The sequence below is a fragment of the Gymnoscopelus braueri genome, assembly GCF_963280865.1.
Source record: "Gymnoscopelus braueri genome assembly, chromosome: 16".
NCBI classification, from domain to species: domain Eukaryota; kingdom Metazoa; phylum Chordata; class Actinopteri; order Myctophiformes; family Myctophidae; genus Gymnoscopelus; species Gymnoscopelus braueri.
In genome coordinates this window covers 51080233-51152321 of record NC_137616.1, presented here as the reverse complement: position 1 = coordinate 51152321, position 72089 = coordinate 51080233, and the positions used below count along the sequence as shown (strand labels likewise).

The 72089-nt window shown below is 41.5% G+C and overlaps 2 protein-coding genes across 6 annotated transcripts in view; both read left to right on the top strand.

Moving 5' to 3' along the window:
• Window positions 1–2231, top strand: part of LOC308103534 (uncharacterized protein) — a 73471-nt gene extending 71240 nt beyond the window's left edge. For all 5 annotated transcript variants that reach the window (XM_080453547.1, XM_080453546.1, XM_080453543.1 and 2 more), the window contains 3 exons: window positions 165–227; window positions 597–686; window positions 1093–2231. In XM_080453547.1, the coding sequence (XP_080309673.1) occupies window positions 165–227; window positions 597–686; window positions 1093–1749 (810 nt within the window). In that variant the 3' untranslated portion in view covers window positions 1750–2231. The remainder of the gene's footprint in view (window positions 1–164; window positions 228–596; window positions 687–1092) is intronic.
• A 14690-nt stretch (window positions 2232–16921) lies between these two features.
• Window positions 16922–63595, top strand: LOC308103537 (uncharacterized protein). Its single transcript, XM_080453552.1, has 15 exons — window positions 16922–16971; window positions 29171–29198; window positions 30117–30536; window positions 31798–31860; window positions 32415–32561; window positions 33440–33502; window positions 34057–34203; window positions 47060–47122; window positions 47507–47581; window positions 48244–48306; window positions 57412–57780; window positions 60928–60977; window positions 61309–61523; window positions 63261–63371; window positions 63508–63595. Exons 3-14 carry the CDS (start codon window positions 30123–30125, stop codon window positions 63281–63283), a joined length of 1692 nt encoding a protein of 563 aa, XP_080309678.1. The 5' UTR covers window positions 16922–16971; window positions 29171–29198; window positions 30117–30122; the 3' UTR covers window positions 63284–63371; window positions 63508–63595.
• The last annotated feature ends 8494 nt before the right edge of the window (window positions 63596–72089 follow it).

Sequence of the window (72089 nt, the reverse complement as noted above, 5' to 3'; positions counted from 1 at the left end):
ACACACACACACACACACACACACACACACACACACACAATAAACACCACTCTGGATGAGTGTCTGATAAATGCTTACATTTTCATTTTAAATATGAAGTGAATGATGTTTTGAACTCTCATGTTTACTGAATAATGATAAGAATGCATTATTGTCGATCCCAGGAATCCATCATGGATCTGAAGAATAACAAGCAGCAGTCTGACCAGAAGATCAAAGAGCAGCAGGTATTTATATGTACCATAAAGTCATTAATAAAAAGTAAGAGTAATTATGATTTTAATGTGTATCTACTTCACTGGTTCCTAACGTTGGGTCTGGGGACCACCAGGGTTACAAATTAACCCTTAAAGCTCTAACTCTGAGAGTGTACAAATGGAACAAAATGGTTCCATTTGTACATTCTCAGAGTTAAATGAACACTGAGAATGTTACAGTGTAGATTGGGGTCATCCTATCAAATGGGGGTCCATGGTCTAATTTATATCCAACTGGGGGTCGTTGAAATACACAACATTGAGAATCACTGAGTAAGAGTGATAAGTAAGAGTAATGATGATTATCACACATTAACCTATAATATCATTGATGTAAAGGCTCGTATTAAAGAACTGGAGGAAGACGAGATGAAGATGAAGGCCAAGGTTGAGAAGCAGAGATATGACCAGACGATCAAAGAGCAGCAGGTATTTGTATTTTCCATAAAGTCATTAATAAAAAGTAATAATAAATTATGATTTTAATGTTTATCTACTTCACTGGTTCCCAACGTTGGGTCTGGGGACCACCAGAGTTACAAATTAACCATTGCAGCTCTGTAACTCTGAGAGTGTACAAATGGAACCAAATGGACCCATAAGGGTCCATTTGGTTCAATTTGTACGCTCTGAGAGTTACATAAACACTGAGCATTTTACAGTGTAGATTGGGAGAGAGGTTTAAATAAATCACATCAAATGGGGGTCCATGGTCTAATGTATATCCAACTGGGGGTCCTTGATATACACAACGTTGAGAATCACTGAGTAAGAGTAATAAGTAAGAGTAAATGATGATTATCACACGTTAACCTATAATATCATTGATTTAAAGGCTCGTATTAAAGAACTGGAAGAACCTGCTTTGGCTCAGCTGCTGACGACACTCGGTCAAGAGATGAAGAAGCTGAGTGATGTTGAGATGAAGATGATCCAGAAATATGCAGAGGATGTGACTCTGGACCCTGTTACAGCACATCCTGAACTCATCCTGTCTGAGGATAGAAAACAAGTGAGTCATGGAAACAGAAGGAAGAATCTCCGAGACAACAAAGAGAGATTCTCTACATGTCCCTGTGTCTTAGGAAAACAAAGCTTCTCCTCAGGAAGGTTTTACTATGAGGTTCAGGTTAAAGGGAAGACTGACTGGGATCTAGGAGTGGCCAGAGAGTCCATCAACAGGAAGGGACACATCACACTGAGCCCCAACAATGGTTACTGGACTATATGGTTGAGGATTAGAAATGAGTACATGGCTAATGCTGGCCCTCCTGTCCTCCTCCCTGTAAGAGAGGAGGTCCAGAAAGTGGGAGTGTTTGTGGATTATGAGGAGGGTCTGGTCTCCTTTTATGATGTGGAGGTCAGAGTTCATCTCTACTCTTTCACTGGCTGCACCTTCACTGAGAAACTATATCCATACTTCGGTCCTTATCTTAATGATGGTGGTACAAACTCTGCTCCTCTGATCATCTCTCCTGTCAGTAAGGCCTAAATTTGATATCACAATCATTTGTATTTTATTTCCTTTTTGTCTAATGTTGATATTGTATAATTACCACTCATCACAGATCATATCATGAACATCATACACATATTGTATATTCATACACTGTAAGCATGAAGTAAGTCGTTGTTGTCAGGTAGAAACCTTGTATGTACAAAACTGTTCCATTTTTACTATTATTTAAAAAAAAACGTTTTTTTTTTTCTCTCACACACACACACACACACACACACACACACACCCCGCCCCCACCCCTCCTTTCTCTGTAAATAGACCTTATGATTCTACTGAGCTTTATTACAATATGTTTAGTATTGTGTTGTATGTATTATATGTACTGATGAATTGAGTACAATGGGCCACAATGGAAACAAGGCCCTTGTGGGCTTTTTGTATTATCCTTTTATCCTAATGAACCTTTGACTGTACTACCTTAATCTAATAATGTTGTTAATAAAGGATTCATTCAATCAATGTTATGTGTTTTTATTGTATTTACTATAGACTATATTCAACATTAATATAAAGCTGCTATAAAATGATCAAAGCTCAGGTTATGTTTTTATTGTATTTACTATAGACTATATTCAACATTAATATAAAGCTACTATAAAATGATCAAAGCTCAGGTTGTCTGTCCTTCTGAATGTGTTTCATTCAGTGGTTTAATCATCCATTTTGTCCATATGAACTAAAACTATTCTCTCTTTTTTATTGTTAAAGGGATAGTTCACCCCCAAAATGACTTTGATTTGATGACCAGCAGCGGTTCCGGTAGGAGACACAAAGAGTCTCCTTTGTGTCTCCTACCGGAACCGCTGCTTACCGGTCCGCTGGTCATTAAATTATTGTCTTAGGAATGAGACAAGAACAAAAAATATATCCATGAATTCAAGTCTCCATGGGGTGACTAATACATAGAAAAAAATATTATTTTGGGGTGAACTATCCCTTTAAGAGAGACAAACCATAGACATAGAGTGTTGACTTGGTCCATGAGGCCAGTGCTCAGAGCCTTTGATTACCAGGAGACACATTTTATCCTCAATGTACATATACATGAATATATAAAAATGTATTTTCATGTAAATATGTAATATCTATTCCCCTTCTATAGCCATCTGACCAACAGTATGTTTACATTCAAATGTATGTATATGTAAAGCCCTGCTCATTATCCACTCCAGGCCAAGGACCCCCTAGTGTAGAGAATCAGAATCAGAATCAGAATCAAACTTTATTGTCACATCACATTACAAGTAAGTATAAAACTACAAATACTAAAGCTTACACAGAGAGAGATGAAGTAGGGACCCCCCCCCTCCTCCACACACTACATATTGTATAACATTGTGTTGCAGATTAAACACTTGTTCATAGATTCCATAGACAGCTTTATAGACTTGTTTGACAGCACTGTCATAGTGTATTTTAACACATTTAAAACTCTCAGTAAACTTGACCTTACGCTCTGTACTTGGTCTGCTCTTTTCACCTCTACACCAAACCTGCCGAACATAGCCGATCTACAAGCTTGTGAGCTTGTAGATCGGCTATGTTCGGCTAATCTTCCACTCAGAATATAGATGCGTGGTTAATGTAAATAAAAGGAAAAGTTCCCATATCACACAGATATTTGGTGCCCCCCCCCCCCCCCCCAAAGTAACTCTGACCCCTTGAAGACCCATGGAATAAGTCACTAATAAAACCTAGCACAGAAAGAAAGAATAATTCCATATGAATATTAAAGGTAAGATTTATTCTGACTATTTGGGGAGAAAGGTGTTATTCATGTCAAAAAATAATGAAACAATAATTGATGTTAATGTTAAAACAGTGATGATAGCACATGATTTCATATTTACATATATTGGTTACTTGATATTAAAATTCAAGATGATGAAAGACAGAAGGCAATTTCTCAGTTATATCAAGAGGTTTTTGAAACAGACAGTCTACAAAATGTGTCACATTTGCAACTATTGTTGAAGAATTGTGAGAATAAATGGTGGTGATGTTTAGTTGATGTTTGAACATGTTGAAGTACAAAGTGGTTAAAATGCTAAAACTAAGCAAAGAAAACAACCTGGATCACTTGGTTTTGTGTAATACTCCCATATCACCTGTAGATGTCAGTAAAGTCAAACACATGTAATGACTGGTAACCTGGGTCCTGTTCCTCGAAAGGTGAATTAAATAAGCCTGGCCTTAAGTCAAATCCAGGCTTGACAAAGTCGGGTCCGTATAGCCTGGTTTATTCGGTTCCATGAACGCCAAGCCAGACTGAAAAGGAGCGACTTTGTCGAGCTAGACCTTGTCAAGCCAGGCTATGTCGAGCCAGGATAATGAAGCCAGGCTTCACGTATTTCTATAAAAGACCATGAAAGCTGATAGCAGAATCCTTGAACTTGACCAATCATGGAGTCCAAAACCAGAGCGGCGTTCTTCTCTGTGGCTGAACAGCAGCACTGAAGCAGCTCATGAAATCATACAAGGAAGTAAAATGTATAAAGCAAGAAAGGAAACGCGACCGCAATAAATAGATCCAGGAGCCGGGAGGACCGGGACAATTCCCGGTGGCCTGCCGTCTGATTGGCCTGCCTGTCCTGCCTGTCCTGCCTGTCCTCAGACATAGGATAGGTGCCTGTTAGTTGGATTGGTCCAAATGTCAGTAATTCCAATTTCTGGAAGGATCAAGACGTGATTGGCTTGTTTGGCTTTCCGCAGTGGTGGAAAAAGTACTCAAATTCTTTACTTAAGTAAAAGTACCAATACTGTACAATATAGAAATACTCTGTTACAAGTAAAAGTCCAGAATTCCAAATTTACTTGAGTAAAAGTACAAAAGTATTGGCATCAAAATGTACTTAAAGCACCAAAAGTAAAAGTACAAAAATATTTGAAAATAGCTGATCTACAAGCTCACAACGCGTCGCATCGCTTGTAGATCTGCTATTTTCAAATAGCCTTGGTATAAAATAGGGCTGAAGTGGTTAATGTATGTTTTATAATATAATGATTCATATCTGAAAAGTAACTAGTAACTAAAGTTTTCAAATAATTGTAGTAGAGTAAAAGTACAATATTTGCCTCTGAGATGTAGTGGAGTAGAAGTAAAAGTATTGGAAGTTGGAAACACTCAAGTAAAGTACAAATACCTCAAAATTGTACTTAAGTACAGTACTTAAGTAAATGTACTTAGTTACTTTCCACCACTGGCTTTCCGCCCCGCCCCCATCACAAGTGCAGTTGTAAACAGAGCAGCAACGTGAGAGAGAGAGAGAGCTGTGAGATCTGTCTGAGAAGGAGATTAAATGACGTTTGCCTCATATTATCTTGATCAAATATGGACCCCAAGCCCCTTCCCAGTAAGAAAAAGGGTGGAGGAGCTGCAAGGTGTCTGTCCTGTGGAGGAGACTGTTTCTAAATGACTGATATATTCAAAGCCTCCAGACAGTCAAAGTAAGTTACACAACACTGATTCTTCTCAACACAAGGGCTTCTCTTTAGACCAGCTATATGATTAACAATTCATCATTTAGCAGCTCTTTAGCAGTAGCTACTGTCCAGCTGGTTGCAGATTATTATTTTTTGGCTCTTCCTGAACACACCTGTGGATTATACCAGGGACAAATGACTTGGATTTATAGCTCCTCCTTGGACATACCTGTGGACTACACCAGGTACAAGTGACTTTCTTTTTGCTCTCCCTCATGGAGCTACTTGTGGATTATACCAGGGTCAGTCCACTTTAGGTGGATTATGTGGTCGACACGCACTGACTTTTTGCACCTTAATCCCATGTATCACGCACTGACTTTTTTTGTCTTTTTATTGTGCTCTTTTTTTTCTCTAAGCACCTAAAAGCAACGTCCATAAGTATATCATGCACAGTATACATACTTTGCTGCTATGCTCAGGCACCTTAGTTTTTCTTTTATCTCAGGTACTATTGTAAATATGTAGATAACTTGTTTGGCCTTTTGTTGTTCTCTTGTTTGATCTCCTTCCCACTTGCCCCACCTCCACCCCTCGTCTTCCTCCCCCTCTTCTTTCTATGGAAACAACGTTGCGATGGGAACGATGTACAAAAACGGATTTCACCCACTTTTTTACCTTGTAAACCTGTGATGAGACAATAAACCTGATTCTGAGCTCTCAGGTCTGTGGTCTAATCAATACATTATGCACTGCAGCTGGGTCCTTAAAATTAAGGTTGAGAATCACTGACCTAGATGCCACAACAAACAGTCCACAGCTGGACATATAACTGATACAATGTTGAGTTATTTGTATGTTCCTAAGGATTATGTTACTAAGCATTGTGTTCTCATCAGCCTGTAAACATTTAGCTCATAACATGACACAATTGGTAGGCTATTCTATATGGCTGAATGCAGTGGTGTAAAGTAACTAAGTACATTTACTCAAGTACTATACTTAAGTAGACTTCTGAGGAACTTTTACTTCACGGAGTACTTCCAATTTTCAGTACTTTTACTTCTACTCATGCAACTACATCTCAGAGGAAAATATTGTACTTTTACAATTATTTGAAAACTTTATTTACTATAGTTACCTTGTAGATTTTGATTATTATTACAAAACATACATACCCACTTCAGCCCTATATATATTTAAGTGATTTGAAAATAGCAGATCTACAAGCTCACAATGCGACACATTGTGAGCTTGTAGATCTGCTATTTTCAAATCACTTAAACTTGAAATGGGACTTAATACATAATGAGTACCTTTGCTTTTGATACTTTAAGTACATTTTGATGTGAATACTTTTGTACTTTTACTGAAGTACTTTTCCACCACTGGCTGAATGTTTAGCTGTAAAAAATAACCTTATAGCATTAGGCTACTAATGTACAGGTTACTGTCAAAGCTTATTCCATTTAGTGCTGTAGATGTGGTTTGTTGTATTATGTCTCTCATCACAAACATAAAACCTACTAGTCTCTTATAGTTGAGTGAGTCGACTTTGGCAACTTTTAATGTTACTGAAATAAGACTCATATTGAACGTTGCTTTTGACATACAGTAGATCTACTACTGTACACGTTTACTATTCTTATTGTTATTCTACTCTTGTTGAATATTGGTATTGGCATATTGACTATTGGTAAGCTACTTTGATGACAAAATAAGACAATCATGTTTTCACAGCATTATTTTAGGAGTCCTGTTGTGACTGTTGTATTGAGGGAAACATGTTGTTGATAAGATGTGATGGTATGTTGTATTTAGGGAATAGAAAAGCACTGGATATAGAACTTTTGTGTGACTGTTGGTGATAATGATTTCCGGTGATTACTTAGCCAATGTGTAAAGGAATAACGCTGTAACTGTTGAATTCATATGGATTGCTCCTGTGACATACTGTACAGTAGAAGTGAGTGTTGTAGTGACTACTACTGTAGGCCTACAGTGTGTGGTATATGTTTGTATTTTTAGTTTTTTTTAACAATAAACATATCAGACAAAATGGACTATTGTTATGGTCTGACACACTGTCAGTGCCACAAGGCATGTGTGTGAGTGCGGGCGGCAGACGCATTCGTGTTCATGTAGCCTAGTGTTTGGGTAGGGTGGCCTGGAAGGGTGTCTGACTCCCAGCCTGAATTACAGGCCCACTCCGGGCCTGATACCTCGTGCTGTTTACATTTCTGTCTCATAAAGTATTCAACCAATCACAAACAGAGTGGCTTTGACCTGGTTTTACAGGACCTTCACTTGCTGTTGAACTTCCTCAGGGGAACCACTAGGTGTCAGTGAAGACACATGAGAACACTGTATTTCACTGTGTCTCCATGACCTAGTTTTATTTATGTCAGACCATGTGACCTGTTCTGTACAACGTTACTATGAAACAATGATATTATATGATATTATATTACTATAGTATTACTGTATAATATCTTATATTGATGTACCGTATAATATAATATTCCTGGCATAGTAAGACTGTGTAGAACATATTGCTGTACTATGATGTGAACATAATACAGAAACATATAAATGACTTTAATATGTATATTAATATATGAATAATATAAGCCATTAATTCATTGTGTACATGTTAAACTATAGGATACCAGGTAAACAATGAACCAGCATCTGTCTAAACAACATTATGTTCAACATATGGCACGAGGGCCAGACTTTGAGCCACCCTTGAACCAATCCGGTCCACATTTTCCTCAAAGGAAAAACAAAACGAGGCCCATATTTGGAGCTGAATTAATTTAACTCCATTCCAAATAGAGCACCGAAGTCTGACGTAATTTACACATCCTACCTGGTTCGCGGTTTTCCACCCCCGTTCTGAATTCCCATAGACGTGTTTAATATCGCGTCAAATAAGAACTGTGTTGCAAAAATAAACAAATGACCCCGGCGGTTTGACTCTTATGGATATGAAGCATCAACTGACGGTGAGAAAACGTTAATGTTACTTCCACCGAGTTAGTTAAATTTTCGCCAGAAACAGACTGTATCAAATATAAGTGACTGACTATCATAAACGATACAGAGCCTCCCTGACAATATCGTCAAGACAGTTTGTTTATTTTTGGAACACAATTCTTATATGAGACGATTCTAAGATGACCCAATGTTATTCTCCATAGAGAAATTACTTTACGAACCTGGGGATGAACGAGTGACGTCAGGACTTCTGTACTCTATATAAAGGAAAGTAATATTTACAATGTGAGTTCATTCCTGCATTCCACTGCATGTAACTGTATGTACTCACATGGTAAATATCATGTAACTGTATGTACTCACATGGTAAATATCATGTAACTGTATGTACTCACATGGTAAATATCATGTAACTGTATGTACTCACATGGTAAATATCATGTAACTGTATGTACTCACATGGTAAATATCATGTAACTGTATGTACTCACATGGTAAATATTTGTATCATTGTGAAACAGTCTCATGAAGTGGTGATTAATAAGACAGTGGCAACAAGATATACATTAGTGGGCTAATCTAAAAGTAGAAAATGCATTGAGGTGGATTGTTTTATGTATGACATCTTTTCATAGTGACCTAGCAAAATTCATGCCATTTTAATATAATTCAGCACCATTTGTTTCAAGTCTCGGCCCTTCACTCACTTTATCAAAGTCAGTAGCCTACAGGCCCTCTGGGGGAAAGACATGTTGCTTACCCCAGGAACAACATGCTATCTAAGTAGCATTATGTACATTTGAAACTAGAGGATAGCAGGCCGTGTTGTAGTGGTGAATTTTTTAACTGATGGGACTTTTATTTTAAAGACGTCACGAGCACGTTGCACGTCTACACCTACTGTACAGCCAGGGCCGCAGGAAGGGTGGTGCGAGCGGTGCGGCCGCACCGGGCCCCGCACTTGGGGGGGGCCCCGCAAAAAAACAGAATCACGTTTAGTAAGAGTTATAAAAAGAAATAACCGCAAATAACCACCAAAAACTCGGAAATATCCGCCCAAAACCGCAAATAAATCGTGCGCGCGAGGATGGGGGCGCGCACACGACTTCACACAGGGCCCCGCATTTCTCCCAGACGGCTCTGTGTACAGCAGGTCACACAATGGACCTTTGATATGCATCCAGACAGGGTAATTCCTATGTTGATTCATTCCTTTTTGTTGTTTGTCTATCCTATCTTATAATTGTGAATCGTGTGCATGTGCCTCGCCTGTGCCTCGGTCGGCCAGCCGGCCGTGCCTCGGCCGAAGGCGCGCCTCCGCGCAAGTGGAGCTTACTATGAAACCGTGCTCGGCTTGTGTGTGTGCGTCTCTGTGCGTGCACTGCCTCAGCCCTGTGTGCAGCCAAGTAAATGTCCAATATAGACGTACCATACATCAAATGAAAGGCCTTTGAAAACTGAACACACCTGTCAAGGTTGCGTTTAAGCCCGGAAGCCACGCCCCGGAGAAGGTTCCTAAAAACTCCCCATTGAAACCCCATGTTAAATGAAAAGTGCCCGAATCGCTCCGAAACTTTTTCTACACCCCCTAAGTGGGGGTCTACGAACAAATACTTCGGGCTCGGATTTTGGCTCCGCCCCCCGGCAGTGGGTGAAACAGCCACTTCAAACACTTTGTTGAATTGTTCAAAAACATTCAAAGTTTTTTTTTTGGGAATTTGTATTTTTCTAAGATGCTCCTTTTAACGCAGATTTTTTTTGTATTTTTTATATATTTTTTTATTGGTTACTTTTTTTTAGATGATTTATTTTCATTATCATTTAATTTTGTTGGCGTTCGCTTCCCGCGTTCGCGCGTCTTACTTGTGCAAGTAAATTCACTCCTTTAGAGCCTCCATCTAAGTCTGGGGAAAAGCATTTCAGCCTTACTGTGGGTGTCCTACGGGGAGCTAACGCTAACAGCCTTGCGCTACACACAAACACACACACACACACACACACACACACACACACACACTACTGAACGCTTTTGTGGGTCTTTGCGAAATCCCGAAGTGGAGTTTTGGTCATTGGAACCCCCCCCCCCCCTGGGTTTTTTTTTTCTTTTTTTTTTAATCCCATGAATTTGTAACCCCAAAATAAGCGAGCCCTCACTAGAGCCCCGTGCACGCCTAGGGGGTGGGCGCTCTGCCCTCTAGTGTCTTACAAACAGAAACATACAATGTGTATTGGTCTTGTTTCTCACATTGATTCTTCTGCACAGAAAACATGGACCACCACTTCTATTCAGCACCTTGCACAGCAGACCACACGCATGCACGCATGTGCGCACACGCATGCACACACACACGCACACACACACAAAACACACAGAGTCAGTTCCCAGGACAACAGTATCAGACTGTGGTTGTACTGGTCAGCTCCCAGCCAGGTGTGTGTGTGTGTGTGTGTGTATGTGTGTGTGTGTGTGTGTGTGTGTGTGTGTGTGTGTGTGTGTGCGTGTGCGTGTGTGTGTGCGTGCGTGCAGGGAGAGGCATCCTAGCTTAGCTACTTAAACTATCGGATTTAGATTGTAACGTTTGAAATACTGCTGAGGCACACTCGAACGCTAGCAGCAGGAAGAGGCTTTTTGTGGTTTTACATCCTGTGAACTGCACACGCTATCTGACATACAGTCTATATTTATGACTGATTAGTGAGATAACTTGTTCAGAAAGTATCCATATTTTGAGAGGTTAGAGGTTACATGCAGACATGTAAGCGTGAATCAATATATTTTCTCATTTATTTAACATGATGTTATTAGTCATTTAATTTACTCAAATATGTATAATTGCTGATAATATACAGTTTAATAGCTTTTACTTGAATTATTATGCCCACTTATAGGACACACAGAGTCATGGGGGGGGGGGGGGGGCTCTTCCCCTCTGGCAAACCACAAATCATGTGTTGTCTAGACGTTTCTAGCAGACAGAGAACTGAGAAAGATAAATAAGGAACTGAAATCTCAGCCTGTTGTACTGGGAGCTGACCAGTACAACCCTGACTGGGAGTGGTTTGATCCCCAGACACATACTGTTGCCACATACATAGACAGACACTGTCACTTCTCCAACATTCGCCTTCTTGAACAGTCACCTCCGCACGCACACGTCTGGGGAAGTTCCATAAGACCGTATTCTCAAGAGAGCATCGGCGGCCTTTTTCTCCTGCACCTCGATCACATGTCAAGCATGGAAGGTAACAAAATGACTTTGTAAATTTCTCCACGTTGAGATGAAACATACTTGGTGTCAGATCTACTCTGTGGGTGACAGTTGGCTGCGCCGGTTGCTTGAAACTCCCTTCAACAGCCGATCTTCACCCTGGGTAGGTTTATTATCTAAAACATTTTGGACCTACCAAATTTAGACTGGCCTTTATTTAAGGCTCAATGAGATCTAAATGGAACATTCTCTTCAACAAATAAAAAGCTAAATAATACATTATTTTTTACAACAAGCCCAAATTATGGCATTTGTAAATCTGATCAGAACGACATGAAACCTTCCTAGATTTTAATTCTATTAATTTTTAAGTACACATTTGTAATCCCACCATAAACTGAGCAAATAAAGGGATACTTTTAAACTTCCAAAAAGCCACATTTCTGAGTTAGTACTACAATGGTAAATAGACTAGGTTTCTTTGGAAGGACATCTGAATTCCACACGACGGCTGCAACACAACTGATAAAAACTTCACATACTGTAGGTAGAGAATGTAGCTGAATAGTGAATGTAGCTGAATAGTGAATGTAGCTGAATTGTGAATGTAGCTGAATTGTGTAACTAAACTATTAGGACAAACCCAGAGTTGCTCAAAGCAGTAGGTATATAAAAAGAAAAACGTGAATAAAATAAGGTACAATATGCAACTATTATCAATAAATGGTTTTCATTATAAAGATCATCACAACAGGTAGGCCTGGCTATTGCAGATCCAAATTCTAAAAAAAGAACAGTAATTTAGACAGCATTACAGGCAGATCGATTCCAACATGACGCCCTGCACATGAATGAGTCATTTAAAAACAGCAAACAAAGGTAACCGCTCAAATAATGTCATAACATAACATGTGCAAAAGCCCACGTCCTCCTCCGTTGATTATAGCCTACTACTACAGCATGAGACAATGGGGCTTGCACTTGAAAATGTCTATAATTGAATAGTTGAATCTCTCTCAAATGCTAGGAGGCATAGCACATTGTTGGTGACTCATTTTGTTTGTGTTTCCTACTGAGGTGTTGTTGAGGGCGTGAATTGTCCACTTGCCCACCCCAGTCATCTTTTACTAAGCATTGAGCCATTAATCACTGGGCGGCTCTAAACAGAACTTTGCAGTCTGTCCAGTGCCATGTATGGTATACAAAATACATATGGCTGAGGTTTCAGTTCCCTATACATTTTTTCTCAGTTCTCTGTCTGCTAGAAAGGTCTAGACAACACATGATTTGTGGTTTGTCAGAAAGTGTCACTGTCACGGCATAGTTGTTGCAATTCATTTTCCCATCAAAACATATGTGTTGTATGCTATGTATTGTGTCTCATGAGGTCTGTTCCCAAACTCATTCTATTGATTGTCTTGTCTCATTAGTTGTGGTTTAAAAGATAGTAGTAGCTTAATAAGCAGGTAACACACCTGTTCAATAAAATTAATTAATTAATAAAAATAAAGTTTAGTTACTAGTTACTTTGTAGATTTGGTTCATTATTACAAAACATACATTAACCACTTTAGCCCTATTTAAATAGCCAAAGCTTATCTACAAGCTCTACAAACTCGTCACGATGCGACGCGTTATGAGCTGCTATTTTCAAAAGATTTGTATACATTTGAAACCTGTGAAATGGGACATTCTGCATAAATTATATTTATTCTGCAGAAAGAGTACTTTTGGTACTTAAAGTATGTTTTGATGTCAATAATTTTGCACTTTTAAGTGCATTTTGAATACTTGACTTTGACCTGTAACAGAGTATTTCTGCATTGCAGTATTGATACTTTTACTTGAGTAAAACATTTGAGTACTTTTTCCAACGCTGCTGTTAATAAAGTATTCAATCAATCAATCAATCAATCAATCAATCAATCCACACATTTACCACACCCCACACATGTGCCACAGCAAGTCTTTGTTTTGTTTTGAGATTTCGGAAAAGGGAAAAAAAAGGGTTGAAATGTCGGGAGCCATTTCTTATTCTATCAGGGAGCGTGTGACATGCACAACTAGTCATATAACCTCCCCCAGCCCCCAGTAGTTACTTTGTGAAATGGTACATTCTGCATAATGAGTACTTTCTACTTTTGGCACTTTAAGTACATTTTGATACCAATACTTTTTGTTGACCAAAGTCAATTTTGAACACCGGACCTTTACCTGTAAAAGAGTATTTCTCCATTGCAGTGTTGATATTTTTACTTAAGTAAAATGATGTAGTACTTTTTCCACAAATGAGATGTAGCCTGCGAGTTAGTTCAGGCAGCATATACTCAAGAGGTTACATACTGCGGCTATGCGGGTGCATACAGAGTTATTACAATACTATTACGCAGTCTTACGTCAGAGCTGACGTGACAATCAGCTGACCAATCAGCGGGTTATTTAAGGTCACCTCAGTCTTCGTTCATTCTCTGCTGTCATTTGTCCCCCTGGTTGTTGGAATGCAACTGTTACTCCCACCACCACCACAGCACCACCAGTGGGCTCTGCTATTGGTTCTGTTCCCCATGGGGGGTTGTTATATATATCTATGTCCCTGCTCTTAATGGTTAATGATGTCTGTATGATTGTGCTGAGCAGGGAGAAAATATTTTGCAGAGCCGAACGCCAAGCTAAATTATTATACACACTTGTATTCACATTATTATTATTATTATTATTATTATTATTTTGTTATTGTATTTTTTCTTTGAGTATGTTGTCTCATGTGTTGTGCACTTAAGTGTTAAAAATCAATAAAAACATTGAAAGAGAGTATTCACATTCATAATAAAATATTGGTTCAAACTATTCGTGAGTTATCTGACTGAACTGGTTAATTCTCTCCAGTAGTGCCTTGTAATGTGTCTTTGTAGTGGGTCTGCTAATCCAGTATTAACCTGATACATTTGAATAATGTTGATTTCATGATGATGCAATTCATGGTAACCTGACATTTAAAAATAATCCATTTTAAAACAATATTACTAAACATTACTGGCTAAAGCCAAAGAGTTTGTTCCAGTTCATGGAAGCTGTGAAAAGTAAAAGTACTTTTACCAAAGTAAACATATGGGAATATGAACATGGAAAAGATGTGTATTGTTGTGATTTTGATGAACATGTGATCATATGGTTTTGATACAGTATCTACATACTGTATATACAGTATAACTCTTTAAAACAAAGAAAGAAAAGTAAATGTTGAATAAACAGCGTTCCTCCAGGGGGTCTCCAGACAAATGATTGACAGTCAGGAACCATCATTTTCCAAGTAATATCAACATGAAATATTTCCCTCATCGATTATTTTATTAAATGATCGATTGTCAATTATTCATTTTATCATCGATTAACTGTTGCTCCCACAATTCATCAATAAATGATCGTCTGTATTCACTTACAGTGACTGTCGCTGGGGACCCCCTGGAACCCCCTCAGGGACCCCACTTTGCGGAACCACTGCCCTAAATCATTAAATCATGTAATGAATGAATCCCACTAATTGTGTGTGTGTGTGTGTGTGTGTGTGTGTGTGTGTGTGTGTGTGTGTGTGTGTGTGTGTGTGTGTGTGTGTGTGTGTGTGTGTGTGTGTGTGTGTGTGTGTGTGTGTGTGTGTGTGTGTGTGTGTGTGTGTGTGTGTGTGTGAGGTCTCTGCTCTATGAGTGAGCCTGAGGAGAACGAGGAGGGGGGCGTGGCCTCTGAAAGCAGCCTGTCTGAACAAAATGAGAGGTAAGATAATATCTATAATGGACAGTAATTAAGTACTTTTACTTGAGTACACTTCAAAGACAAACATTGTAGGCCTACAGTATTTTTGACTCAAACATAAATAATACATTATGAATTAACCACTTAAATTGATATTTAAAAAATGTAATTTTACCCAGACAGTTTTTAAATTGCTTGATTCAGTATTTAGATATTTGATATTAATTTTATCAGACACGCCCCCTTCCTATACAAACCCATTGTAACTTCAAACTCCATTTTAACCATAATAGATTCATCAGAAACACCCGTCCTTGGTTCTGGTGACTGATATTGTCCTTCTAATACGCTAGGAGACCATGTTTTTTCAATTACTTTTTTCATTTATTTAAAAAAAAAAAATTAAAGAAAGAAATTAAATAAAATAAATGAAAAAAATAATGGAAAAAACACGGCCCCCTCACGAATTAGGAGGGCAGGATGAGTCACCAGAACCAAGGACGGGTGTTTTTGATGAGAGAAAGAGAGAGAGAGAATGAGAGATGCTTGACAAGTTGACAACAGGGATTTAACATTAAAGCTTTAGCCTCTGTTGTGCAGAACTTACTAACTTAGCATGTTTTATGAACAATTGAACATGTGAAGTTGCTGTTTCGCAACTCTCGGGTGGCGCAGTGGTAAAGTCCCTGGCCACCACCACAGAGGTTGTGGGTTCAAATCCACCGTGGTGCATCCGGCTTTGTCGGGCGTCTACTTGAACACAATTGGCCCGTGTTTGGGGGAGGGAAGCCGGGCGGGGAGGAAGAGGAGGAGGAGGAGGAGGGTGATGATGGTCATTGCATGTACTCCTACGGAGTACATACTCCCCACCTGTCAGCGGGGAGTGTTGGGCGGGAGGAGTAGGACGAAGGCTCTACGTCCTCCTGGTGGGGGCTCCTCACTGTCAGAAGGATATGACAGCAGTGACAACACAGAAATGTGTGTGGGGAGGAATCAATTGGCATAACGACTAAATTGGGGGGAAAAATACAAGATTATTGGCTACTCTAAATTTAGAAAAAGTTGCCATTTCGCCAACTAATTTATGTCCGCTCTCTCACTCTGCTATAATTTCAGCCACTGGCACTGCCGACTGCCTACTGGCGATCTTTCTTTTTTGTTGGGGGGGGGGTTCGGGCCTAACATTATGGTAATTATTCGTGCCGGGCCCTGTTCGTGCCGGCCCAGTCAGGGCCCAGTTAGCGCTGGGCCTTCATTTTCAGGCCCGTTGAGAACTCTAGTGGTGGTACGCTGTTATATCGGATGTTCAATGGGCGGTGGGTACACTGTCACGTCGGGTCAAAAGTTGTAGTGAACCGTCAAAAACCGCTTTCAACCGTCTTGATAGCAGCAGCTTGTTGTAGAAAAAGACATCAAGCCATGGACTATTTTTAGCATCATAGTAGCCGTCTGTCGCCGTCGGCTCTAATGGTGCATTCAGCAACTCACAATAGCCGACCTACAAGATCAAAATGCATCCCAATACAATGCGTTGTGAGCTTGTAGATCTGCTATTTTCAAAATCATTCTTGAGAAAATGTGAAGCATTTGGGATACTACCCCCCACATCCCCCCGTCACAACAAACATTGTGTGTAAAACCAGTTAGTATTATAGCTATAGAAGCAGAACAACATTTAGTTTTTTGACTGAAGATATTTGGACTATTTTTAGTCCAATTGTGGAGAAAATGATTGTTGATCTTTTTTCTTGACCTTTGACAGGTCCATAAATCATCCTGATAACTTCAACGCTGGACAACACTCTACTGATCAGAGGTCAGAATGAAAACAACACATTATTTAGTCGTTAAACTCTACTGGTCAGAGTAGGACTGGGCAAGAAGACTTCACATTAACATCATGATTATTTATAACTGTGTCTCCATTACCATCAATGACCATTATTAAAAAGGAAGAAACAAGAAGAACAAGAAGAAACTGTTGTGAGCTTATAGATCAGCTATTTTCACTATTTGTACACGCCACCACTGTAGAACAAAGTATAATGCAGGGCTTAAAGGTATAGTGATATGTTTTGGTTAAAACACAAATTGTTTTGTTAAAACGTTAAAGCTCTATATTGTGATAGTAAACACTGATACAGAGTGTTCAGTAACAGGAGTCCCCCCGTCTCTTTAATAAACAGAGAATACATTTTCAGGTGGGTTGGACATTTCAGCCAATCAAGAGAGAGTACCCATCTATCAGCTTAATGATACTTAATGATACTTGATGTACTGGGGGCTTCTCTGGCAGACAGTAAAGGCAACACAGAGTAGGAGTGATAGCACAGAGAGGAGACCACTTGACCCGAGGCTGCAGGTGTTTAAGGCAGCAATAGCGGTTGCAGCAGTGGTATCAGACCAGTAGTATTAGTGGCATAATTTACAGGGATAAATGGAAAGAGGGATGGAATATATCAAGACACTTAAAAGTTCCTCATCCAACTAAAATGTTCAATGGAAGCTACATATTTTAAGTGTCATGTTATATCATTGTTTTTCAGTCTTGTAATAAAAAATAATAATAATAAAAAAAAAACATCAGAACCATCACACAGCAATGACACCACCATGGCTGCCCTAAGAGTGCCTGCCCCATAGAGACACACGGGACTACAAATTTCACGCCCACTTTTGAGACAGCGCCGCTACTCGAGGTCCATTACAACGATGAACTGCAGCTGCCAATGCATTCCCTATGAGAGGATATGAAAGTTAGCCTACTTTTAAAATTATCCTGCATTAACTGAAGACGATATTGATTTAAATAAAAATATGTTTCCAAATGTATGGAGTGTCTTTGTCAACATATCTTCTTGTTTTCTTAATAGTTGATGTGTTTCACATTTAATTTGCCACTTTAACGAGTTACCCATAATGTTAACACAGCAGAGGGTAGACAGCAGACGGGCATTTCAGTGACATCACTGTCTTTACGAGCGCCGAGCGCCGACCAGTGGCGTACCCACTGTAGAGGCAGGAGAGGCGGTCGCCTGCCCAACTAAGACCTCGCCCCTCCTAAAAAAAATAAATAACCCGAAAATGTCACGCATCCAACAAGCTTTGAACTGAGCAGATTGGACCTTCTGTTCCAGAGATAATGACCAAAACATCTTGAAAACGGCCACTTTCACCAGTTTTCTGGGTATTGAAAACCTCAAGGGATGCGTCCGTGACGTATATCCCATACGGCCACTTAAACTCTGGATCTACGATGCTAGCGGTTTTGACATACTGATGGAGTATATTATAGTATATTGTGGGTAGTATATCGAGATGAAATATATGGGACATTAAAAAGGACAAATTAAACAAATGGGACAGATAATTAGAACACAAAAAAAATCGCTACAGCCTCAGTAGTTAACCAGTGAAATGACGGTATTTTAGAATGCCTCTCATAGAGATTGCATTGAGAGCTGCAGTTCATCCTTCTAACGGACCCCGAGTGTCAAAAGTGGGCGTGGATTTGTAGGCCTTCCGCTTCCGGCCGTGTGTCTCTATTCCTCCACTGGTGTGGATTGCATTAGGCAGGTCTGGTCTGTTACCACTGCTGGAACTGCTATTGCTGCCTGAAACACATCAGCCTCAGACCAAGTGGTCTCCTCTCTGTGCTATCACTCCTACTCTCTATTGCCTTTACGTCTGTCTTAACATCGTAGTTTGCAGGTTTCACTTTGGTTCCTGCTGCATCATTACTCTGGCTTATAGATGTATAAATGATAACAATAACCCAGATAAACACAATATATTTATAAAAGGTAACAATAAACCTGATACACTAAATAGATATATAAATGGTAACACTAAACCTGATAAAAATAAATCTATAAATGGTAACTCTAACCCTAATAAACTACATAAAATGTACCCAGCTGTAACTCCACAAAGAGTGACCAGTCCAAGGAAGCACCTATTGTCTTCAAAGCTGGACAACACTCTACTGACCAGAGGTCAGAATGAAGAACAACACATTATTTAGTTGTTATCCATCTCTATTGAGCAGAGATCATGATGTACAATATAAACGATAAATGGTAACTGTAATCCTTGTGAACTAAACATCCTTCATAAGCGGAGCGGCTAAATGCTTTTTTCTGGCAGAATCTTTCAATTTATGATACAAGCGTGAAAATTGGCATGAGCAGTCTCCATGGGTCACTTGACAAGAAAATTGTCCGAGGCAGTTGTAATTTCAAGATGGTGGCCATTTTTCAAGATGGCCGACATCTTAGTGGGCAGTTAAGTGATATGATGGTTTATTTGGTGATACAAGCATGAAAATTGGCATGAATAGTCTCTGTGGGTCACTTGACAATAGGCCACCCACAGCTACTTGACATTTCAACATGGCGGCCATTTTTCAAGATGGCCAACACTTTAGTGGAGCAATTAAGTTATATAATGGTTTATTTGGTGATACAAGCATGAAAATTGATATGAGCAGTCTCTGTGGGTCACTTGACAATATGCCACCCACAGCTACTTGAAATTTCAAGATGGCGGCCATTTTTCAAGATGGCCGACACTTTAGTGGAGCATTAAAGTTATATAATGGTTCATTTGGTGATACAAGCATGACAATTGGCATGAGCAGTCTCTGTAGGTCACTTGACAATAAGCCACCCACAGCTACTTTAAATTTCAAGATGGCGGACATTTTTTAAGATGAAAAACCACCACAGTTAAGCTTAAGAAATCATTTCGTTGGTGATACAAGCATGAAAATTGCCATGAGCCGTCTCAAAAGGTCATTTGACAAGAAACCCCACAACCACCACTTGAAATTTCAAGATGACTTTCGTCCGCCATGTGGATCTTTAAATGATACCTTTTCTCATAGAAATGTATTGGGTTCCTCAAAAAGCTCTGTCAAGAGAGGTTGTTTGACTGTGTTTTGTCTGACTCCTCGCCCACGACCTGTCCAGTTTGGTAAAACCTGTCAGGAGTTGCCTCCCACTGGCATAGCTCTCAGGGTTCACTGAGGTACTCAAGCTCCCTTACCACGACACGGTAACAGTCACAAGGGAGGATTTTTTTTTTTTTTTTTTTAAACTAACAGCCATTACATGTGTCAAATAAATACTAAGAGATGGGGGAACAAAAATATGACTAATAAATTAGCACAGTTGAGGTGCTGATTAGCACAGTTGTGGTGCTGAACGGACAGTGCTCCAAAATTATAATTGAGCAATGGCTAATACTGAATGGCAGTAGCCACGGAACCATGACAAACTATAGTAAGGAACTAAACTGAAAATGTGCTTCACTGTTACGTATGGCAGTGGAAGGCAGTGGAAGCAATGTTACAAAGTAACAACTGAAAATTACACACTAATAGACTGGTGACAAAGTAAAACATGATGCACCGATGTGGCGAGGGGAAGCCGAGCCATAGGCCTACACTTGAAAACAAAGAGGACAACGGGGAAAAACTCTGGCAAAATAAACATGCAAATAGGTTCTAGCAGGGGCAACTACATAGGCATGTGCAACTGAGTCCAAATTTGAAGCACTTACACCTTCCAGTACATGCCTTGGTGCACCCACATTTGGTCAACTCCCAACAACTCTCCGCAATAGGTGGAAGTGGAGTCCAGAAGACTTTCCACTTCTCGTCCTGTTCCACCCATCCTCAGTCAGATGGGCTCGGCATTTGTGGATGTCGCTTCAATGCCTGTCCCCACACGTATCCAGCCTCATAAGAAGCACGTTTGGCATGCTCTTTGAGTGCTGCTTGAGTTGGTGGGATCAAGTCATAATGTCTTTGCTTTCTGGCAAAGAGATCATTGCCATTGCGTCACGTAAGGAGGACGTTGCACTCTCATCTTCACAGATAAAGCACAAAGCTTTTGAGGGCTGGGATCTTCTTGGCCTCTTGACATGGATATCTTTGGTACCTTCGGTGTCTTCAGCAGATGTAGATGCTCTCTTTTGGGCCCTTTCCAGCTCTGTGTTGTTGAACCTAAGTTTACAGCTTAAATGATATTTTGCTCTGTTTCTTGTCAATGTGCTTTCTATGCCATCACCTTCATCTAGTCGGGTTAGACTAAGTAAGATAGGCAGAGCATTGATCTTATGAAATAATGGAACATTTCTTGCAATGGTATCATAACCAGTACGATCGTGCTCTCTGTTGAATAAACTCGGCTGAATGAGTTTTTCCTTGGTGACCTGCTGACAAATGAAACATCTGTCCCAGTTAGTTTTCTCAAATGTTATGATGGCTTCTGCCATGTCTGCAGCATAGGCAGAGGCCGAGGGTTTATCCTTTTACCATCTTTTACCAAGCACTTTGATGTATGGGATACAACTAAGTTCGTGCCTTAACCCTACACTTAGTCCGATCGTTCATCCAATGCCATTTAAATCCCGTGCGATCTGTACACCATCCGGTTAACTAAAACCCCATTAACCTTGGCTCGGCTCTCCCGCGCTGGCACAACCTGTCAATTCAGGTGCGGCTATCTAATTGTTTTGGGGTAAATTAGACAGCATTTGGGATACTAACTTTCAATTAGCTGACATTGAACCCCACTCTGAGTTTAACAGCAGTGATATCACCAGTGTGCCCTGGTAGTGCAGATATTCACTCTTATCTAATCTATCTATGATCAACAAATCAACACAACTGTATTGTGATGTGTTAAAAGTTGTTCTTTAGCATAATAACAATAATCGTATAATTGTCCTTAATTAAAAAAAATACATACATTTCTATGAGAAAATGTATCTTTTGAGGATCCAGGGGGTGGCCATCTTGAAAATAGAAATTCAAGTGGCTGGGAGTGTTTTCTTGTCAAGCAACCCTTAGAGACTGCTCATGCCAATTGTAATGCTTGTATCACCAAATAAACCATTATATAACTTAATTGCTCCACTAAAGTGTTGGGCATCTTTAAAAATGGCCGCCATCTTGAAATTTCAAGTAGCTGTGGGTGGCCTATTGTCAAGTGACCCACAGAGACTGCTCATGCCAATTTTCATGCTTGTATCACCAAATAAACCATTATATAACTTAATTGCTCCACTAAAGTGTTGGCCATCTTGAAAAATGGCCGCCATCTTGAAATTTCAAATAGCTGTGGGTGGCCTATTGTCAAGTGACCCACAGAGACTGCTCATATCAATTTTCATGCTTGTATCACCAAATAAACCATCATATCACTTAACTGCACACTAAGGTGTCGGCCATCTTGAAAAATGGCCGCCATCTTGAAATTACAACTGCCTCGGACAATTTTCTTGTCAAGTGACCCATGGAGACTGCTCATGCCAATTTTCACGCTTGTATCATAAATTGAAAGATCGTAGCACTTATCTGCTCCGCTATCATCATCTCTTTCAGGGTTCATGGGCAGAGACCAGAGTCTTGCTATAACACCATGAAGACTGACCCGCCCGAGAATGAAACTATTGATGGACACCAGTCTACTGACCAGAGGTCAGAGTTTAAAACATTTAAAAGAAGAATCAATAAGGTTTTATTTGTCACTAAAGCCACGTTTTCACTCCAGTGCCAGACCTTTTCCAGCAAAATGTTTAGTATAACTTACTGGAATGGCAATCGGAGAGGCCGTTTTCACATGCCCTCCTTGGCAACAAAATTTCTGGCATTACCTGATAAGCCACCGTTTTCATTTGTTTATTTTCTAACGGTATAGTACTTCAAACTTGTGCGAGAGATGACTGTAAGCATGCAGGATTGTAACTTTAATCCATCGAAAAAGCTGACGATAAGCGAGCAGATTTCTCATTCTTTTTTCTTCCTCTCTCTCAATCATTATCACAGGTACACGGGGTTAACAGGTGGAGGTGCCAGTTAGTTCTGTTTCTAGCCTAAATTCTCATGTCCAAGAAAACACATCTTGAAATGTCACATTTTTTTTTTAAATGGCTACATTAATTCATCAAACAAGACGTGCAGGCGTGACCAATGCCATTTTGCTATGGGTGCGGGTATCTGTTTGCACAGCATAAGTGGAATTAAAACAGTAATGCTGTGCTTGGGGAGAGGGGAAGAGACTCACTCCATTTGTTTCACTTATAAGCTACCGGGAAAACAGCTGTAAAAAAAAAACATTATTTTATTGTATTTCATTGATTTATGAAGGAATAAGCCTTTCAAATGCCACCTAAATTGTGAGTGGAACATGAGTGTTTCAGATCGGATGGATTGATACAGGGTGAGTAACGTCGCGTCACCATGCTTTCCACCACAGAGGAAAGCCTGGCTGACTCGCTGGCCGACATTTGCTTTTCGCGTCGTTTGATATAGGGATATTAAAATCATGATTGATACCATCTTCAACCGCTTATCCGGAGTCGGGTCGCGGGGGCAACAGTTCCAGCAGAGAGCTCCAGACTTTCCTCTCCTGAGCAACATTACGGTCATGACCCACGCTTCATGACCATAGATGAGAGTTGGAACATTACATTACATTACATTACAGTCATTTAGCAGACGCTTTTATCCAAAGCGACTTACAATAAGTGCATTCAACATAGGTAGGGAACGAAACTACTAATCACCAGAAGTCTTAAGTGCATTTCCTGCATAAACAAGCAACCAAGAGTATACCTAGCGCTAAGGTAAAAGTGCAATATATCAGCTACCTACTTTCTTAAACAGATGAGACAGAATAGCAAAATCAAAAGAGCACAAGCTAAAACAAATAAGTGTATTGACTAAACAAGATCCAATAAAACAATACAAAAATAAAACAAGAGTTCGTACAACTAGTTAACAACAAGTAGGCCAGGCAAAGAGGAAGGGGTAGTGTTTCCTGAAGAGGTGGGTTTTCAGCCTGCGGTGAAAGATGGGCAGTGACTCTGTTGTCCTGACATCAGTGGGAAGTTCATTCCACCACTGTGGGGCCAGAACAGAAAAAAGTCGTGACCGTGTCGATCGACCAGAAGGACCCTTGAGTGACGAGGCAATCAGTCGCCCCGAGGTGGCAGACCGAAGTGGTCGGGCAGGGGTGTAGGCATCGACCATAGCCCGGAGGTAAGAAGGAGCTGTTCCTTTCACGAACGAAGACTGCTCGGTAGACCAAGAGCTTTGCCTTCTAGCTCAGCTCTCTTTTCGTCACCACAGTGCGGTACAGCGACTGCAGTACCGCTCCTGCTGCTCCGATTCTCCGGCTGATTTCCTGCTCCGTCCTACCCTCACTCGTGAACAAGACCCCGAGATACTTAAACTCCTTCACCTGGGGCAAAGCCTCATTCCCTACCCGAACTGCATAATCCATTGGTTTCCTGCTGAGAACCATGGCCTCAGATTTGGAAATGCTGAACCTCATCCCAGCCGCCATACACTTAACTGCGAACCGATCCAGTGAAGGTCTCGGACCGATGGTGCCATCAAGACCACATCATCCGCAAAAAGCAGTGACGCAACCTGTAGCTCACCGAACCGTATAGCCTCTCCACCACGACCCCCACCGGAAAATAATCCGACTTACTACTGAGCACATGGACACAGCTCTCGCTTTGGGCGTACAGAGATTGGAAGGCCCTCAACAAGGTCCCCCTCACCCCATATTCCCACAGCTCTTCCCATAGAACCTCCCAGGGGACCCGGTCATATGCCTTCTCCAAATCCTCAAAACACATGTAGACCGGATAAGCATACTCTCAGGTCCTCTCCAGGATCCCTGCCAGAGTAAAGAGTTGGTCAGTTGTTCCATAGCCTCGGAAACCCATGGCTTTTTTTTTGTTTCAAAAGAAAAAAAGCCTGGGCGAACCATGCGGAAACGATGGTCTTAGGACCTTGTTATCTCCTAACCAATCAGAGTGCAGAGGGGCGTCGCTCTAAATTTGGTGACGTCAGCGTGCTCCGTGCACAGGCCGGGGGGGGGGGGGGAGGGTAGGCGGGGACATAGATTGGTGAAGCAATAGGAAGCGCCGCAGGAATCCGTGCGGCTGGGTTTGGATCCGCCCTTCAAGACTATCGATTGGGCTCGTTCTTTCAGTCTAGTTGTTCCACGACCAGGACGGAATCCACATTGCTCCTCCAGAATCTGAGGTTTGACTATCGGCCGGACCCTCGTTTCCAGTACCTTGGTGTAAACTTTCCCAGGGAGGCTGAGTAATGTGACACCTCTGTAATTGGCACACACCCTCTGGTCCCCCTTTTTGAAAAGTGGGACCACCACCCCAGTCTGCCACTCCCTCGGCACTGTCCCAGACTTCCACGCGATGTTGAAAAGACGTATCAACCAAGATAGCCCCTCAACACCCAGAGCCTTCAGCATTTCTGGACGAATCTCATCAACCCCCAGCTTTGCCACTGTTGAGTTGTTTAACCAACTCAGTGACTTCCTTCCGGGAGATTGACCCGTCCTTGCCATACACAGCTTGGATGGTTCCCCGCTTTCCTCTCCTTAGGTGCCGTATGGTCTTCCAGAACAAATTTGGTGCCGCCCGAAAGTCCTTCTCCATGGATTCCCCGAGCTCCTCCCACACCCGCTGCTCAGACACAACCGAGCGGAGGCGAGCCCCACCAGGTCTAACCGAAAGCGCTCTGCCTCCCGCACCAGCTCAGGCTCCTTCCCCACCAGCGTAGTTACGTCCCCAAAGTCAGCCTCTGCTGCCCCGGATTGGTCCGTCTGGAACCTCCGCTGTCACTGCCACGCATCTGACAGTGTGTTCGGGCTGTGCCTGGCCGGGCTCCGTGGTTAGCCGAAGGAATTAGGACGACGTTTGCTTTTCGCTTGATATTGTTTGATAGAGGAATAATAAAATCATGATTGATTTAACAAATGGAAATAGACACAATTATAGAAAACTTTGAATAATAACCATCACTTGAGAATTCACTGAGTATGGCCGATTTAAACTGGCGGTGTCCAAAACAATCTTTTTGCACTTAACACCGATCCTGACCACGTCTTAGCGGTATGCGTTGAGTCTTTTGTGACGGTGCAAAATAGCAGATACTGCATAGCGCCCTTAATTAACATATGAACACTCCCCCATGAGTTAAATATGCTGGCGAGTCTTAAGCCTTAAGTGTTAGCGTTCAGAGTGACTTGCAAAATAAGGTTTGCACATAAGATGGTGGCTTTTACCGCATAAGACGTGGAAATAAGACACGCATATAGGGCCCTATAACTTGTGCAAGAAGGGTTTTATTTCTCACTAACTTATACAAGTACCAGACAGGTTTTATTTGTCACTAACTTATTCAAGTACAAGAAGGGTTTTATGTCTCACTAACTTATTCAAGTACAGCAACTTATACAAGTGCAATGGCTATTTACAGCAAGTGTCAAAAATGTGCAGTTAGAATGCAGATATGGCCCTCATTTATCAATTGAACGTAGAAACCAGATTAAATTCGAGCCCATAAATCAGCTTATGATAGGGCTCACGTGTGATTTATCAAGCAGGTGTACCCTGTCGATCACAACGTAAGAATGGGGGCGTGATTGTCATTTAAATAACACGCCCTTAAATATTCTCTAAACGCCCAGATTTTACGACATGAAGAACCGGACCAAATAAAGTATGGAAAGCCAATAAGAAAGAGCAACTTCTTTCCTCCGCCTTACCGCCCGTCATCTCCGCGTCCTCATTTGAAATATTTATTTACGTACACATAAACAGAAGTACAATAATGCCTTGTACAAAGGACATAAACACTGCCAGTGCAGTCAAATAATGGGAAAACAGCCAGTTACAAAGAGCATGTAAGGCAGAACATTGTTACATACAATAATGTTGGCATACTTGTCAAACACAGCAGACAACAATCATGGGTAAAGGAAACAACTTCTCCTCCAAATTGAGCGGCTTCCTATAATAGCTGATATTGAGCAGTAGCCTACCTTGCTAACTGTTTAACTTCTGGCATACGAGCCCATAGGTGTGTGCATTTTGGCTTGTTGCAGTCCTACAATGTTTGCCAGTGGGATTATGTATTCTGTGATGGTATAATCTTTGTCAAATAGTTCATGAATGACACCAATCACATCGCCCATGAATGGAATACCTTTTGTATATTAATGTAACCCATTACCAAGCAGTGCGCAGTGCACGCTCTAGTGGAGACACATTCACACACTGCTGTTTTGCTAAATAAAGCAGTCATGTATCCCTCGTGACATCACATTTATGAGAGATGATCTGCGGCTGTCATCATAATTTGAACGTTTATGGAGTGATTGATGAATGCTTAAACATTAATGGATAAAGTCTGGTGTGTGGTGTGATGGTTACCTATCTCCCACTGCGGTCCCGTGGCCAAAACCCACAATAAAGATCACTTGTACTGGCTACATCTACGGCATTTGAGCGTAGGGTTTATATCCTTAACGGAGGTTGCACATACAGTAACTCTAGAAAGACATAGCCTATATACCCAAGTTGGGAGACTTCACTCTGCATGTCATGAACATATTCCAGTGCAGCAGTCCTCAAAATCCTCTCGTATGTATGCACTCATAATATATTATGTCTAAAAGGGTTAGTTCAGATTTTCTGTAGGAAATACTTACCATTAATGTAGTGGTTGCAAAGGTATTAATTGATTGCCCGAGTCCCGTGGTCAGAGTTATGGTCCAGTTCTGATAAATATGAAGTAGTTCCGGTAGATTAGTAGATTTGGTGGGGGCCGCTCATTAAAAATAAATTGATTAAAAAAACTAGCGTCATTTGTATTGTTGACCTATTTCTACCATATAGAGCAGGTTTCGTTCAATTTCGACCCCTCTGTCACATGGTACTATTTTTTGTGTCATATATTTTGTGCGTGAGTAGGCTGCCGCGGCGCAGTGATTCTGGACACAAACATTAGTAGCATGTGACAGAGGGGTCGAAGTTGAACGAAACCTGCTCTATATGGTAGAAATAGGTCAACAATACAAATGACGCTAGTTTTTTAAATACATTTACTTTGAATGAGCGGCCCCCACCAAATCTACTAATCTACCGGAACTACTTCATATTTATCAGAACCGGACCATAACTCTGACCACGGGACTCGTCAATCAATTAATACCTTTGCAACCACTACATTAATGGTAAGTATTTCCTACAGAAAATACTCAAAAAATCTGAACTAACCCTTTAACTAAGCCAGTAAAGCACTTGTTTAAATGGCTGAACGATTAAGCATCTAACTTGTAACATTATGTTATATTGTTTTTAATTGCCCAATTTTAATTGCTTGTACACTTGGAAATATCGTGCCAATTTCATATCGTCGATATATGCCTTTACAAAATATATTTGTGTTACAAATATTATTAGATTTACAGCTATACATTTTAGAGTGAATACATATGTTTAGATGCCTGTCAGATGGTCAGACAATGCTGCAACACATGTCTACGATGGAACAAACTGGTGTATCCTAAGAGCCCTATCTTGCCTTTCCCCTTATGCCTAAACTTTTTTGACTTTTTTGAATATTTTGAAAGACATTTTTAAATAGTTCAAATAGCCGATCTACATTGACGCATTGTCAGCTTGTATTTTGGCTAATTGAATTAAAAATATTTAAAAACACCAAAGTTTGGGATAATGGGCAAGGCGGAGCGCAAGATAGGGCCCTATGCCTACACGACCTGCTCAAGTCAAAGTCAAGATAGATTGATAAATCCAGAAAGTGACTGTGATCTCGGCATACGACAGTTTATCGGTCTGCGCAAGCTTGATAAATGACGACCAATATCTTATCTTATCTATAGCAGCAGTGTCTAGAATCAGAATCAGAATCAAACTTTGTCACATCACATTTCAAGTAACATTGGGGAAATTCTTAATTTTGCAGTCCCATCAATGCAGTTAAAATATTTTAAGAGTCATGCAATGTATGTAAATCAAATGTGCAAAAGAAGGCACATACATACAGTACAGAAGGCTTACAGTATATACTGTGTGTGTGTGTGTGTGTGTGTGTGTGTGTGTGTGTGTGTGTGTGTGTGTGTGTGTGTGTGTGTGTGTGTGTGTGTGTGATTCTTCCACAGAGAGGAATCAGATCAGGATCATCAAACAGTGAGTCAGTTTACAACATCTTTTCTTGATACTCCTGGATCACTGTCCTCCACTTCCTCCTGTCTAGCACCAGAGTACATCAGCCTCATGGTGGCGCTATAACGGGCCGATTTGTGTTTTTACCTATAACTGCACCGATCTGTGTAAAACTTTGTATGCACACTCCCTAGAGGTCAAGGAAAAACCTTTGCCCTGCATTTTTCACATCTGCCTTTTATAGCGCCCCAGGAGTCCGACTTCGTAAAACACATTTTTGGATATTACTCCTTCAGATTTGATCCAAATTTCAAATCGGTACACATGATCTCTATAGTCATGTGATCAAGACGGTTATTTTCATATTCCATCCTGAGTGGCTAAGATTGACATCTAAAGTTTGCAGGAGTGGCCCGTTTTGACCAAAAATCCGCAAATCATGAACGCAGCGTCCGATTGCGGTGAAACTTTACACGCACATTCACACTACGTTGAGGAACAAATGTCACCCTTTCAACATTGCCCTATTATAGCGCCACCAGGAGGCCGATTTTTGCAAAAGATCTTTTTTAATATTACTCCTACAAACATCACACAAATTGGTACACATTATCTCTTTAGTCAAGTGATCAAGACGGATCCGTCCCATCCGTCCAATTTTTCCCATTCCAGCCTGATTGTACACACTGGCCCACACTAACCACACTAACCTACCTGACATGGCGGAGATCTGTGCTCCGATTACTATGCGATTTTTGTGAGGTTAGGGTTTGGATTAAATATAGTTTTATGCTTGTGACCTGACATGACCGAATGTTGTTATTTTAGGGCTACTGATAGAGCTGCAAAATGTGACATTTTGGGGGTGAGAACGGGTTGCAATGAAGGTTTTTGGTATAAGTGAAGCATCATTCAATAACTTTGTTTTACTTGTATTCTCAGGGTGAAATGGACTCTCTCCCCACCAGTCTCATGACCATGTGTCCAGTTGGTCTGGGTATGTCCGCCACTCCATTTGGACACTGCAACACCTGTGTCAAGGTTAAAGGATCAAATGAGCAGAAAACACCTTCCGACACAAACCAAGAACATGCTGAACCAGATGAAGTCAAAACTGCCAACAAAAAACAAGAACCTGCTAAACCTTTCCTAACGATCCCAATTTTAGTTGCAATCCTATTTGTAATCCTAGCTGCACTCGTAGCCATAATCCCAGCCCTAACCCGTAGTCGAGATGACCAAATAGCTGACCTCTACAGGGAGCTGGAGGCAGTGGAGGAGGATCTGAAAGGATCCCAGGAATCCATCAAGGATCTGAAGAAAGACAAGCAGCAGTCTGACCAGAAGATCAAAGAGCAGCAGGTATTTTTATTTTCCATAAAGTCATTGAAAAAAATTAGGCAGATTTTTGGAAAACACATTTTTAATATTACTCCTACACAATTTGTCCAAACATCACACACATCGGTGCACAATATCTCTATAGTCATGTGATCAAGTTGAATCTGTTAGATTTTTCCATAATCCATCCTGATTGGCTGAGATTGGCAGCTAAAGTTTACAGGAGTGGCTTGTTTTAAACAAAATGCCTCAAATCATGAATGCAGCTTCAGATTGCCATGAAACTCCGCACGTACATTCCCACTAGGCCGTGGAAGAAATAACTCCCTTTTCACATTGTCCTGTTATAGCGCCACCAGGAGGCTGATTTTTTTCCAAACACATTTTTAATATTACAGATTTTGCCGAAAGTAATTCATAAAAAGTAAAGAGTAAATTATGATTTTAATATGTTTATCTACTTTATCTACTACTGGTTCCTAACGTTGGGTCTGGGGACCACCAGGGTTACAAATGAACCCTTGCAGCTCTGTAACTCTGACAGTGTACACATGGAACCAAATAATGTTCCACATATTATTTGTGGATTATGAGGAGGGTTGGTCTCCTTTTATGATGTGGAGGCCAGAGGAGCACCTTCACTGATAAACTATATCCATACTTCAGTCCCAGTCCTAATTATGGTGGTACAAACTCTGCTCCTCTGATCATCTCTCCTGTTAGTATGGCCTACATTTGATATAACCATAATTGTTGTTGTGTTTTATTTTTGGCTTTATTTCATTTTTTATAAGGCTTTTTTTTTCAATAAACACCATTCACAAAAAGGGAAAAACAAAAACAATACAAAAACAAAAATCAGACAAACATCAATAAAAGCCCAACAAACAAACAGACAAACATCACACAGGGAGAAGAGTAGGATATGAGACGCCTGTCCAATGACTCTTATGACTCTTTATAAGGGCTATAGGATCTGTAGCTGTTGGGGCAACAGTACACGCACGCACGCACACACGCGCGCGCACACACACACACACACACACACACACACACACACACACACACACACACACACACACACACACACACACACACACACACACACACACACACACAGAGACACACACAGACACGTTGCTCTGGATGAGTGACTGCTAAATGCCTACATTTTATATATAAAATTATATATATAATATATATAAATATGAAGTGAATGTGATGTTTTGAACTCTCATGTTTACTGAATAATGATGTTCACATGTATTATTGTCGATCCCAGGAATCCATCATGGATCTGCAGAATGACAAGCAGCAGTCTAACCAGAAGATCGAAGAGCAGCAGGTATTTTTATTTTCCATAAAGTCATTAATAAAAAGTAAAGGTCCTTACACACTGGGGCGATTTTTTTAATGCGAATAATACGTTTTTTTTAAAAACCTTATAAAGTCAATGCAAGCTTCCACACCAGTTTCGCGGAGCGAAAAGAGCGTCTTTTAATTATTCGGAACGAGTCCGAATTTTGCGTATATTCGCATATTCGCCGGTGTGTAACCGCCTTAAGAGTAAATTATAATTGTAATGTTTATCTACTCACTGGTTCCCAGCGTTGGGTCTGGGGACCACCAGAGTTACAAACACATTTTTGATATTACAGATTTTGTCCAAACATCACGCAAATTGGTACACATTATCTCTATAGTCATGTGATCAAGACCGATCTGTCCAATGTTTCTTATCCCATCAACATTGCTGGCCCACAATAACCTACCTGACCTGGAGGAGACCTGTGCTCCGAGGAGCACTTTTTCTAGTTGTCAATATGAAGTGAATGTGATGTTTTGAACTCTCATATTTACTGAATAATGATGTACAAATGTATTATTGTGCATTTGGAGGGTTCTCTGGAGGAAGAGAAGAAGCTCCACATGGACCTGGTGAGAGTCAACAGAAAGCTGGAGCAGGATCTTAAACGATCCCAGGAATCCATCAAGGATCTGGAGAAAGACAAGCAGCAGTCTGACCAGAAGATCAAAGAGCAGAAGGTATTAAAATTTTCCAGAAAGTAATTCATAAAAAGTAAAGAGTAAATTATGATTTTAATATGTTTATCTACTTTATCTACTACTGGTTTCTAACGTTGGGTCTGGGGACCACCAGGGTTACAAATGAACCATTGCAGCTCTGTAACTCTGACAGTGTACACATGGAACCAAATAATGTTCCACATATTATTTGTGGATTATGAGGAGGGTTGGTCTCCTTTTATGATGTGGAGGCCAGAGGAGCACCTTCACTGATAAACTATATCCATACTTCAGTCCCAGTCCTAATTATGGTGGTACAAACTCTGCTCCTCTGATCATCTTTCCTGTTAGTATGGCCTACATTTGATATAACCATAATTGTTGTTTTATTTTATTTTTGGCTTTATTTGATTTTCTATAAGGCTTTTTTCCCCCAATAAACACCATTCACAAAAAGGGAAAAACAACACAAAAACAAAAACCAGACAAACTATTACATCAATAAAAACCCAACAAACAAACAGACAAACATCACACAGGGAGAAGAGTAGGATATGAGACGCCTGTCCAATGACTCTTATGACTCTTTATAAGGGCTATAGGATCTGTAGCCGTTGGGGCAACAGTACACACACGCACACACACACGCGCGCACACACACACACACACACACACACACACACAGACACAGACACAGACACACACACACACACACACACACACACACACACACACACACACACACACACACACACACACACACACACACACACATTGCTTTGGATGAGTGACTGCTAAATGCCTACATTTTAATTTTAAATATGAAGTGAATGTGATGTTTTGAACTCTCATGTTTACTGAATAATGATGTTCACATGTATTATTGTCGATCCCAGGAATCCATCATGGATCTGCAGAATGACAAGCAGCAGTCTAACCAGAAGATCGAAGAGCAGCAGGTATTTTTATTTTCCATAAAGTCATTAATAAAAAGTAAAGGTCCTTACACACTGGGGCGATTTTTTTAATGCGAATAATACGTTTTTTTAAAAAACCTTATAAAGTCAATGCAAGCTTCCACACCAGTTTCGCGGAGCGAAAAAAGCGTCTTTTAATTATTCGGAACGAGTCCGAATTTTGCGTATATTCGCATATTCGCCGGTGTGTAACCGCCTTAAGAGTAAATTATAATTGTAATGTTTATCTACTCACTGGTTCCCAACGTTGGATCTGGGGACCACCAGAGTTACAAACACATTTTTGAAATTACAGATTTTGTCCAAACATCACGCAAATTGGTACACATTATCTCTATAGTCATGTGATCAAGACTGATCTGTCCAATGTTTCATATCCCATCAACATTGCTGGCCCACAATAACCTACCTGACCTGGAGGAGACCTGTGCTCCGAGGAGCACTTTTTCTAGTTGTCAATATGAAGTGAATGTGATGTTTTGAACTCTCATATTTACTGAATAATGATGTACAAATGTATTTTTGTGCATTTGGAGGGTTCTCTGGAGGAAGAGAAGAAGCTCCACATGGACCTGGTGAGAGTCAACAGAAAGCTGGAGCAGGATCTTAAACGATCCCAGGAATCCATCAAGGATCTGGAGAAAGACAAGCAGCAGTCTGACCAGAGGATCAAAGAGCAGAAGGTATTAAAATTTTCCAGAAAGTAATTCATAAAAAGTAAAGAGTAAATTATGATTTTAATATGTTCATCTACTTTATCTACTACTGGTTTCTAATGTTGGGTCTGGGGACCACCAGGGTTACAAATGAACCATTGCAGCTCTGTAACTCTGACAGTGTACACATGGAACCAAATAATGTTCCACATATTATTTGTGGATTATGAGGAGGGTCTGGTCTCCTTTTATGATGTGGAGGCCAGAGGAGCACCTTCACTGATAGCCCCTTTCGGGACCCTGTTTACCTTTTTTGTATTTGGGAAGGCGGTATACCAGGGTCCCTTGTTGGTTAGAACACGCTCTCTCGTACCGGCGGCTACCACTGTCTGGTCTCGGGCGTCCAGCTCGTCGCTTAGAAGTTGCAGAGATTTCTCAAAGGTACCAACATGAGCAATACTAACACGCGAGAAAGCGGCATCAAAAAGCGGGGATCGGCGATGCCGTTTAACATTTTTAATAATTTAGAAGCTCATTTCTCACACTCTGCTCCTGCAGCTCCACTTCCCATGTCCCGCCTCTCCGCGTAGTGACTGGATAGCTGCGCGTTCTACGTTACTGCCCCTGATTGGCCGAGCTCGTAGACGTTTTTTGGGTACGCTCGGAAATGCAGCCCTCAGCGCACTGGACGATACCAAGTGGCTCGCGGAGCGCATTAACGAACGCAGCCAAAATATAATGTATGTTTTCAATGCTGTCGTGGGTCTATTTAATACCTCCTGTTATGGCCCAATGTCTTTAGCTTTGTTAATTGCAAAATAAGGACTTATTATAGATATTAGGCCAAAAAGAAAAGGAATAAAAATGTGAAAAGGAATAAAATGTTTCTAAAATGTCTGAGCCCATTGTTTTTCATTATTACTACTACATGTACAGTATGGTTATATTAGATAAAAGTGGTACCCCTCTGTAGAGTGCTTATTCACTGAATTCAACACAGATAAACATTCAATAATCTAAACAACCTCTACAAATGAGTACACCCAACGTTTCAGTTAATCTAAGTTAGCAATTAAGCAGTAATTGCAAAGTGTACAGAACTGAGAAAATAAAGGCTTTAAATAGAACATTCACAGACAGAGTAGCAGATTTCACAATAGTCCTATGTTGTAAACTGCATATTCACAGAATTTTTTTTCATGTGCTTTCACTCGCATACAATATGCAAGCATTCTTATGTCTAATATATATTTGTGTGGTTTTCAACTACAGAGAAATATGCTGTGTGACCGCCCTTTTTTTGGTTTCTCAAGGACTGTTTGCAGTTACTGTGTAGATAGAAGCCTCCATGTGATCTTAAAATTACACATTTGAGAGAAGACATTTGGTCACATGACAAAGGATGCTTTCATTGTAACAATTCTTTAAAAATGTAATCCCCAAACAACACTGGAGATTTCAAACTCCGCTCTGACTTCACTATGAAGCTTCTTTGGTGAATAGTGACTGACTCAGACTCAAAAGTGGGGTTCAGGGTTTTTAATGAGCCAAGATGGAGTGGCGGTGGAGGAATGAAGAGCATTGGTGGGTGGAAGTGAGAGACCCGGTTAATTGGAAAGAGCCTGAAACGAAGCAGAGGAGAACATGGTTAGAACATGTACATGTAAGTAAACACATTTTTACATTACACATAAAGATGCCCCTTTTTCCTATTCTGTATCTCACCTGTATTCATCCCACAGACAGTTTTCGCCAGCCATCCATTTTCTCGGCTAGGTTCCTCATCAGTCTCCCCATCTTCTGAGGATCCGTCAGCTTCTGGTTGTAGGTGAAGTCAGGAAAGCCCTTGTGGCTTCTACCAGGGATAAATTGAAACAGCTTGTCCTTCCTGTATTCTTCCACAAATTTGGCAACATCCTCCTTTTGCCTTTTTTTGAAAGAAGCTGTCCCATGATGTTTAGTTGCAGCCTGTCCAATTCCGGATCTTCTGAACAGCTGATCCAGCTCCTTCCCAAAGGAACCAGACATTTGTGCACAGCGATCGACCTGCTTGTCTGTATACATCCCCCTCGACCGCTGGAGCATGTCTGCAAAACGGTTGCATTAAATACAGGTACAGCAACACATCACGTTTCAGAAGTTTGATTTTTATCGTATGAATATAATTTGTGAATAATTTGTGAATAAGATGCTGCTTTTTATACCTTTGAACTCGTTGTTCTGAAGTTCATTCACCAGGTCTAAGGCTATGTTGCATCCAGGTCGACCACTCAAGTTTGCCACACGGTTCCACTTGAGGTCCTCTCTGACGCGTTCCGGATGAAACCCCTCAATCCCTAATGTACAAAGAAATACATAATGATTCAAGGTAATATTGAATTTAAAAAAAGTAGTCTGCGCATTAGATCTTCAGTATAGCACACATCTTTGGTCCTGCACACTGCCAATAGGCTACTGACAGTACAATTTCAATATTGATAAATTTACCTGTCAGGAGTTGATGGGCAATTATAAAATATTTCGGGTGCCGTCTTTCCGAGAACAGAACCATGTCTGTTTTCCAAAAATCTGTCATGGCTTCTCCATCTCCCTCCCTCACAGCATCTCGCCGGGTGATATTGTACAGTCCCTCCCAGATGACTGCTCTGCTGTAATTCCACACGTGGTCAGTTGGGTTTGATACCTTGTGGTTGAGGCATTCTCCCGAACAGTACCATGTGGCTATATCATACAAAATAAAAAACACAACATCTTACTATAAAAGACAATTCAATATTTAGGCAAATTTGTTTTGAAATTGGATTTACACGTACGTTGCTTTGCCTTTGCTTTTTCTGAGGTACTCATGCACTTTGCATGGTACCACACATATTTCTTGCATTCATTCCCAAGTGCACACTGGAACATCTTTCCACCTTGGCGTGTTTTGCAGTAGCAGTGCACATACGAGTCATTTTGTTGGCATTCTATGCTGCAAAACCAGTCCTCGTCTGCAGACGGTTCTACTGCCAGCTCAACACAGCTCTTGTGGAACCACACGCCACCGCAGAGGTTGCTACTGCATTGAACCATGGTTTCTCCCATTTTGTCTGTAAGAAAAAGCATGCTTTGTTACTGCCAAAGACATAATAGAAGCATAATAGTGCTTACATAATAGAGTCACACATTATATCTGAACCACTTCACCAGGGGACACACTTGTAATACTATTACAAATGTGTTTACCCCGATATGACAACCCAATGTGGCTGCTTGGAAAAGGGGACAATTGAAAAATAGATGTAAAATACGAAGAACTTAACATACTTTGTTCGCAAATGCAGAAGGGGAAGATTTCCTTCCTTGCACTGGATGCTGTTTGAGGTTCTGCAGCTGCCCGCGCTGCGACCTTGATGTCCTCAGGAGATGAGGGCATCCAGCAGAAGTCCACTACTCTCTGAGCGGTTTTGTAGAGCCAGTCCATCTGTCCATCCGCATCCTCTGGGTAGTCAGCTGGTGTCTCATCCACACTTCCCATGCTGCACAAGTCTGTGACATACAGCGTGATTTATGCCCCAATAACAAACTGTAGGAATAAAGTAGATATGGCATTAATTTCAATCAAACATTTGTCATAGTAGTTACATCAAAATACAAGGGATAAACGGTTCCATCTTTATAGAGAATAAAGAAAGTATTACCACAACAAAATCCCAGACATGTTGGATATTGTCCTTGACCTCCTTACGAAGGGACTTCGAAGAAGTCCCTGATTTGTGACAATGTCCCTCGTGCCTCCTGACTTTTACTGGACATCAACATGTCCATCATATCCTACAATATGGAATAATGTAATAAACAGTGTACTACAAATGTAATTTGCAAGAAATATCTGTATTAAGCAGTATACCTGAAAGGAAATCATTTCCTTATGAAACTCTTGTGGAGCTTCAACCAGACCCTCAAATCTGGCTTCGGGTGTCGAACCATTGGCTCTGCTCCGCCGGCAATGTGTCATTCTCTCAATGGTGAGTGCATCACCACAGCAGAGAATTGGGTATGGTTTGCCAGCCACTGTTGGCGCATACCTCTGCAGCCCATCCAGGATGTTGATCACGCCATCATTGGAGCATGGGTTTTCAGACACCACACCTAGGCTGACCTATCGAGGAACATAATGATCAAACACAACAGAATAATAGTCTCACAATACATATATTTGTAAACATTTAGCCAGAAATGAACTTGACACTTAAAATATGCCAGGCCTGTTTAGGCCTACAGTCCATGTTAATGAGAGTCAAGTAGTACCAGAACCACTCTTTACGGTTGATTAGGCTACTCCTCGACTATATGGTCATGATTAAAGGTGAACTTACAACAGTGCTTTTTTCCTGCATTTCCTTTGTGTAGGCATGAGGGATATGTCTGGTGACTGTCTTTCTGGGGCCTTCCAGGGCTGGCAAGTTGTCAGCAATGATGCGCATGACAATGATTGTCATGCGCTGGCGAATTGAGTCGTACGTCTACATTTCAAACAGAAAGAAGAAAAGACTTGCACCTGCTACCTCTAATACTATGTACAGAAGTACTTATGGAAATAAGTACATTATTCATTGCTTGGTCACCCACCTGTGGAGAGGGAAGAATATTGGCAGGTGGAATGTCAGCAGCCAACATTGGTGGACCGGTTAGCTGGCTGAAATTGACTCTGTAGCGAGTGGCGAACTGGTATGCCCAGAGCATGAACTTATTGCCATGTTCACTGCTCAGGTGTTTGGCATGAGTGAGCAACTGTAATTGTGAAAATGTTAGAAGGAATAAGTTAAATGTTAGAATTTAACTGTATTTATTTACTGTACCAGTTTCAAATACAGTAACATAGGAAATGTTGTGCTGTACCTGAACGTTGTCAAAGGACAGTGAAAAAGCATTGGCACGAGTGGCAGCTGGACCTCGGTATAGCCTCCGTCTTCTACATTTTTTCTGTGATTACATGATTATTTATTAATATTTAATAATCACATGTATTGAAACAGTAATAGTTTTAGCAATTTTGCTAATTGCAGTCTAGAGGTTTTCAATATTAGTAAGGCTGTCTGTGGCTCAGTTGGTGGAGCCGATTGCTTTGTGATTGGAAGGCCTAAGTGTTATAGGGTAAAAGCATTAGAACTACCATTTATAGACTTACCTGTACCTCCTCTTTCCAAAGTTTCACCTCCTTGTCATGGTCCACACGCAGTCTGTCCACATGCCCTCTTGCAGAGATTTTAGACTGTGTGATGCCAAGGTTGTTCAAAGTGAGAAAGGTTTTCTCTGAACAACCTTGTCTCCACATGTCCAAAGACATCGCTGCTTGGACAAAGTTTTTCTTAGAGGAGTAGGTGAAGATAATGACAGAGAAAACCATTCCCATCCTCTTGGTCACAAGGGCTGTGGCTTCCTCTGTTGACATCCTCCGAAAAACACTAAAAATAAAGTAAAATATTATTTTAGGAAATAGGAAGAAAGCTGTGCAGGCAAGTGATATCAGATTCATTGTGTTTTATATACCCTGTGTGATCGTCTGTGATCATGTGCTGCCTCTCTATGTTCTTTGGCTGTGGAAACATAGCCTTCATGCATGCCATTGTTAGCTCTGCCTTTTTCTCAACCCAGTCTGTGGACTTTTCCCATGAAAAGTCATCCAGGGATTCACTGGACAGTCTTTTGCAGAACGGTCCATCTGCATCAGACTGCAACTGCGCCACCTGCAATTCATTCATTCATAGGAGTCAATTATTCATGCACTATGCTGTATTGATGTACACACATGATTCTTTAACAGGGTTAACTGGAACAATACAAACATGTACATATCATATAATTACCTCTTTCCGTATTTTCTCAGTGACAAGTTTGTAGACTGCAATTTTCCCCATGGGCATCGTCATTAAGGTTCTTAGAACCTGAGAATAGCGTCTTCTCTTCAGAGCTGCAATTGCTATTGCCAATCGTCCAGTGGTTGGTTTTGGGCATACTTTGGGGCTAGGTGTCCCCTTAGCCGTCCCTCTTGGCCTTGATTGCTCAGTTGGGGACCTCGGGGGAGTTTTTGCAGGGCTTTGAGCAAGACTCTGCCTTTTGCCTGGAGGCGAATTATTTGTTGCCGCACTCGTTGTTGGTGAACTCCTTGTTGGCGAACTCTTTGGAGTGCCGCAAAAAGTTCTTTTAGCGCCCTTGCCCTTTGGCTTAGTCTTTTTGTTGAATTCTTTCACACAATTCAAGCACACAAAATCTCTCGACGACAGCTGAGGAAAAACCAGTGCTGCTGTACGTGGACTTGACAGAGAACCAACTGAACATCTTTTGTAGCCATGGGGCTTTTTGGGTATTTCCTCTTTGCAGTTGCTGCATACAGGCTTGGACATTTTGATGACAAAGAACAGGCAAACAGGTCCTTGGGAGCAGGCAAAAACAGAATAGAGGTCACAAGCAGAGGTCCAAACCAGAAAGCAGTCCTGACAGGCAAACAGGTCCTTGGGAGCAGGCAAAAACAGAGTAGAGGTCACAAGCAGAGGTCCAAACCAGAAAGCAGTCCTGACAGGCAAACAGGTCCTTGGGAGCAGGCAAAAACAGAGTAGAGGTCACAAGCAGAGGTCCAAACCAGAAAGCAGTCCTGACAGGCAAACAGGTCCTTGGGAGCAGGCAAAAACAGAGTAGAGGTCACAAGCAGAGGTCCAAACCAGAAAGCAGTCCTGACAGGCAAACAGGTCCTTGGGAGCAGGCAAAAACAGAGTAGAGGTCACAAGCAGAGGTCCAAACCAGAAAGCAGTCCTGACAGGAAAACAGGTCCTTGGGAGCAGGCAAAAACAGAGTAGAGGTCACAAGCAGAGGTCCAAACCGTGGAAGTCCAAAACTATCTAGAGATTCACTGGAACACATTAGCTGCAAACACAATGGTTACGAACTGAGGGTCACTGGGAGAAAAAGTTAAATCTTATAGGTGTTGGCTTTATTAGGGAAGTGGTCACAGGTGTGTACCGCTTTATTCTCCAGTCTACTCCTCATTGGCCCAAGAGCCCCCTTCCCATTACACACCTGTTTTGCCTGCTCCCAAGGACCTGTTTGCCTGTCAGGACTGCTTTCTGGTTTGGACCTCTGCTTGTGACCTCTACTCTGTTTTTGCCTGCTCCCAAGGACCTGTTTTCCTGTCAGGACTGCTTTCTGGTTTGGACCTCTGCTTGTGACCTCTACTCTGTTTTTGCCTGTAGAGGTCACAAGCAGAGGTCCAAACCGTGGAAGTCCAAAACTATCTAGAGATTCACTGGAACACATTAGCTGCAAACACAATGGTTACGAACTGAGGGTCACTGGGAGAAAAAGTTAAATCTTATAGGTGTTGGCTTTATTAGGGAAGTGGTCACAGGTGTGTACCGCTTTATTCTCCAGTCTACTCCTCATTGGCCCAAGAGCCCCCTTCCCATTACACACCTGTTTTGCCTGCTCCCAAGGACCTGTTTGCCTGTCAGGACTGCTTTCTGGTTTGGACCTCTGCTTGTGACCTCTACTCTGTTTTTGCCTGCTCCCAAGGACCTGTTTTCCTGTCAGGACTGCTTTCTGGTTTGGACCTCTGCTTGTGACCTCTACTCTGTTTTTGCCTGCTCCCAAGGACCTGTTTTCCTGTCAGGACTGCTTTCTGGTTTGGACCTCTGCTTGTGACCTCTACTCTGTTTTTGCCTGCTCCCAAGGACCTGTTTTCCTGTCAGGACTGCTTTCTGGTTTGGACCTCTGCTTGTGACCTCTACTCTGTTTTTGCCTGCTCCCAAGGACCTGTTTGCCTGTCAGGACTGCTTTCTGGTTTGGACCTCTGCTTGTGATAGTACTCCATCTGACCTCTGACCTGTGACCCAGGAATGGATCTCAGCCGCATTTTAGATGAGGTGTCACCTTTTCCTCTCAAGGATAAGCAAAGGGACATTATTAAAGCCTTAATTGGAGGACAACATGTCTTTGCTGTGTTGCCTACCGGATATGGCAAAAGTGTGGCTTTTGGGCTATTTGCAAAAGTGATGGACAAGGTAATAAACTTACATTATATACGTATTTGCTTTAGGCCGTTAATTACATAAGTTAAAAGGAGGAATTAAATAGGCAAGCATTAATAAGGGTATTTTGGTATACAATTCTCCATCTTCAGGCCTACAATAATAGCCACCAACCATTGTAGGGTCACACATAGGCCTAATAGTAAGTTATCAATAGCATTATCAGTGTTAATGTTGGCAGGGGTTTTAATCGTTTCTGTTATTAAAAGCAAAAAATATATGTCTACAATGATTGCTAGTCATTATCTTTTGACTAGAAGGCATTTTATTTAATTTATGTTTTAGTCAACATAAAATCAGTTTTATTTACTTATAGTCTAGTAGTCAAATAAAGACACAAAAGTAAGTTAAGTTTTGTCAACTACCGGTATGAAGTAATATTTTGGTAGACAAAAGTAAAACTCCTGCCACTTAAATGAAACCTGAACATAGTGTAACTGCAATGTTTTCTTAAGCACTATTGAACATGCATTACTCAATTAACTTTGTGCTGTTAATGCAGTACCCTTTCTAATACCTATTACCCAATAACTTTTCTCCATAGTTGGATGGAGGAAAAAAACACTTGGTCCTCGTGGTGAGCCCCTTGAAGGCTTTGATGATGGACCAGGTCAACACTTGGAAGGCCAAAGGAGTTAATGCAGCTGCAGTGACCAAAGATATGGGCAGCGACGCAGTGACAAGTATGTGAAAATAAACATAAATAAAAGGTACATTTTTAAATAGAATAACTATATCCAAGAATTAACAATTAAAGAGACAATCATCATCGGATGGATTGCATTTTGACAGGTATCATTGAAGCAGAAGTGTCGCTGGTCTTCATGTCACCGGAATGTCTCCTAATTGAGCCATGGTGGACATGGATCAAGTCCCACAAGGACAGCATCTGTCTTCTGGCTATAGATGAAGCACATTGCATCACAACATGGTAGGATGAAAGTGTACAGTATCATCAATATTTAAGAATGAAGGCATAGCTCATTGTGTCACAATCAACTTCTATTTTATAGGGGAGACACATTCCGGGCGGACTACAGAAAGATCCCCAGAGTCCGATGTGCCCTTTCCTGTCCTCTGTTGCTGTTGACTGCAACAGTAACAGAGAACATGGTACAGGATATCCTGGATGACTTCGAGCAGGACATGGACCAGGTGGAGTTCATTACTTCCCTGCCTGACAGGTATGTATGTGTAAGCCTTATGGCCTTCAAACAACTGTAATATGTTATTTGGTTTACAGTTAATGGGGAATGAGAATATTTGAGATGAAATGAGATATTTCTTCTAGCTAGCAAGTATAGGTGAATAACATGAATTTCGGTAATCACAGAGTTATTTTGAGAGACTCAGTTAACCATAGCATTGCACCTATCAGCCCCACCCATATCTCAATGCTGGCATTTATACCCTGTCCCTGCCCTATTATAGGTCTTATTTTTATGTGTTGTAGTCTTTGTGATTTTGTGTTAAATGCAATCATTAGTTATGGTAGGTAAGTAAGAAAGACAATAAATAAATTATGTTTTGGAGCCCAATGAAGCTCCTTTCAGAACCACTGAATACCCATTTTATGGAACCGAGACCAATGATGTTCTATGGTTGAGTGAGTGACTTGTTTTGGGGTACATACTTTGAATCGATTTTTGTTATATATTTAAGGCCCAACATACACCTGTCCTTCAAGAGAAGTTCCCACAACCACTCTAAAGAGCTGGATTGGCTTATAAAGGACCTCAGGGAGATGGGACCTTCGGCTCCTAAATGCATAATATACTGCACGTGAGTATATGTAATGATGCTGTATAAGGCATTGGTGAATTCTTATTTGACATTTTTCAGTGTGCAGAATTTCTGATTATTACTGAATCCAGCATCTAAGAATCTACATCAATTGATAATTCTCTTTATATCATTGAGATATGTTCATTTGTTAATCCAATTAATGATACATTTGTGATTTATCATTTGATTAATCAAAATCAAATTATGTTTGAGTTGGCACACTGGTACGTATAGTGTTAATACTGAATTAATTCAGTACTGTGTTCTACATAGTTCCACAAAAGAAGTGGGAGACGTATACTATGGATTGTTCGAGAGCCTACAGGATGGATTTTGGGATGGCAAGGAACATGTCAGCCAAAATAAACTGGTTGACATGTTCATGAAGAACACAGATAGTGACACACAGAAACGGATCTTGGAAACGTTTGTCAAACCTGACAGCCAAATCCGCTGTGTAGTGGCAACAATTGCATTTGGGATGGGTGTCCAGGTTGAAGATGTGAGGATTGTTGTGCACTGGGGGCCCCCAAGGAACATCCTGAACTATTGGCAGGTATGGGTTGGATTGTTCTGGGACCTCCCAATAGGATTTGTATCATGACACTTATTGGGTGGATTCAAAACGTGTTGAGATTCGATATGTATTTTTAAACTTACTATAATAAAATATTTTAAACTGTAAAATGGAAAATAATGGAATCATGCATTCAATTAGAACATATAGTCAAATAGCTTTCCAAGTATATTCAGAACCAATTCTTGATTCAAAGTCATTTACAAACATGCACATATTGGTATCCCTGAATCTGTTCATTAATCTTTTTTTCTCTACCACCCCTATGTTAGGAGGTGGGAAGGTGTTCCCGTGATGGAGCTCCAGGGAGAGCCCTAATGTACATGTACAGTAGATCGGGTACGCCGGGCAAACAGGACGTATCCATGAAGGAGCTCATCAAAAAGATAGAGAAAGACAATGTGTGTATAAGGAGACAAGCACTGCAACACATCCTCTTGCCCCAGATGGACGCAGAAGATGCACTGGAAGCTGCATGTGGAGGAGATGTGTGTTGCTCTGTGTGTGATGCTGCTTGTGTGCAATTATGATTTCAGACTTTTTCTGAGGAGTTTTAGTTGTGGGAGTGGGTATTATTACAAGTGATTTATTTTTATTTGCACACCATTATACTACATACATACGCCACTCCATCTTGGCTCATTAAAAACCCTGAACCCCACTTTTGAGTCTGAGTCAGTCACTATTCACCAAAGAAGCTTCATAGTGAAGTCAGAGCGGAGTTTGAAATCTCCAGTGTTGTTTGGGGATTACATTTTTAAAGAATTGTTACAATGAAAGCATCCTTTGTCATGTGACCAAATGTCTTCTCTCAAATGTGTAATTTTAAGATCACATGGAGGCTTCTATCTACACAGTAACTGCAAACAGTCCTTGAGAAACCAAAAAAAGGGCGGTCACACAGCATATTTCTCTGTAGTTGAAAACCACACAAATATATATTAGACATAAGAATGCTTGCATATTGTATGCGAGTGAAAGCACATGAAAAAAAATTCTGTGAATATGCAGTTTACAACATAGGACTATTGTGAAATCTGCTACTCTGTCTGTGAATGTTCTATTTAAAGCCTTTATTTTCTCAGTTCTGTACACTTTGCAATTACTGCTTAATTGCTAACTTAGATTAACTGAAACGTTGGGTGTACTCATTTGTAGAGGTTGTTTAGATTATTGAATGTTTAACTGTGTTGAATTCAGTGAATAAGCACTCTACAGAGGGGTACCACTTTTATCTAATATAACCATACTGTACATGTAGTAGTAATAATGAAAAACAATGGGGCTCAGACATTTTAGAAACATTTTATTCCTTTTCACATTTTTATTCCTTTTCTTTTTGGCCTAATATCTATAATAAGTCCTTATTTTGCAATTAACAAAGCTAAAGACATTGGGCCATAACAGGAGGTATTAAATAGACCCACGACAGCATTGAAAACATACATTATATTTTGGCTGCGTTCGTTAATGCGCTCCGCGAGCCACTTGGTATCGTCCAGTGCGCTGAGGGCTGCATTTCCGAGCGTACCCAAAAAACGTCTACGAGCTCGGCCAATCAGGGGCAGTAACGTAGAACGCGCAGCTATCCAGTCACTACGCGGAGAGGCGGGACATGGGAAGTGGAGCTGCAGGAGCAGAGTGTGAGAAATGAGCTTCTAAATTATTAAAAATGTTAAACGGCATCGCCGATCCCCGCTTTTTGATGCCGCTTTCTCGCGTGTTAGTATTGCTCATGTTGGTACCTTTGAGAAATCTCTGCAACTTCTAAGCGACGAGCTGGACGCCCGAGACCAGACAGTGGTAGCCGCCGGTACGAGAGAGCGTGTTCTAACCAACAAGGGACCCTGGTATACCGCCTTCCCAAATACAAAAAAGGTAAACAGGGTCCCGAAAGGGGCTACTTCACTGATAAACTATATCCATACTTCAGTCCCAGTCCTAATTATGGTGGTTCAAACTCTGCTCCTCTGATCATCTCTCCTGTTAGTATGGCCTACATTTGATATAACCATAATTGTTGTTTTATTTGATTTTTGGCTTTATTAGATTTTTTACTTTTTTTTCAATAAACACCGTTCACAAAAAGGGAAAAAGAAAGACAATACAAAAACAAAAAACAGACAAACTATTACATCAATATAAACCCAACAAACAAACAGACACACATCACACAGGGAGAAGAGTAGGATATGAGACGCCTGTCCAATGACTCTTATGACTCTTTATAAGGGCTATAGGATCTGTAGCCGTTGGGGCAACAGTACACGCGCGCACGCACGCGCGCACGCACACACACACACACACACGCACACGCACACGCACACGCACACACACACCACTCTGGATGAGTGTCTGCTAAATGCCTACATTTTAATTTTAAATATGAAGTGTATGTGATGTTTTGAACTCTCATGTTTACTGAATAATGATACAAATGTATTATTGTCGATCCCAGGAATCCTTCATGGATCTGCAGAATAACAAGCAGCAGTCTGACCAGAAGATCAAAGAGCAGCAGGTATTTTTATTTTCCACAAAGTCATTAATAAAAAGTAAGAGTAAATTATAATTGTAATGTTCATCTACTCACTGGTTCCCAACGTTGGGTCTGGGGACCACCAGAGTTACAAATTAACCCTTACAGCTCTGTAACTCTGAGAGTGTACAAATGGAACCGGATCCATTTGTACACTCTGAGAGTTACATTAACACTGAACATTTTACAGTGTAGATTGGGGTCCCAGAGATTTAAATAAATCATATCAAATGGGGGTCCATGGTCTAATGTATATCCAACTGGGGGTCCTTGAAATGCACAACATTGAGAATCACTGAGTAAGAGTAATAAATGAGAGTAAATGATGATTATCACACGTTAACCTATAATATCATTGATTTAAAGGTTCGTATTAAAGAACTGGAGAAAGAGATGGAGAAGAAGCTGAGTGATTCTGACCATAAGATCAAAGAGCAGCAGGTATTTGTATTTTCCATAAAGTCATTAAAAAAAGTAATAATAAATTATGATTTTAATGTTTATCTACTTCACTGGTTCCTAACGTTGGGTCTGGGGACCACCAGGGTTACAAATGAACCCTTACAGCTCTATAACTCTCAGAGTGTAAAAATGGAACCAAATGGACCCTTATGGGTTCATTTGGTTCCATTTGTACACTCTCAGAGTTACATAAACACTGAGCATTTTACAGTGTAGATTGGGGTCCCAGATATTGAAATAAATCATATCAAATGGGGGTCCATGGTCTAATTTATATCCAACTGGGGGTCCTTAAAATGCACAACGTTGAGAATCACTGAGTAAGAGTAATAAGTAAGAGTAAATGATGATTATCACACACCTATAATATCATTGATTTAAAGGCTATGAGATGCCTGTCCAATGACTCTTATGACTCTTTATAAGGGCTGTAGGATCTGTAGCTGTTGGGGCAACAGTAAATGCACGCACGCACGCACGCACGCACGCACGCACATACACACACACACACACACACACACCACTCTGGATGAGTGCTGATAAATGCCGACATTTTAATTTTAAATATGAAGTGAATGTGATGTTTTGAACTCTCATGTTTACTGAATAATGATGTACAAATGTATTATTGTCGATCCCAGGAATCCTTTATGGATCTGCAGAATGACAAGCAGCAGTCTGACCAGAAGATCAAAGAGCAGCAGGTATTTGTATTTTCCATAAAGTCATTAATAAAAAGTAAGAGTAAATTATAATTTTAATGTTTATCTACTTCACTGGTTCCCAACGTTGGGTCTGGGGATCACCAGAGTTACAAATTAACCCTTACAGGTCTGTAACTCTGAGAGTGTACACATGGAACCATATGGACCTTATGGGTCCATATGGTTCCATTTGTACACTCTGAGAGTTAAATTAACACTGATCATTTTACAGTGTAGATTGGGGTCGCATAGATTTAAATAAATCATATCAAATGGGGGTCCATGGTCTAATGTATATCCAACTGGGGGTCCTTGAAAAACACAATGTTGAGAATCACTTAGTAATAGTAATAAGTAAGAGTAAATGATGATTATCACACGTTAACCTAATACCATTGTTTTGAAAGGATCGTATAGACCGCCGAAGTCTGACGTCATTTACACATCCTTTGTTTGTCTACCTGGTTCGCAGTTTTCCACCCCCGTTCTGAATCCCATAGACGTATTTAATATCGCGTCAAATAAGAACTGTGTTCCAGAAATAAACAAATGACCCCGGCGGTTTGACTCTTATGGATATGAAGCATCAACTGACGGTGAGAAAACGCTAATGTTACTTCCGCCGAATTAGTTACATTTTCGCCAGAAACAGACTGTATCAAATATAAGTGTAGTAACTGAGTAGTAATACTCTAATATGCCTGACTACGCCACCTCCCACTTGTAGAGGGGGCAGGAGGAACCCCTAAACCTTAGAATGTTCAAGACAATGTAATATGACCAACTTCCCTTAAACAGGAACAATTACTTTACTAGAGGCAGTTTGTGTAGAAATATAACATACTTTATTACCATGAAATGACAAAACACATCACTGTTGTCTATTACAAACTAGCATGACAATCAAGGTCCTTAAGGCAGGGTATTTAGTATAAAAATGGCAATCTAACAGTTACCTCTCGCTTTCTAAGGAAGGGCGGGTCGGCCCGTGCACACAGTGAATACCAAAATAAACTAGGGAAAAAGAAAAGGGGACAGGCCTCAAATAAATCATGCAATATAAATACAAAATTCAAATACAAAACATGCAGTGCCAGGTTATATCAATACACACCAATAAAAACCAAAGGGGTCCCCAGTGCAGTCCCAAGCTGAGAGGAAAGCCGTGTGCAGCAGGGCGGACCCGGCCTTGAACAGGGTTACACAAATTAACTGTAACAGAACAGAGGAGAGAAACAGTTAGAATATGCCAATATGGATGAATGTTAAAACCTATGCCTACAGTGTACCTTAGCTAGATGACTCAAATAAACAAAACAAAAAGAGTAAATTAACAGTGGAAAACAGTGGCCGGTGTGGTCCTTTGTGTTGCAGTAATTGTGCACACAATGCAAGGGCAAGGCGAGGGGGGCAACCTCAACACCAGAGCTGCCGTGTCTCCAGGTAGGGCAGACAGAACAGACACCACAGGACAGGAGGTCACTTCATTTGTAAAACATGTGTTCTCCTTCTCCCTGTATGAACCATGCAACCTACAGCAGAGACAAATGGCTCTCTACTGGAAGGAGCTAGGGTTTTATACTTCCTGGTCATGTGATTAAGTCAGGTGCAGTGGGTGCACCATTCACCTGGGTTCCCACATTCACCCCCCCAAAAAATTGTCGTCGCCCCGACGATCAACTGACTCATAACCATGGCCTAAACTGATGATTACTAGCCATCTCAGGAACCAGGGGAGCAGCAGCCCTTAGTATCACACTAAATAAAACACTATATTCAAATCATTAAAAGAACAAACAGCTTAAAACCTACTTTGTGTTGCAGTAATTGTGCACACAATGCAAGGGCAAGGCGAGGGGGGCAACCTCAACACCAGAGCTGCTGTATAAAAGAAGACAGTGATGTTACAAACTAAAATACATTAAAATACACAAAGAGTGCAATGCATAAAATGTATACTGCTTTACCCGTGTCTCCAGGTAGGGCAGACAGAACAGACACCACAGGACAGGAGGTCACTTCATTTGTAAAACTGAAATAATAAATAAATGCATTAAAATAAGATAATAAAACACAATGATGTTGGCTAAATTAAAGTGCTAAAGAGCATGGGAAGCCTCCATGTGCTCAACAGAAAATAGGCAACCAAACAAACAAAAGCCAGCAGTAACATGTGCTCAAACAATAAGCTAACATTAGCACTAGCTGCAACAAACAAAAGAGTCGCACAAAGTAGCAGATCTACAAGGTTCAGTTTTTGGCCTACCATGTGTTCTCCTTCTCCCTGTATGAACCATGCAACCTACAGCAGAGACAAATGGCTCTCTACTGGAAGGAGCTAGGGTTTTATACTTCCTGGTCATGTGATTAAGTCAGGTGCAGTGGGTGCACCATTCACCTGGGTTCCCACATTCACCCCCCCCAAAAATTGTCGTCGCCCCGACGATCAACTGACTCATAACCATGGCCTAAACTGATGATTACTAGCCATCTCAGGAACCAGGGGAGCAGCAGCCCTTACCACCCCCGCATTGTGGCTTGCCACTGTTGACCTTGGCAGATTGTGTGGGTTAGAATTCCTCCCAGCGGTAGTGCGGGTGGTGCGTCGAATTGTTGGCGCCTCCTGACTGCTATGGGATGAAATGGAATCACCTTCAGGGGCCTCGTTGTCCACCCCATACGTGCTCCCGGCTCTATTGGGGACGGGTGACGGAATGTCCTGTTGAGTTGCAGCAGCAGGCTGATTGGGTATTTCCCTACCAATCCATGCCAGGGTGTCCTCGTCTCGACTACTTTCAGGGTCACTATCTTGGTGGCTAGACTGAGGTGGTGGCTCGGTCTCCACTGGCACAGACGGTAGTGCCTCAAGTTGTGCTGCCCTCATCTCTGTACGGTTGACCCGTCGCACGTTACCAGTGCCATCAGCCAGTGTGATAGTGTATGGCCCACCTGGTTCAGTTGGCACTCTGGCTACTTGATAAAGGACTGGCGACCAAACATCCTGAATCTTCCTACGACCTTGACCGCGATGATCCTTTAGGTAGACCATCTGGCCCACCTTGAAACCAGGATCACGCACCTGTTGGTTGTGGTGTTGCTGGCGGTACTCTGCTGCCTCTCCAAGGTTCTTGCGGGCTAGCTCTCGTGTCACGTGAAGCCGTTCCTGGTGCTGACAGACCCACTCATCCCATGACCTCGTTTCAGCTGAGTCATCTGCCTCCAGGAGAAAGTCTATTGGAAGCCGGGGTGGTACCCCGAACAGTAGGGTGTAAGGGGAATGACCCGTGGAGCGATGGATCGAGGTGTTGTATGACCACACTAACTGAGAGATGTACTTCGGCCACATTCTCTTCTTTTCAGGGGGGAGAGATCGAAGCAGGTCGTGGAGTGTCCTGTTAAATCTCTCACATTGGCCATTTCCTTGTGGATGGTATGCCGTGGTTCGGGACTTCTCGATCCCATACAACTGACAGAGTTGGCGGATCAGGGCACTCTCAAAATTCCTTCCCTGGTCGGAGTGTATCCTTTTGGGTACCCCGAACCGGGTGAACCAGCTATCAACAAGGACCTTTGCTACTGTCACAGCACTTTGGTCTTTAGTCGGCACAGCCTGTGTGTATTTAGAGAAGACATCAGTCATAACCAGCACATTCTCTCTCCCGTCTGTTGCAGGTTCAAGTAGGGTGAAATCAATGGCAAGTACCTCAAACGGCTCACTGGCAAGGAGGGCACCCTGGTAGGTCTTCACCCTAGGCTGAACAGCCTTGGAAAGTACACAACGCTGGCAGTTCTGACAGTGTCTTTCGATTTCTGTTCCCATCCCTGGCCAGTAACATCTTTGCCGTGCCAGATCAGTGGTCCTTCGCACGCCTTGATGTCCATGTTGGTCATGAATACTATTTAGAAGTTCCTGATGAAGGCATGTGGGCAGAAGTAATTGAGTTAACGACCCCCCTTGTGGTGCGTTGATCTGTCTATAAAGCAGGCCGTTCTTTTCCACGATGCGGTCCCACTGCCGGAGTAGACGCCGGACATCCTCCGGGAGCTGTGCCCGCTGTTCCTTATTTGGTGGGCTTCCCGTCCTCCAGAAAGGGAGAAAAGCTTTTAGCACTGGGTCGGCACCCTGTAAAGTTACCAGTTCAGCTGTTGACCTACTGGGCAAGGCGCCAATCTGCAGCTGTGTCACAACCTCACTTTCCTCTGGATTGTGCTGAGAGTCTGGAGTGCTTTGGGTCTGCAGGTCAGGCTCCTCATTCCGTCTTACCGGGTCACTGTACTGGCGGGAGAGAGAATCAGCATTTCCGTTATTCTTTCCTGGTCGGTAGTGCACAGTGAAATCAAACGCTGCTAGTTGTGCTACCCACCGTTGTTCGACGGCTCCCAGCTTGAGAGTCTGGAAGTGACTTAGGGGGTTATTGTCAGTGTACACTTTGCACTTACTACCCAGCAAATAGTCTCTGAATTTCTCAGACAGTGCCCACTTCAATGCTAGGAACTCTAATTTCATAGAGCTATAATTTTCCATGTTGCGTTCCGAACCTCGTAATGACCGACTAGCATAGGCCACTGGCTTTAACTTGCCCTGCTGCTCCTGCGAAAGGACAGCTCCTAAGCCCTGATGGCTAGCATCCACCTCCAAGACAAAGGGCTTGGTGAAATCAGCAAAGGCTAGTATGGGTGTACTTGTGAACATCTTCTTCAGGTCACTGAAACTCCGCTCGCACGCCTCAGTCCACATATTGGGCAGGACTGCGGCTGGCCTCTTTCGATTTTGTTGAGCTACTCTGATAACATCAGCCACCAGTTGGTGCAAGGGGGCAGCCAACTGGGCAAAGCCCTTCACAAAACGGCGATAGTAGCTACAGAAGCCAAGGAATGAACGGACCTCTGATACATCCTTGGGCCGCCTCCAGTTTGCCACTGCAGAGACCTTTTCTGGGTCAGTCGCTACTCCTTCTCTGGACACCCGGTGTCCAAGGTACTGCACCTCTGTCTTGAAGAAGTGGCATTTGCTCAGTTTTGCCTTCAGTCCCTTCTGTTGGAGTCGGCTGAGAACCATCTCCAGTCTCGTCAAGTGCTGTTCAAGTGAAGTGGAAAAGACAATGATATCGTCTAAATACAAGAGAACTGACTGAAGGCTCTGATCACCGAATATCCTTTCCATGAGCCTCTGAAAGGTCCCAGGGGCATTGCATAAGCCGAAAGGCATTCGTTCGAATTCAAAGAGGCCAAATGGTGTACAGAAGGCTGTCTTGGCTTTATCTGCTTCAGCTAGAGGGACTTGATGGTAACCACTTGCTAGGTCGATGGTGGAAAACCATTGAGCGCCACAAAGGCCATCCAAAGTCTCTTCAATGCGGGGCAGTGGATAGGCATCCTTCCTTGTCTTAGCATTTAGCTGTCGGTAGTCCACGCACATCCTCAGCTCTCCCGTCTTCTTCTTCACCAAGACAATGGGGGATGCGTAAGGACTGCTGCTCTCCCTGATCACTTTACCATCAAGTAGCTGCTTAATGTGGTCTTTTACAGCCTGCCACTGGGTAGGGGGTATTCTCCTATATCTTTGACGGACAGGGACCTCATCAAGAAGGGGAATCTCATGTGTAATTACATCAGTGCACCCTAAATCTCCCTCCTGTTTAGCAAAGACGTCGCTATATCTCCCCAATAACTCCTTTGCCTGTTTCTCTGCTACAGGTGGGAGTTCTGGCCAGTGCAGTGCTGCAATTGAGTCAGGGATAGTCAGTGGAGGCCCTCCTGCAGCCTCTGCACTGACCAGTGTCACCTGAGCAACCTCTTTGCTCCCTTCCTCAAAATGTAGCTGAGGTTCTTCTATTCCCTCGACTAGATGTAACACTCCTAATACCTGTTTGGAGTGGACGGTAGCTCCTGTGGCTCCAACATTAACCACAGGTACATATGCCACACCATTGTTGACAGTCACAAGGGCGGGGGACATCAACAGGCCAGGGGCAAGATCTGAGCCACCAGGCTCCAGCAGCATATATTTAGCCGGGGCATGGGGAACCTTTGGGCAGGTGACTTGGACAAATTTTACAGACCCTGCTGGTATAAACTCCCCTGCCTTGTCAAGAACACGGACACGGCCCTCAGGAAGTAATGGGCAGACTTCCAACCTATGACAGTGGCGGAGGGCTGACCCCCAGTTTACATCTGCTTGAATGGCAGATAAAGAGGCAAAAAGAGCTTCCCCATGTTCAATGAATAACTCTCTGTAGCACTCTATGACTACATTCATCCCCAATAATCCTGGGACAGTGTGTTGCTGTGATGTACAGGCAGTGTCTTTTACAACCAAAATCCCACGACTTGGAATCTTTTTACCCAGCACCTGAACATCTAACTCCAGATAGCCTACATAGGGGATAGCTAGCCCATTAGCCGCCTTCAAAGCCAACCACCCACATGACCTAAGTTTATGGGCACCCCAGGGCTTGAATGCTTCATTAAAAAATGACTCTGTAATGGTAGTAACCATAGACCCTGTATCCAGCAAACATTTCACCATTACCCCACCCATCTCCACATCTACTTCAGGGCATCTACCTATAAGTTGTCGTGCAGCATTTGAAAAGGGTGGGAACTGTGTAGATTGGGCATTGCTAATAGTCTCATTACTAACATTTGCACTGTTGGCAAAGCCCATACCTGGGGGTCTCACAGCGGGGTAGGCTGGGTCTGATTCAGGCTGAACACTGGGCACGCTGGATGCTCGTGGCCTCGGCCCCTGGTGACACTGGCGGAGGACATGTCCAGGCTTCTTACAGCGGAGGCAGATGGGCAGGCCCTCTGGGGTAAACTGGAGGTTGGGTTTATAGGGACGAGCAGCAGGCTGGTCTAATAGACGCTCTATTTTAGATAGACTTTCTATCATGCTGTTAATTTGTGACTGCTGTTGCTTAAATTGTTCCTGCAAAACTGAAAGCTCAGATCCCTTCCCGACTCCCACTGCATGACAAGACCCCTCTACATCAACATCAACCCCACAGTGATGAAGACTAGCCCGAGTTTGTCCGGAAGGCCTCTCCCCCTCCTCCACCCACTTAATGGCTTCTTGTCGCAATGCCAAGAAAGAAATAATGGGACGTTGCCTTACAATGCTCTTTAACTCCCGTCGCAAGGATATATCACGCACATGTTCCAGAAACTGGTCTCTAACAAGAGTATCTAGGTCTGTCAACCTATTTGGGTATGCACGTTTTATATCCTCAATTAAGGCCCACAGGGAATGAGAAAACTCTTTTAAAGACTCCCCCTCTTTCTGTTTTCGATCAAAAAACTGTTTCTGCAGGCTAACAAAAGAAAAGGAGGAACCATACAGCTCTTTTAGAATGGTCAATATGGTATCTGGCTGCTCTCGCTCTGCCAATGAACGAACGGTCATAAAGGAAGAGGGCCTTCTCTCTGGCACTCATATGCCTATCTCTCAAACATGACTCTACATTCTCTATCCAATCATGAATTGATAGGTCAGATTTGGATTTGGAGCCCGAGAAGTTGGGGCATTTCCTCTCTCTTTGAATATACACAAAACGTTCAGCTTGTGGTACAAGCACGTTTTGAGGAGCCGAAATGCTGCCGGGGGTGAACCCGCCAGAATTTGTACTGGTAGTAGGAGTAATATTACCTGTATCTAAACTGGCACCTCTTCCTTGAGTAAGTTGCTCATTTGCCACTCGCAGCCTTTGTACCTCCTCACGCAGAGACAAAAGTTCCTCCATCTCCTGGTCCTCACTCATTTCAGCAGCACAGTTTTCAACACTTTGCTATAATGAGACAAAAGTTATTACAAGGAAACCAATAACGGGGTGCAGTTGTTGCCACAGGTCTTTGATTCTCCGGACGGGTCGATTGTGGCAGTCCACAAGCCTTCCTCTGACGTCCAACACCAACCACTGTTTTTCCACTCAAAAAATGAAATAAAACCTAAGTTCATACACAAATATCTGCCTCTTTAAGGAAGTCCTGCCGACTACGCCATAATGTAGTAACTGAGTAGTAATACTCTAATATGCCTGACTACGCCACCTCCCACTTGTAGAGGGGGCAGGAGGAACCCCTAAACCTTAGAATGTTCAAGACAATGTAATATGACCAACTTCCCTTAAACAGGAACAATTACTTTACTAGAGGCAGTTTGTGTAGAAATATAACATACTTTATTACCATGAAATGACAAAACACATCACTGTTGTCTATTACAAACTAGCATGACAATCAAGGTCCTTAAGGCAGGGTATTTAGTATAAAAATGGCAATCTAACAGTTACCTCTCGCTTTCTAAGGAAGGGCGGGTCGGCCCGTGCACACAGTGAATACCAAAATAAACTAGGGAAAAAGAAAAGGGGACAGGCCTCAAATAAATCATGCAATATAAATACAAAATTCAAATACAAAACATGCAGTGCCAGGTTATATCAATACACACCAATAAAAACCAAAGGGGTCCCCAGTGCAGTCCCAAGCTGAGAGGAAAGCCGTGTGCAGCAGGGCGGACCCGGCCTTGAACAGGGTTACACAAATTAACTGTAACAGAACAGAGGAGAGAAACAGTTAGAATATGCCAATATGGATGAATGTTAAAACCTATGCCTACAGTGTACCTTGGCTAGATGACTCAAATAAACAAAACAAAAAGAGTAAATTAACAGTGGAAAACAGTGGCCGGTGTGGTCCTTTGTGTTGCAGTAATTGTGCACACAATGCAAGGGCAAGGCGAGGGGGGCAACCTCAACACCAGAGCTGCCGTGTCTCCAGGTAGGGCAGACAGAACAGACACCACAGGACAGGAGGTCACTTCATTTGTAAAACATGTGTTCTCCTTCTCCCTGTATGAACCATGCAACCTACAGCAGAGACAAATGGCTCTCTACTGGAAGGAGCTAGGGTTTTATACTTCCTGGTCATGTGATTAAGTCAGGTGCAGTGGGTGCACCATTCACCTGGGTTCCCACATAAGTGACTGACTATCATAAACGATACAGAACCTCCTCCCTGACAATAACGCCGGGACAGTGTGTTTATTTTTGGACCACAATTCTTATATGAGACGATTCTAAGATGACCCAATGTTATTCTCCATAGAGAAATTACTTCCGCAAACCTGGGGATGAACGAGTGACGTCAAGACTTCGGCGGTCTATTAAAGAACTGGAAGAAGAACTTGCTAACCCAGATGAAGAAAACATGTCCAACTCAAGCCAAGAACCTGATAAACCATTCCTAACCGGAATCGTAACTGTACTCGCCGTAGCGCTCCTAGCCATAATCCTATTCATAATCCTAACATCCAGTCAAAGGACAGCTGTGGCTCAGCCGAAGAAGACACACAGTCAAGAGATGGAGAAGCTGTGTGATGCTGAGCTGAGGACGATCCAGAAAAATGCAGTGAATGTGACTCTGGACCCTGATACAGCACATCCTGACCTCATCCTGTCTGAGGATGGAAAACAAGTGAGTGATGGAGACATATGGAAGAATATATCTCCCAGCCAATAAAGAGAGATTATCTCCATGTATCAGTATCTTAGGAAAACAAAGCTTCTCCTCAGGAAGGTTTTACTATGAGGTTCAGGTTAAAGGGAAGACTGGGTGGAGTCTAGGAGTGGTCAGAGAGTCCATCAACAGGAAGGGAGACATCTATCTGAGCCCCAACAATGGTTACTGGTCTATATGGTTGAGGAATAGAAATGAGTACATGGCTAGTGCTGACCCTTACTCTGTCCTCCTCCCTGTAAAAGAGAAGGTCCAGAAAGTGGGAGTGTTTGTGGATTATGAGGAGGGTCTGGTCTCCTTTTATGATGTGGAGGCCAGAGTTCATCTCTACTCTTTCACTATCTGCACCTTCACTGAGAAACTCTATCCATACTCTAGTCCTTATCTTAATGCTGGTGGTACAAACTCTGCTCCTCTGATCATCTCTCCTGTTAGTATGGCCTAAATCTGATACAAAAATATTGTTATATTTGATTATATTCTTGGCTTTTTTTTAACCTTTTTTTATCATTGGACACCACAGATCATATCAGGAACATCATACACATATTGTATATTCATACACTGGCTTCCTAACATGCACAAACACCACACACAAAATGGGAAAAACTAGAACAATACAAACACAAAAAAACAGACAAACAATTGAAGTATATCTTATGGTCCAAGAGCGGCTATACTCAGTTTCCTGGGAGAGGTTTCAAGGAGAGAAGGTCAAGGTTGAGTTTGTCAAAGCATATTTTATTTCTGCCCGACGACTGGCTAACTGCCTTGATCTGATCAGCAGCGCGCCCAGTCACATGTAAAGCACATTATTTATACACTGTTTACCTTCTGCTCACAAGGGGAGGGGTCAGGTAGTTAAGCCCAGCCCCTAATCCCGGTTCACCAATCACACATACATAAACATGAATACTGAAGGGTCGTGGCCGAGCCCCCCGCCAACATCCTGGTAAACCATTAGCATGTCCTTACGATGTAACAACTTGTCTTATTTCCAATTATCAAACTTTACTATTACACAAAGTCTGGTTTAGTATTTCCTATTCAACATCTCTTAAGCTTTAGAATAAGTCCACACACATTATACATTCATGATTTTAAAGAAACAGCAGTTAAAATACAATGCGTTCAACAAAAACAGCAGTTACTTCAGGACTGAATATTTTCCCCAAATGACATTTCTCTTTGTTAACAACACAAGTCATAGTTATCCAGACTTTGTCCTTTTAACTACAAAGACTCAAGAAAGAAGAATAATCAAAGTGTATATATTTTAACTGTTTACTCAGTCATCTTGACCTGGCTTCTAACCATTCACTACACATTTGCTGTCTGTGGCTGATGCCCAGAAGGAACAATGATTATTCTGATTAGTTCAGATGAAGACAAAAGAGGCCAACCTCAACATAGGGTGTCGACACTTGGACTCCAACGATTTACATCTCTGAACCGAGAAACAAAAGGTTTGCCAGACAGCCTGTTCCGTTTCTCACCTCACCTGGGCTTCTATAACTTAATACAATGGCCAGAACTCTTGGGGTGTTTGGGAATGCAAATTGTTGATCGCATCACAGCCTGCATGAACAGGTGGGGGATGCCACCATGCAATGTTTCAACCTTAAGCCCTGCTAACTGCAAAACTCAGAATCAAAATAGAACTGTGACACAAGATGAAATAAAATTACTTATATGGAACAACGTGCTTACGTTTGAAAATGATACCACACTATCACATCAATAAAAACACAACAGACAAACATCACACAGGGAGAAGAGTAGGATATGAGACGCCTGTCCAATGACTCTTTATAAAGTTGATAAATAGTCTTATATTCCTGTTACTGTATACAATGTGTTTCCCAATTCTGTAGAGAGGTGTGTGTGTGTGTGTGTGTGTGTGTGTGTGTGTGTGTGTGTGTGTGTGTGTGTGTGTGTGTGTGTGTGTAACCCTCATTCCATGTCATTTTGATGATGCTTGGGTCTCAATGTCACTAAAAACTAAACTTCAGACCTCCCAAAACCTAATTCAGCATAGAAGACAGGGTTAAGTTTAGTTTGGGATGGCTCAGGGAGGGTAGAAGACTTGATTGATTGTGTTACGGCCCCTTTAACCTTGGCTCGCTCGCACAAGGGACCACAACATAAAAAGGAAATAGTCAGGTTTTTTCACACTTTGATGGAAATGTATTGTACCATAAAGCAGATAACAGCAAGTGTGTAGTATTTTATGCACCAGGAAATACAGTGTTGAATAAGACTAGGAAGACTCAGAACTTGAAACAAAAACCTAACTAAATTCCTAACAAAGTAAAGTGATGGGCTGGCCAAACTCAAAAAGTGGGGAGTCTGGTGAGCCAAACACTATGTGCTCGTCGTCTCACCAGACTCCCATAAACTACCAAAACAAAATAACAAACTAAACTAGTAAATAACGAAAACTCATACCAAATAATACTTACGGCCAGCCCATCGAAACTGAAAGAAAGAACATACAAAAGTCAGGGGAACAAAATAACTGTTGTGCTCTGCTGGGGTGCTGGGGGAGATAATGAGAGCTGGCCACAGCTCATTTTATATCCTGGACCCTAATTCCTCATGAAGGACAGCTGGGACAGGGGCGGAGCAGCCAGCTCAATCACAGATGAGTGACAGCCACAGACCACAGCAGCAAGACAGAGTAGACACTGAAAAACAAACAACCATTAGTGACCCAATAATATTATGAGCTAAACTGAGGTGTTTTAACTGTGCAAGCACATAACAGATTGATTGATTGAATACTTTATTAGTCAGAAAAGTAAACAGCACGAGGTACAGTCAGACATTAAGGCTAAAAGGAGAACACAAAAAAGGATTGGGGACTTGTTTCCATTGTGGTCCTATGTATTCAATTCATCAACATAGCATAACAAAAGACACAATAATACATGTCATCAATACATGTCATCAGCAAATATAAAACATACTAACGCTAACCTTTTGAAAGAGGTTGATCATTCCAACATGGACATTGTGAGTAAAACCACCTCCATACAGAATAATCACACTGACTGAACATCAGGAAAGACACTGAGTGTTTGTTTTCTGCTTTCTGTCTTTCAGACCAGTTTTTACCCCATGGTGCACACAGAACACACAACCAATGAATACAGGTCAGTCATCCTCAACATCTTCCTCCATAGAAGTTACAGTGTAGAACATCAGCAGGAACAGGATGCAACATGTGGCATCATGACACCTCATGAGGTCAATAGATGATATCAATAATGTTGGTTTTGAGGTGCCGGTTGTCAAGTGGTTAAGGCGCGTACCCCATAGACTTTGATGCCTGACATTGTGTTCAATTCCCGAGACAGACTGCATTTGCTGCATGTCATTAATTCCATGACTCTCTCCCTATTTTTGTCCACTGTACTAACTAAATAAAGGCAGAAAGGCCCCAACAATATCTTAATACAAATAAATGCTTGTTTTCTGTCACAGGTTGAAGTTCCCCGAGGCGGGGCTGTTCAAGTGCAGAAAGACAGGGTTGGCGTTTGGAACGACAGGGGAAGGAGAAGTCCTCTACAGGACTGTTCAGTGGGATGAGGAACAGCTCCAGTCAACAGGAGGGACTCCTGCAGGTCCTTTGTTTGACATCCAGTGTCCTCAGGAGTCTGTCTGCCAGCTACACCTGCCACACTGTGACGTCACACCTGGTGAGGCATCCAATCACTTTCAAGTTTCTTGTTCAAAGTCGCACTGTATAACAAATCTGTTGAAATCCAACAAGGGTGAGTCTGTTGACCTAATGGTGAAAAACAAAGGATAGATGAGGGGCGTGCCTCGCTGGCTGCCACGGCTCAGCTTTGATCCAGGGTACTGGAGAGGAGAAGCTGAGTCAGTCAGCCATAATAATCACGATGATAAACAAATGAAGCAAACGCACTGCAACTGCATGAAGGTTAAGCAGGCTGGAAGCACTACAACACTAGAAAGCTAAGTGTAGAACTTTACCAAGATTGGATAAGACCTGGTTGGTGTGCAGACCTGGTTCTTGTGGAGCGTGAAGGTAATTAGAGACGAGGGGCAGGTGTGATGATTGTAGATGAGAGTCAGGTGGAGCTGTAAACTATGTAGCTGTAGAGGTTAGTTATAATGTAAACTATGTAGATGTAGAGGTGAGTTGTAATGTAAAACTATTTAGATGTAGAGGTGAGTTGTAATGTAAACTATGTAGATGTAGAGGTGAGTTGTAATGTAAAACTATGTAGATGTAGAGGTGAGTCGTAATGTAAAACTGTGTAGATGAAGAGGTGAGTCGTAATGTAAAACTGTGTAGATGAAGAGGTGAGTCGTAATGTAAAACTTTGTAGATGAAGAGGTGAGTCGTAATGTAAAACTGTGTAGATGAAGAGGTGAGTCGTAATGTAAAACTGTGTAGATGTAGAGGTGAGTCGTAATGTAAAACTGTGTAGATGAAGAGGTGAGTCGTAATGTAAAACTGTGTAGATGTAGAGGTGAGTCGTAATGTAAAACTGTGTAGATGAAGAGGTGAGTCGTAATGTAAAACTGTGTAGATGAAGAGGTGAGTCGTAATGTAAAACTGTGTAGATGAAGAGGTGAGTCGTAATGTAAAACTTTGTAGATGAAGAGGTGAGTCGTAATGTAAAACTGTGTAGATGAAGAGGTGAGTCGTAATGTAAAACTGTGTAGATGAAGAGGTGAGTCGTAATGTAAAACTGTGTAGATGAAGAGGTGAGTCGTAATGTAAAACTGTGTAGATGAAGAGGTGAGTCGTAATGTAAAACTGTGTAGATGAAGAGGTGAGTCGTAATGTAGAACTGTGTAGATGAAGAGGTGAGTCGTAATGTAAAACTGTGTAGATGAAGAGGTGAGTCATAATGTAAAACTGTGTAGATGAAGAGGTGAGTCGTAATGTAAAACTGTGTAGATGTAGAGGTGAGTCGTAATGTAAAACTGTGTAGATGTAGAGGTGAGTCGTAATGTAAAACTGTGTAGATGAAGAGGTGTGTCGTAATGTAAAACTGTGTAGATGTAGAGGTGAGTCGTAATGTAAAACTGTGTAGAGGTGAGTCGTAATGTAAAATTGTGTAGATGAAGAGGTGAGTCGTAGAGAGTCATAACACACAGCCAGCTAATGTAGAACTACAGTAATGTGTTATCTAATGCTAAGTAGCTTCATCCCTTAAAGTTTGATTATCTTCATGCGTATTCTACTTCAACTTAAAATGGATTGTGATTTTCAAGAGATAACCAGATGCTAGTCTGTAGGTTTGGGCACACTGACAGCCAATATCAGGCCAAAGTCCATAACTTGTACTAAAGAGCCATGTCAAAATAGACTGTCCATCAACAGTGACAAATAATGGTCTACAGTTAGTCTATACCAGGCATTATGATGGAACCATGTGGTAAAGTGTGTGTCATTGTAGGTGAAATTACAACATCGAGATGATGTACGGATCATGAATGCACCTACATGTTCACTCACCGCAGACACATCGTACAGTCTGCAATGTCTTCCACATGAAGCACAACCAGAGGTATCACACACTTGTTGATCTAGTCCTATTACTACTACTACTACTACTACTGCTACTATTACTAATACTACTGTAAAACGACTGCCACTACCACAGTAATCCAATGCAATAGTAATACATGTATGTGTGTCTTCAGGCTGGGCTTTTTTATCTGGACTTTGGGAAGAATTACCAGCCAACATTTGAGGTGTTCATGGATGTGAAGACAGAATACTTCTCATTGGAGGTACGAGGACCTGAGGATAAGCCGGTGTGGGAGGGACACAAGCTGAGAGTTGAAGGTACAGTTACGTTTCTTAAGCCAAGTACATTTGCACATACCTGTAATGGTTTCTGGGTTTGTCCTGTGTATTTACATATTAGGAGCATCTACTGAACAGCACACAGTGATCAGTTAGCGGTTCAGTGTCATGGTCAGTGTCTCAGATCCTGATTCCACAATTAATTGTATTTGAATACATGGAGCTCCTCTTAATGTGCAGGCGACAGGTTGGTCCTTTGAGTAAGAGGATGAAAACATTGATGCTGCAACAATTAAATATCTCCCTCGGACAATATGAAATGTGTAATACACACATTTGGTTTGGCGATGAATGAATCCTCTTTTAGGTACTCTGGGGGAGCAAGTTACTTTTCCCCAATCATGGCCTTCCGAATCCCCCCATCTTTACCCTTAAATGCACTAAATCTCTGTCTGTGAGTGTTTCCACTGCAAAACTCCAGAACTGTCTCAGCATTATAATAATAGGTATGGAGGGTGAGCACTAGTTTCTAGAAGGGCAGCAGCAGCATGTGATAAGGCAGCAACAAAGCTAATGAAAAGTTAACCTTTTAAATGGATTGCTGTATAAGTGAAGTGTGCGGTTCAAAGTGTGCGGTTCAAATCCCGGCTCCTCCTGTCCACATGTCGAATTGTCCTTGGGCAAGACACTGAACCCTACATTGCCTCCAATGAGTTGGTCGGTGCTAGCCTGCCACTATTGGTGTGTGAATGTGGGAAAAGTGAGGACGCTGGCGTTGACTTTTCGCCGCTCCACCTCCCAATGTCCCCTCCCCCCTGTATGTATGAATGAATGAACCATTGTAAAGCGCTTTGAGCACTTGGAAAAGCGCTATAAAAATGCAATTCATTATTATTATTATTATTATTATGTGATTGGTTGAGAATAGAAGCGTGAAGATGAGACAGACCAATGGCCAGCCACCAGAACCTGACTGAACTTGCTCTACACATTAAATGAAGGGCATGCCGGTGTTACGCATTACATTTTCATATGTTACACCGTAATGCACTCCATCTCCAATGTCCTCACACAACTCAACTTTTAGACATCGATAAAAACACAATTTGACTTTAGACCCAACTCACTTTAACTTGATTTAACACATTGAATGCCAAAAACGGTCCGGACCGTTTTTGAGGGTCCAAACGAGAAGTGCCGAAAACGGTCCGGACCGTTTTTGACCCAATTCTATTTTTATACGAGTGGCCCACGTGGGGCGCTAAAACGAAACTTTGACATCACCCAAGGAGTTTCTGAGAAGAAGAGGCTGGATGTGGCTCCATGTCAAAAATCCTTCCGGTCGGCGTTTTCAATGTTATCTCCTTGACTAAAAGCTTAATATCTCCATTTCTTTTTAACGTGGTGGAAACGAGCCGTTTTCGATCGGCGATCACGCTGCAATGGAGGGTCGCGTTGGAAATATTATTGTTCCAGGCGTTAGTCGGGACCCTCCGCCGTCTCGCACGCACGCTTTGTTTACATGCACTTCCGCGTCTGGGCTTCTCACAGCACGAAACGTATAACGCAAGTGGATGGAAGAAATGCAGGCACTCAACGTATAATATTTTAATAAACCTCTGGCACCCAATGTGTTAATGGTTCATTTAATTACATTTATAAATGACATAAAAAGTGATTTATGTCATTAGTATTACATATTTAGTATTTTCAGACATATTTGACTATATGTGACTGATAGGTAAAAAGTAAACTAACACTACAGTGAAATATCCCTCACTCTTTAACATGTGCTCAGCCCCTCCCATACCCATGCTCATGAACGCATTAAAAGAGCTTTCATTGAATGTTTTTTGGTGAACGGTGAGCTGTGCACATCCGTTTGCAACTAATGAACGCAAACATGAGCGCCATGTTTCAGTTAAAGGTAGGGTAAGTGATATTTTTTGGTTAAAACAAAAAGTATTTTGTTAAAAGGTTAAAATACTATATTCTGATAGTAATCATTGCTATAGAGTGTTTTTTCAGTAACAGATGTCTCCCTGTCTCTCCAGCTCTTTAATAAACAGAAAATACATTTTTCGGTAGGTGTCAAAATCTCAGCCAATCAGGAGAAAGTACCCATTTTTAAGCTTCATTTGTATAGTGTTCCAGTTCCAATTTTGTCTGCTCATTTCTTAGTGTCATCACTTCCAATTTCACTTGTTTAATCTGTATCCTGATTGAGTTCTCTGTCCTGATTGGATAAAATTGGAAATGAAACTGAAACTGAAACGAAAATGCATTTTCTGTTTAATAAAGAGGTGGAGAGACAAGGAGACTCCTAATACTGAACAAACACTCTATAGCAATGAGTACTATCAGAATATAGAGCTATTTAACACTTATTTTAACCAAAGCAAATCACTTACCCTACCTTTAACAGTTGTACATCAGTTCAGTATTCAGTATTATCATTTTATCCATAAGTGTGCATTCAGCTACTACTTTGATGACTAAAATAATGTCATATGATTAGAGGATATTATTCAGATTAATATTTAAATATAGTATTAATCATGTGTGTAAACCCTGCAGTAAAGTCTTTCACTTCATGTCATCCACAGGACAAATCAAACCAACGAGAATGAACCCCAGCCATTCTGTTTCAGGTACACACCCATTATCTTCATAAATGTGTTTGTTTTTTCTTTCTTTCAACTTAACAATCTTAAGATTTACAGTATGTTATCCTTTAATTTCAAAGTCAAACAGGTTTTCTTGAAGGAAAATCGGGACGCTTTAGTCAGTAAAGTGAAGAATGTGGCTCCCATCCTTGATTACCTGCAAAGTAAGGGCATCCATACCGAAATGGCCGCCAACGTCTATGCTGAGACCACACCCCAACAGAGCATAAGGAGGATCCTTGACAGTGTGACTACTGAAGCAGCAGCAGAGATCATGTACAAAGCTCTTGATATAAATGAGAAGTGGGTCATGGAGGAGTTACTGGGTCTGGGATAATACCAGGGGTGGATCTACGGTGGGTGGACCTGATGGAGAGGCACATGCCCACCCAGATTGACTCTGCATGGGCCTACCCAGAGTTACACATTTGTCCTAATGTCAATCAAATGAATGGACGCATGCATAATGGGATAATGTACATTGTTGTTGGAACATAAACACAGACAGGGTGACGCTGAGCCTTGCTCACATTTGTTTATACTTTTTTTGTCATGTGCAAAACCTTAAAAATGTTAACCAATATCTGCTGTGTTTCATTATTCATCAGGCTGTAGGTTTATATGGGAAAACATTTTGTAATAAATAAAACTAACCCTTGGATAAGATTTTTTTGTAATGAAATGATTTGGTCTACAGTTACTAGTAGTCTACAGCTACTCAACCCGGCCCGAACGCAGCGTCTTGGCGGCCCCCTCATGGTCAAAAAAAAAAGATTTTTTTTTTTTTTTTTTTTTTTATTATTTTAAGCAGAGGATAAAAATATACATTTCCGTTCAAATATATGGGTTGCTAAAACATTTTTCAAAAACAAACAGACAGACATACATACAGGTGCGTCAATTGTTACAGGTATAATGCATAGTTTTCTATGCATTTCGGGTTTTTGGGGGGGTTTGACCCCCACATTTTTCCGGCCGTGCGGCTTTGCCGCGCGCCCAGGATAGGTGTCCCTTATTTCAATCTCTGGGAGCTGGCAACCCTAACCTTGCCATACCTTAGCTTTTGCTGAACTGATGCCACTGGACATACACACAAAATAAACTGGTACAGTGAAAAGAATATGATGTCAAAATGTACATTTTCTTGTGTGTTACAAAATTGAAAAATCCAAAATAGGACCGTCATTTTTATGGCGGCCCCTTGGACTTTTGGTATTTTGCTGAGTGGCCCCTGAGCCATCTTAAGTTGAGTAGCCCTTGTTAGATTGTAAAACAAAAAAGCATTAAGATTGCATTGGGGATAATGGCTTGTGCAGTCTTCTCTTAAAGGCAATGGCATCTGGCACGGTTATTGGTTTTATTATTGTAACGCCCAAAACAACCCTACGCATAATGTAACGGGTAGCGCAGGTGTTTTAGGGAAAAGACTGGTTTCCGAAGATAGCAACTTTTGCACGGGAACGCTTACGCCATGCTAAATCCCCAAATAGTGGATATAGGAACTTTGGCCGATTTTTTTCCCTGCTTATATTGATCCCAAATGACTGGCCTCACACATCCATGCCTTTGTTGTCCCACACGAGCCGCCGTAGTCTGCTAAACAGACCAATAGCGTATATACAGCTGTTATGTGTTTTGCCAAGTCCCGGAAAAGACGCGCTGTGATTGGCCAGTAGTCACTTTGATTGGCAGTTGTGCCGAAACGCTCACCCCAAAATATGATTCATGAGACTGTGGCCACTTGTGTGGGACAACCAAGGCTGTGTGCGTGTGATGACAAGTTTGACAACTAATAGCTCTCTGCTATGAGGACTATATAATATATTATCTGCTCTATGCTATGTCTATGAGGATTATATCTGCTCTATGCTATTAGGAGTGTGTGTATATATATATATATATAATATATACATCTGCTGGGGCAGGGGCAGGGGCACGGTGGTGCAGTCGGTAGCACTGTCGCCTCACAGCTAGAAGGTCCTGGATTCGATTCCCGCAGGGGACGCTGGGGGCGTGTTCTCTCCTCCGCGTCATCAGTTATTATTGAAATTCTTTATTAGGAATAGCCCCTTGAGATGTAGCATCTCGTTTTAGAGGGGATCCTAGGTACATGATACACTGTATAGACATTTTCCAAAAACTAAAAAAAAAAAAAAAAAAAACAGAGCAGAGCAGAGGGGAAAACAAAACATTAAACAACAAAAGCAATTACAACAACCAATTCAACAAATTCAACAAACAATATCAGATATGACAAAACAAGTAAACAACAAGACAGATGACAGGAACCACAACAGGACAGACAGACAGACAGACAGGACAAACACATAAAACAACAGAACATGTAAAGCATAAGAATGGAACATTACGTCAACACAGACAGAACAATATCGTGAATGTCAGTATATTTAGAGTGATTAATAGAGGTTATATGACAATGTTATAGTTATGAATTAGTTATAGACATGTACATACATTCTCAAAGTAAGAAGACAGCGTATTTTTGAACAGATAATAACGAATATTTGCCGGTAGGTTATTCCAATCTGAAGGAGCTTTAAACATAAAGGCTTTCTTGGCTGTTGCTTTTGAAAAAGTGGGAACAGTAAAGTAGAGTTGGCTATCAGTGCCCATACCCTAGGTGGGGTTGGCGAAAGGGCCTTTCTGTGTGGAGTTTGCATGTTCTCCCCGTGCCCCCTAGGGTATAGGTACCCTCACAAAAACATATACCGCCTCCCCCTGGCCAGCCGGGGCGCCTGATGGAGGGGAAGGGAACTGGTTGGAATAACGTGTTCCTTCCACGCGCTACGTCCAACCAGGGAAACTCTCCCCTGTCAGGTGACAAGAAGGTCAGTTGGCTCTCATGCATTGAAGGAGGCATGAGCTCGGCCCTGGGCTCCCTAGGTTGGCAGAGGGAAGGTAGTGCCCAGGATTATGTAGACAAAATTGTGGGATAAAAAAAAAAAGTAAAACAAAATTAAGTTAAAAAAAATAATATATATATATATATATATATATATATATATATATATATATATATATATATATATATATATATATATATATATATATATATATATATTGACAGCACTGTCATAGTGTATTTTCAGACATTTAAAACTCTCACTACTTAGTAAACTTGACCTTAGGCTCTGTACTTTTCACCTCTACACCAAACCAATTTTCGAAAATAGCTGATCTACAAGCTTGTGAGCTTGTAGATCGGCTATTTTCTTCTAATCTTCCCCTCAGAATATAGGGATGCGTAGTTAACATAAATAAAATAAAAGGTTCTTATCACACAGTGGTGGCCCCCCTATAGTAACTCTGAGGACCCCCTAGGGGTCCCGGACCCCTTGTTGAAGACCCATGGAATAAGTCACTAATAAAACCTAGCACAGAAAGAAAGAATAATTGAATATTAAAGGTAAGATTTATTCTGACTATTTGGGGAGAAAGGTGTTATTCATGTCAAACAATAATGAAACAATAATTGACATTTGCAACTATTGTTGAAGAATTGTGAGAAAACATTGTGATGTTTAGTTGATGTGTGAACATGTTGAAGTACAAAGTGGTTAAAATGCTAAAACTAAGCAAAGAAAACAACCTGGATCACTTGGTTTTGTGTAATACCCCCATATCACCTGTAGATGTCAGTAAAGTCAAACACATGTAATGACTAGTAACTTGGTGAATGACCTGAGAGACAGTGTTAGAACAGCTTTCTATGGATCTAAAGAAACTAAACTAAAACTAAACTAAAACTAAACTAAAATCTGGCTAAAACATTTCCCTCTATAGTTGTGAGGTCTGGGTCCCAAAATAAACATATTTGAACTTGGGACCCCCAAAATAACCATATTTGAACTTGGGACCCCCCAAAATAATCATATTTGAACTTGGGACCCCCCAAAATAATCATATTTGAACTGGGGACCCCCACCTTGACAAGCACTTGGAATTGTAAGAGTCGAGACGTTACATTTAGTTTGACTCGGTTCCACCGATGAATATTGTGAAAATAGCAGATCTACAAGCTCACAACAACTTGCCAATTAAAAAATAATAATACATGAGGTTAACAGCTGAAGATTCACGAGGAGCAATTGAGTCATGAGGCCTCATGGGACCCCGTCGGGGACGCTGTGGGCGTTGGGACCGTGTTCTCTCCTCTGCGTCATCAGTGCCTATACCCTAGGTAGGGTTGGCAAAAGGGCCTTTCTGTGTGGAGTTTGCATGTTCTCCCCTTGTCCCCTAGGGTAGGTACCAGTGTTGACTTCGTTAACGAAAACGAAACGAAATAGGTTCGTCAACACACATTTTTCAAAGGACGAAGACGAGACGAGACCACCACCCACATGAATAAACAATAACTGGGACTAAATCATTATGCAATTTTGTTGACTAATAAAGACGAGACAAAAGTAATTCACTAAATAAAAACTGGGCTAAAATCTATCGTCATTTTAGTTCACGAACAAAGACGAGACGAAATATTATATTATATATTTATTATATGATTTTTTCACTCCCTGTCTCCTTTGATGCGCAGCGCACACACCCCCTTTTAAGTTGCAGCTGCAACACACACAGAGTCACACCACCGTCAAATGAATGGCTGGAGGATTCAGATTTCAGAGCGAAACTTTACAAAATAAAACGGTAAAATGCTTTGCACGGGGCTCGGGAGAAAGAGAAGAGGTGATATGGACACATTTTCACTACATGGATGTGTAGAACAAAACAATGCTTGATTTTATCCGAAGGCAAGCAATGTGGTCACAAGATAGCTGGGAAAAACACAACAACTTGAAGAGACACAAGCGTTCACCACAAAGAAATCGAGTTAAGTTAACAAAAGGTTTGGTGGTGGTTGTTTACAACGTAACATTAAACGTGGTGTTGCGTGTCGGCTTAATGTTCCAACAAAAACACTAATCCGACCCCAAAGTGCCCAAACTAATTCTGACGAATTTACGTTAAACTTACACCTGGTGTTTGCACTTTCTCCATTTACAGCCCGTACATCTACACAAACGTTCAGAATTCAAATATAAAGTGCTTACCTCATGGCCAGGGATGTTACAATTTTGTTCGGGTAACCCATAAGTACCCATATTTTCCGTATTGTTCAATAAAAAACATTTTAATCCGATCGGTGGCCATTTTCTCCGTATTATCTCAATGCTTTCAACTACGTGTCCCTATCGGTTGGGAGGTGTAATTGCACTCTGATACACTATAACTCTGAGAAAATGACCGCCAATCGGATTAAAATGCTTTTTATTGAACAATACAGAAGATACGGGTACTTATACCCACCCGAAGTAAATTGTAACATCCGTGGCCACGGAATAAGCACTTTATATTTGAAATCCGAACGTTTATGTAGATGTACGGGCTGTAAATGGAGAAAGTGCAAAAAACAGGTTGAAGTTTCGTCATGAACTACAGTAACTTGTAAACAACCCAGTGTGCAGACTGTGCACAAAACACGTGGGCAGCTATACATAGATGCAAACAAGTAATCTTTAAGTGACACATTCACAGTTTCCAACATAAGGACATAAACAAGCCATTTGTTTTTGTTTTTAATTCTTTTTAGCTGACCTTGTATTGGAACTGTACTATCATGTGCTTTGTTTCTGCAAACTTCTAAATACAGTATTAAATCAATCAATCAATCAATCAATCACACTACTACTACTAGTGCATGATTTGTGAGTAGTTTATATTTACCCTGGTATCTGTCACCTTTTTCATTCTCAATGAGAACCACTTACTGGTAAACTTGACCTGAGTTGGCT

Excerpts from the sequence above, each read along its gene's own strand:
- LOC308103537 (XM_080453552.1), top strand. The coding sequence starts at position 30,123 with ATGGACTCTCTCCCCACCAGTCTCATGACCATGTGTCCAGTTGGTCTG. Across the intron at positions 33,503-34,056 it reads AGAAGATCGAAGAGCAGCAG|GGTTCTCTGGAGGAAGAGAA; the intron begins GTATTTTTATTT and ends GTGCATTTGGAG. Across the intron at positions 48,307-57,411 it reads AGAAGATCAAAGAGCAGCAG|AGAAATTACTTCCGCAAACC; the intron begins GTATTTGTATTT and ends TATTCTCCATAG.